Below are 72,089 nucleotides of genomic sequence, written 5' to 3'. Positions count from 1 at the left end.
CATAGACCGAAGGTGCTCAGCAAAGCAATCAACCAGTCTGCATTTGGTCTCTCCAGTATAGAGGGGACCACATTGGGAGCAGCGAATGCAATAGACCAAATTGAAAGAGTGCAAGTGAAATGCTGCTAAAACTGGAATGAATGTTTTGGGCCGGGATGTTAAGCATGGAAGAGGTAAAGGAGCAGGCAAGCATCAACCGATTTGTGCACAGCAAGACTCATAAACATTAATGTGATAATGGCCGGGATTCTCCGTTGCCAGTCCGCTCTGCCACCGCTTCTAGCGAGAACAAAGAATTTGGCGGAGAATCCTGCCAACGTGAACAGACGGAGAATTCTGGCCAATGACCATTTCAGGGGAGGTGGTGACATAATGTTAAGTCACTGGTTGAGTAATCCAGTGGCCCAGGTTAATGTCCTGGGGCATGGGTTCCAATCCCACCATGACAGCCGGTGGAATTTTAATTCAATTGAATAAATCTAGAATTGAAAGCGAGGCTGGGATTCTCCGTTGTGAGTCTGCCCCGCAAGGATGGAAGATTTGGCCCTCAGCGAAATCTCTCATTGACAGCAGCAGGGTCACAGAATCCCACTCCTGTGAATGGACTGGGAATCTCGCCCATAGTTTCAGTAACGGTGAAACAAAGAACATCTGGTTCACTAATCCCCTTCAGAGCAGGAAGTCTGCTGGCCGACATGTGACTCCAGATCCACAGCATTGTCTTTGACTCATAGCTGCCTGCAGAAATAGCCGAGCAAGCTACTCAGTTCAAGGGCAATTAGGGATGGGCAACAAATGCTGGCCTTGTCAACGATGCCCATATCTCATCTCGGAATTTTTTAAAAGTCTGCTTTAGTGATGTTGTTTGAGGGGTAAATATTGATCAAGACAACAGATAATCTTTTCTGTTCGTCTTCAAAATAATTATTCCCAGTCATTGACTACTCCACCAAGAGGAAAGGTTTCTTCCTGTCTACTCTATCTATGCCCCTCATAATTTTACACATCTCAATCATCTCCCTCTCAATCTCCTCTGCTCCAAAGAAAACAATCCAAGTCTATCCAATCTCTATTCATGCATACAATGCCACGTCGACGCTATCACCAAGAAAACACAACAGCGCCTATACTTCCTCAGGAAACTAAGGAAATTCGGGATGTCCACATTAACTCTTACCAACTTTTACAGATGCAAAATAGAACGCATCCTATCTGGCTGCATCACAGCCTGGTTTGGCAGCTCCCATCCATTGACCCCATCTACACCTCCCGCTGTCTGGGGAAAGCAGGCAGCACAATCAAAGACCCCTCCCACCTGGCTGACTCACTCTTCCAACTTCTTCCATTGGGCAGGAGATGCAAAAGTCTGAGAACGCGCACGAACAGACTCAAAAACAGCTTCTTCCTCATTGTTACCAGACCCCTAAACAACCCTCTTAAGGACTGACCTCATCAACACTACACCCCTGTATGTTTTACCCAATGCCGGTGTTATGTAGTTACATTGTGTACCCTGTGTTGCCCTATTAAGTATTTTCTTTTATTTCCTTTTCTTTTCATGTACTTAATGATCTGCTGAGCTGCTCGCAGAAAAATACATTTCTCTGTACATTGGTACACGTGACAATAAAAAAAATCCAAAATCAAAATCTTTATGTATCTCTTCAAAGCATATTAGTATGCTTCACCCAAGTGTTTATTATTTCAGTACGCGATCTAGTAGATCATTTGCAATGTTATGTTGGCTCAATCGATAGCATTCCTGAACTTGTGTCAGACGTCTGCAAGTTCAAACCTCATTTCAGGCCCAGCATTCTAGTGCAATACTGAGGGACTGCTGCAATGCTGGAGCTATACTTCTGAGGTCAGAGATCAAATCAAAATCTGTCTGCCAATTTTGATTTTTCAGTCTGGCATGAATAATCGCAGAGCACAATACAAAGAAGAGCAGAGAATTAATTCTGCATCCTGGCCTAAAGGACATTAGTAAACGAGGTGGGGTTTTGCTACAATTGATGATTGTCGCCATGGTCACCATTACTGAGAGAAGCTTTGTAATTCCAGATTTTATTAACCGAATCTAAAAGTCTGCCAGCTGCCATGTTGGGATTTGAACCTGTGCCCCCAGAGCTTTAACCTGGGCCTCTGGATTATAAATTCAGTGACTTTCTCACTATGCCCACAGACCACCATTTCCTCACTGCTCACCTCACTCTTATTTCTGTGTTCCTGACAGAATGTTAACATGCTGCTTCACTGGAAACTGGTGGAACTTGTGAGTCTTTCAACATTGGCAGTTCTGCCTTGACGTTGGCCTGGTTGACAGGCACCAAGGACCACCCCACCTTCCCGATTAAAATTTCTAATTGTGAACTGGCTGCTGGCTTTATAACAATAATTGCTGCAATGTAAAAGGATTCATTGTTCTGAGATTAAAGCTTGTAGAGGTAACTGTATAATTAAAAATCCTTCATCCCAGTTACCCCACTGAAACTGTAGCTCAGTTTCTGATGATGCAGTACTTTTCAGAAGAATTATTTTCCAGTCTGGAAAATTAGCTTTTTTTTCTGAACTGCATAAAAAAATACAAAATAGTCAGATAGAAAAGGACTAAATGCTTCAACGCGTCTTGCCCTCCAGCTCTGTTGCAACTCGGCTATACAATGCGCAAAAGTTCCCACCTGTGGCAAACGCATTAAAGAAAAAAGCTAAGCCTGTTCAGGGGACCGAAGAATTTAATCCAGCCTCAACAGTGGACTGGAAGTCTTGGGGTGGTAGTGGGCTGTGGAATCAGAAGAAAGGTGGAGAGCGGACTGCCCATTGGTTTCCTGACTCCCTCCAATACAGTCAGCGACAGGGAAGATCAAGGATTGCTTTCCCTGCCTGCTGCCCAATGAGACACGTAAGTAGGCAATTAATGGCCTCACCCTGCCACTGCTGGCATTCCATGCCATGTGGGTGACCTTCCAGTGAAAGCTGTCAGCATCACCAATCCTGACTGAGCAAACTCTGGTCAACGGAAAAGGATCCCATCCCCTACTCCCAGAGTCAGAGACCACCCCGTCTTAAAGGCACTCCACTGTCAGAAATGATCTCTCACCCCTTCACCAGCCTCTACCCGGCTGGTTGCAGCAAGCCTGACACACTGAGCGGAGTTCTGGAACCTCCTTCATCTGCTCTGCTGGGACCAGCTATCCAATTGGTTGGTAGTTCTTGGAGGCAGAACCGTCACCCTGAAAGGGACATAAGCCCTGAAGCTAGGCAATTAACACTCTTATGGTCATACGCGGTAGCACAGTGGTGAGCACAGTTGCTTCACAGAGCCAGGGTTCCAGTTTCGATTCCTGGCTTGGGTCACTGTCTGTGCGGAGTCTGCACATTCTCCTTGTGTCTGCGTAGGTTTCCTCCGGGTGCTCCGGTTTCCTCCCACAAGTCCCAAAAGATGTGCAGGTTAGGTGAATTGGACATTCTGAATTCTCCCTCAGTGTACCCGAACAGGCGCCAGAGTGTGGCGACCAGGCGATTTTCACAGTAACTTCATTGCAGTGTTAATGTAAGCCTACTTGTGACAATAAAGATTATTAAGATTAAGATACAGTAGCTTCAGCACTCCCAGAAATCACAGTGGCCGTGTTGTCCCTGTTTTCCAGGCAGTGGCTGGGCCCAATGCCACTGCTATTAAATTCAGCCCACTGTGTGAACTGACCACGTATTTCAAAGGTCAACAACCCTTTGAGATTTAGTCTAGTTTTATGCTGGACTGGGCAGTGGGAAAAAACAAATGATGCAGCTTTATACCTCGCATAGTGGTATTCATTGGCATTCAGGCAGATCTTGGCTTTAAATTCTGCCAATATTTGGGTGTTGAAAGAGTGCTGCACTGTCAGAAGTGCTGTCTTTTGGATTAAACAAACCTTTCACGTGTACAGAAAAGTCCCAAAGGCAATACTATCAGGGTTGGGGGAGAACTCCCATTGTCCTGGCAAATATTGATCCCTTTTATTCACCAAAACAGATTTTCTAGTTATTTATCTCAGTTATGCTTGGGGAACTTGGGAACATTGGCTGCTACATTTCACAACAGAATGTCTACACTTCAGAAGTACTTAATTAGCTGTTAAATTGGTTTGGGGCATTCTATGGTCTTGAAAGGTGGCATAAAAATGCAAATTGCTCCTTTTGTAAAATGCCAATTTAGACTGTTTACTGGAGCTCCTATTCCTGACCCCAGGTGGGCGGCATGGTGACACAGTAGATAGCACTGCTGCCTCATACCATCGGGGGCGCGGGTTGAATTCCAGCCCTGGATGACTGTGTGGAGTTTGAACATTCTACCCGTGTCTGTGTGGGTTTGCTCCGGGTTTCCTCCCGCAGTCCAAAGTTGTGCAAATTAGGTGGATTGGCCATGGGAAATTGTCCCTTCGAGTCCAAAAGGTTATGTAGGATTATTGGGTTATGGTTATGATGACTCTGCACAGACAGTGACCCAAGGGGTTATTGGCGGGGTGAGTCTAGGTAGGGTGCTCTTTCGGAGGGTCGGTGTGAATCCGATGGGCTGAATGGCCTCTTTCTGCACTTTAGGGATTCTATGATTCTTTGCTCAGAGGTAACTGATACCAATTGAAAAAGGAAGACACAACATTAAGATATCCCATGACTAATGAGTGGAAAGGCTTTTTCATGTTTTGCTATGAATTCACGGAAACAGCAGAAGAGGGCAGAGCCAAGCTTGAGTTAAATGTCAAATCGTCTGCTGACACCGAGTTCACCGATCGAGAATGGGCCATTGGAAAAGTAGGGAGGGGGTTGGACCTGTAGGCCAGTGCATGCCAATAAATGGAGGAAAGTAGGAGGGAAAAGGGAGGAAAAATTGGAAAAGAAAAATTAATCACCGACCCATGCTAAACACAGAAATGTTTTGTTGCAACAACTATTGAGCTCAGACTGCTGCCAGTGAGAAACGCCCCCGATGGTCGCCTTGGACACTGAACAGAGTCCGTTTGCTGACATTTGCTAATGCTGTTGTCTTCCTCCTCAGTCCCAATTCATTTCAACACACCCACTTGTGGTTTTTGCTTTCCTTTTATCGCCAAATTGCCACCAGCAATCACTGTTTTGTGTTAAGCCTTCCTGAACAAACACACCCCACTATCATTTTCTTGTCACCTCAACGTAATCACTTCATTCAGGGTCATGAGGAGATTTTTTTTAAAAATGCGGATTCAGACGACTATCAACTCTGGAAATTACTGTTAGGAATTAACACGAGTGGAGGAATTATTCTCAGACCTTTGAGGAAGCGGTGCATCTGCAATGAAAACAGCAGCATGTGGATTGGACAACTACAACGATACAGGGGCTCCACGGAGAGAGGATTTTCTCAGCGTTTTTTGTCTTGCTTTGTAATGTATTCATAGGATGTTCTCAATGCCTTTTGCTGTTCAGTCTCCTGCAGCTAAAGGATTCAGCGCGACGTCTTCGCACTTCCTCCCAAATGGGTAATGGAATCAAACATCCAGCCAGTCTGCAGTCACTGCAGTAAATAGTTTCCATTGGACACTTTTAGTGTAAAGTGCTTTATCTTCAATGTCACTCTGGGGAAACCAGAAGGTGGACCTCGGGGGCAATTTTCAGCCCGTGTTAGCCGTCAGCGAGAACAGCGACGCGGGCGCAAAGTGCGGCGAGATTGGCAAACATGATTCTCGCCAACGAGATCGCCTTTTGCGATTATTCCAGGCCTCTTGTTGATAGCCTCATGAGAGTCGCTCTGTGGAAGGTTGGAACCCTCATTTGAATACATTAGATCATAGAATTTGCAGTGCAGAAGGAGGCCATTCGGCCCATCGAGTCTGCACCGGCTCCTGGAAAGAGCACGCTACCCAAGGTTAACACCTCCACCCTATCCCCATAACCCCATAACCCAGTAACCCCACCCAACACTAAGGGTCACTAAGGGTAATTTATCGTGGCCAATCCACCTAACCTGCACATCTTTGGACTGTGGGAGGAAACCGGAGCACCCGGAGGAAACCCACGCACACACGGGGAGGATGTGCAGAATCCGCACAGACAGTGACCCAAGCGGATTCGAATCTGGGACCCTGGAGCTGTGAAGCGATTGTGCTATCCAAAATGCTACCGTGCCACAATGCTACCATGCTACTAATTAGCATCTTATTAGTGAGCCCTCCTGCTGGGACATTCCGCCCTCTCACTGAATATTGATCAGGCACCAATGTGACATCACACCAGCTCGATTTCTAAAAACAAAAACCTGGTGACCTCTACTCTGAAGGTGATATCGGAGGTCGCCATCACCCTCCAGGGTGTCAATTGCTGAAGGGGCACCGGGGGGGGGGGGACCCAGTTAAGTGCAATCCACGGCCAGGTGGAGGGAATGTGGGGGGGGGTGGGGTTCAGTCTTGGCACCTTGGGGGGCTTCATGGCTGTGTTGCTCTTGGGTTAAAAGGTTCCAGCGGCCGGTGAAGGGATGCAATGGGAAATGTGAGGAGGCAGACTTAGCCTGGCTACACAAAGAAGGTCATTCATCTTCTTTCTCCTTCCTCTTAGGGAGCGAACTGACAATCACTTCCGTGGCCACATCCTCCTGGACGGGGTTGGGGACCTTGCTTGCTGGACGTCTGCCCAATTGCAGTTAGAGGATGTCACGCCGCTACTCAACACCATCCAGGGGTTTGCTGAGGGCAACTCCGTCTTCCCCCGACTGGGCGTGGGGCAAGTCCTGGGGAGGCGTTTAAAAGCGTTGATTACCGAGATCAAGTTTTCCAAGCGCAAACGAATCAGAGACAAACCACCATGAGCGCCGCATAAATCAAGTCAAAAATAATAGGTTCAATATATGGTGAGTTTTTCCACAGTCGGTGCCAGCGGAAATCTCCACGGTTTTCTTGCCATGAATGACACATGGAAAAATGTGAAAATTCATCCTCTAGTATTTTCACTTATTGATTATTATTGTATTTGTTCTTGCTTGGGGGCAGCAATAGCACAGAGATAATGACAGTTTCTCCACTGTGGTAATGAAAAAAATGAAAAAATGAAATGAAAATTGCTTATTGTCACAAGTAGGCTTCAAATTAAGTTACTGTGAAAAGCCCCTAATCGCCACATTCTGGCACCTGTTACGGGAATTTAACCGTGCTGCTGGCCTGCCTTGGTCTGCTTTCAAAGCCAGCGATTTAGCCCTGTGCTCTAATTTTGCTGTAATCGAGGCTTAAACCTGAACCCAGTTAATGGAGTCAGCATCATGCTCCATCTCCTCCCAATCTTTTTGCCTCGTATATTCAAGTGAATGATTGTAATTTGTGACAAAACTGCAGCATAGCCAATGGCAAAGCTGAAATATTGTGGATCAGTGGAGAATTTCATTCTCACTGAAAAGACAAGCAGGGAACAGAGAGGGAGTTGCAAAGATGAAAATTACCATTGGTCTGAGATTAAAATCCCAGGCAAAAGATAGATTTTGCAATGAGAAATTATATGAGACAAGAAGATTAAAAGGGGCAACTGATTGGTATAAGCGTAGCTTATTTCTCCTTACCTCAGCCTGGAGCATTGCAGACTATCTCATTGGGTGACTTTTTAGTTAGAATTTTTATTCATTCTTGAGCTTCCTTGGCTAAGCCATCATTTAACAACCATCCCTAATTGCCTTAAAGTGGAGATGTGGTGCTTTCATGAATAACTGCAATCCATGCGGTGTAGGTGCACCCACAGTGCTGTTAGGGAAGGAATTCCAGGAATTTTACCCAACGGCAGTGAATTACCGACAGCACATTTCCAAGTCAGGATGGCAAGTGGCTTTGAGGGGAACTTCCAGGTGCTGGTGTTTCCACACATTTGCTGTCTGTGTCCTTCTAGCTAGTCGCGGTTGTGAGTTCGGAAGGTGCTGTCGTAAGAACTTTGGTAAGTTCCTGCTGTGCGTCCTGTAGATGGTACACATGGCTGCCACTGTGTGTCAATTCTGGAGGGAGTGAATATTAGTAGATGGGGTGTCAATCAAGTGGGATGCTTTGTCCTGGATGGTGTCAAGTGTGTTGAGTGTTCTTGGAGTTGAACTCATCCACAGAAGTATTCCATCACAGCCAATACGCTTCACTCCATGTGATATCAAGAAATGGCTGAAGGCACTGGATACTGCAAAAGCTATGGGCCCTGACAATATCATATCCTAGCAAAAGTACTGAAGACTTGTGTCCAGAACTTGCCTAGCCAAGCTGTTCCAGTACAGCTACAACACTGGCATCTACCCAGTAATGTGGAAAATTGCCCAGGTGTGTCCTGTTCTCAAGAAAGAGGACAAATCCAACCCAGTCAATTACCACCTTATCAGTCCACTCTCCATCATCAGCAAAGTGATGCAAGGAGTCATCAACAGTGCTATCAAGCGGCACCTACTCAACCATAATCTGCTCACAGATGCTCAGTTTGGGTTCCGCCAGGGTCACTCAGCTCCTGATCTCATTACAGCTTTGGTTCAAACATGGACAAAAGAGCTGAATGCAAGAGGTGAGGTGAGAGTGATTGCCCTTGACATCAAGATGGCACTTGACCGAAATGTCATCAATGAACCCTAGCTAAACTGGAGTCAATGGGAATCAAGGGAAAACTCTCCACTGGTTGGAGTCATGCCTGGCACATAGGGTGATGGCTGTGGTGGTTGGAGGTCAATCATCTCAGCTTCAGGGCATCACTTCAGTTCCTCAGGGTAGTGTCCGAGGCCCAACCATCTTCAGCTGCTTCATCAATAACCTCCCTTCTATCATAAGCTAAGAAGTGGCGATGTCTGCGGATGACTGCACATGTTCAGCATCGTTCCTGACTCCTCAGACAATGAAGTAGTCCATGTCCAAATGCAGCAAGACCTGGACAATATCCAGGCTTGCGCTGACAAGTGGCAAGTTACATTTGCACCACACAAGTATCAGGCAATGACCATCTCCTATAAGAGAAGATCTAGCCACCGCCCCTTGCCATTCAATGGCATTACCATCACTGAATCTCCACAATCAACATCCTGGGGGTAACCATTGATTAGAAACTGAACTGGACGATTTACATTAACACCATGGCTAGCAAAGACTAGGAATCCTATGGTGAGTAACTCACCTCTGACCGTCCACAGCCTGTCCACCATCTATAAGGCACATGTCAGGACAGTAATGGAATACTCTCCACTTGTCTGGATGAGTGTAGCTCCAACAACATTCAAGAATCTCGACACCATCCAGGACAAAGCAGCTCGCTTGATTGATCCTCCTGCCACAAACATTCAAACCCTCCACCGTCGACGAAAAGTGGCAGCCGTGTGCACCATCTACAAGATGCACTGCAGTAACTCAGCAGTTCCTTATACAACACCTTCCAAACCCATGAACACTACCATCTAAGACAAGAGAGCAGATACCTGGGAACCCCACAACCTGGAGGTTCCTCTCCAAGACACTCACCACCTGACTTGGAAATATATCGCCGCTCCTTCCCTGTCGCTGGGGCAACATCCTGGAACTCTCTCCCTAACAGTATAGTGGGTGTACCTACACCTCAAGGACTGCAGTGGTTCAAGAAGACAGCTGACCACCACCTTCTGAGGGGCAACTCGAGATGGACAATAAATGCTGGCCCAACCAGCGACGCCCACATCTCGTAAATGAATTTAAATAAAGAATTCTGACTCAATTGTGAGTTATTCACCACAGGATTTCTAGCATCTGACCTGCTTTAGTAACCACAGTATTTATATGGCTAGTTCAGTTAAATGTTTGGTCAATGATAACTTTCAGGATGTTGGTAGTGATGTTGATTACAACAAGGTGAGGGTAGCTCCTTGGATCTTCAAAACTCTGGTTCATATTAGTTAATGTTTGGAGTCATAGTTCCACCCTGATGACTCCTCTCACTCCCTTGGCTTAACTGGACTAATTATAGAAAAAGAGCTTCACCGTTGTAGAATTTAACTTGGGCCGTAAAAGGGGCCAATGTGGGTGATGATCCATCTGGCTGGTTAAAAATAACTCCTGTCTGAAACCAGTTGGAATGATGCCAGCGTCAGGAAGCAGGAGTGACATGTCCATTGAGGCAGTGGGGTGATAGTTTGGGATGGTTATTGTGGGGAGGCATCAGGATGATCAGGAATAAGTTCTCTGGAACCATTATTGAGGAAAGGTGGAGAGCAATTAGGGAGCAGTGAGTGAGGCCTATAGTATCCCTGCATGGCTTGGGGATGCTTTCCTGCATGAGCATTTCATAGATTTACCTCATTAAAGTTACCTTGACTTCTTTTGGCACTCCGGGACTCCTCTGCCATAGTCCTACAATCAAAGCTAGTGCTGTATAGGCCCTCTGTTTGCAAATGTTATACTGTTGTTTATCCTCTGATGCAACCTGGTGATTTAAATTTGCCACTGGTGTACCTTCAGTGGCTGGTCAAGTAAATTGCTGCTAGACAGGTACGATGGAAGCTATTCCATAGAATCTGTGGAATCTCTGCAGTACAGAAGGCCATTCAGCCCATCGAGTCAGCACCGACCCTTGGAAACAACACCCTACATAAGCCTCCACCTCCACCCTATTTCAGTAACCCAGTAACCCCCACCTTACGTTTTTGACACGAAGGGGCAATTTATTGTGGCCAATCCAACTAACCTGCACATCTTTGGACTTTGGGAGGAAACCGGAGCACCCGGAGGAAACCCACGCAGACATGGGGAGAAAGTAGAAACTCCACACAGTCACCCGAGGCTGGTTTTGAACCGGGGACTCTGGAGCTGTGAGCCAGCAGTGCTAACCACGGTGCCACCATGCCACCCTTCTAAAATACCAATTAACTTTGTCCATTTTCTTTCCTTTTGCTTGACTGTTTTGTTTTATTTACCAACATTTATTCACTTCTTTAAAAGCATTGATGAGCTTTGCTTCCACCATAACTTCTGGCAGGCCATTCTTTGTTCCAAGAACCCTTCATGTAAAAGATAAAAAATTATCTTATTCTCTTCATCTTTTGATGAAGATTTTATATTTATTTTCCCTTAGTTACCACCTCAGAAACCAGTGGAAATAGCAGGGGCACTCTTTAACCTCCAATTTAAAATAGGCATGAGGTTAGCCACCCAAAGGCAACAGCAGCAATTTTGAACCAAAAGTATTTGTGCCTCAATCAAAACTTATCAGCAAGCCATGGATTTCAAACAGGTGCCCTGCTAAAGATCTTTCCTCTATGGCCTTGAATTCTATCGACCCCAACAGCCCACCTCTATCTTCTTCTCAAGATCCACAAATGTGATGGTTCTTGGAGATCCATTGTTTCAGCCTATGGAACTGACTTCTTAATATTTCGATTCTCTTTATGCCCCACTTGTCCAGTTTCCTCAATTGCGGATTCCCCTCCACCATGGTTGACAGGGTCCTCAACTGAGTCTGTCCCATTGTCTATGCTTCAGTTCTCACTCCTTTCCCTTGCCCTCAGAAGCACAATGGAATTCCTTCAAGATGATGAAATGCCTCCTCAAACGATTCACCTTAGATCCAGATCATGGAGCAAAACTATGCACGTTGCAATAAAAAATGTTGATGTTGTTGAGATTGAAAAACAGGTATGTTACAATCCTGTTAGGGGCCATTAAAATTTGAACAAGAAATGCAAACACCCAATAATTACTCAATAGAACTATGCCACAAGATTTCCTGTTTTTAAACAAAAACACATTGTATTGCATTAAAATAGAAATTAAACAAAGCAAGTACCACTGATGTAACACCAAGGCCAGAAATTACTGCCCTCTTGTCCAGCAGGATATTATGGTTCTGCCGAATTGAATGGAGATTTAAATGGCTCACTGCGTCCAGCAGGTGAGATGGCATAATTTCTTGTCCTAGTTTTGGACATATGTAGACCACATTTTCCCAGTAACGTCTGTACAGCTCTGTTCACTATTCAAGCTGAATAATTTCTGCTGCAAGGTTTTATAAAGACCACTGTAGATTTTCACCCACTCGCTGCAAGCTAGAACAATTTGTCCAGCTGCATCTCCTCTTGAATCCCAAAATAAACTTAGCTGTCTTCTTCTAGCAGCTCACAAAGATAAATTAAACAAAATAACATTCTAATCAATGCTTCAATCAAAACTACTATCATTATGGTAAAGTGGCATTCTTTGGGATGATTCAAACAGAAATTATTTTGCCATCAACACAACTCTTTGATTCTCCAACACATGTGAATAATCCATATTTCTTACAGAGTTTAATGACACTCCTTCCCACTCAATAATTGAGATAGTGATATGCACCCTGGCTCTATCTAACTGTCCAGAAATGGATCACCCATTGGTTAATGGGTGGGGCTGATTGAGGGGCTGGTTTAGCACACTGGGCTAAATCGCTGGCTTTTAAAGCAGACCAAGCTAGGCCAGCAGCACGCTTCAATTCCCGTACCAGCCTCCCCGAACAGGCGCCGGAATGTGGCGACCAGGGGCTTTTCACAGTAACTTCATTGAAGCCTACTTGTTACAATAAGCAATTTATTTTTTTATGTTTTCTTTTCACGATCCAGCTGATCTTGTAATATAAACACAGGTTCGGTATGGGACAATTGGGCGTGGCCATTTTGGCGCGGCCGTTTGGACGCAGCCGTTTGGGCGCCATGGGACAATTGGGCGCAGCCAATTTGGCGCGGCCGTTTGGGCGCAGATGACAGAAATTCTTTTAGTTTTTGTGGCTAGTAAATTGTTGCAAATTGTTGCAAGTAAATTTAAAAACCTTAAATTAGTTCATTTAGTTTAGTTCATTTGGTGATTATGAGCAAGGCTCCTCAAGTACTCGATAGCATCCATGTTTTCAAATTTAAGAACAGTTTCATGTATTCTTTTATCTTTATTGTAAATTAAAAACTTTAAATTAGTTCATTTAGTTAAAAACCTTAAATTAGTTCATTTAGTTAAAAACTAAAGTTAAAAAACCTTTAGTTTAGTTCATTTGGTAATTATGAGCAAGGCTCCTCAAGTACTCGATAGCATCCATGTTTTCAAATTTAAGAACAGTTTCATGTATTCTTTTATCTGCATCTCTATACTTTTTTAGTTTTTGTGGCGGTTCATGGCCGGCTAGTAACCTTTCATAATATGCATCTCTACCTTTCTGTACTTTACGCAGGCCATCAATTAGTTTCCATATGGTGGGATGATGCATGCCAAGTTCATATTTCAATCGATGGTGGGCTGCCTCCGCATTATTGTTTGTGCGGTCTTCCCCGTTTAATGTTCTCTGATAAAGGTTCCAAATCTCAGGGCGAAATAAAGGTGTTCGTCTACCATTTCCTCGTCTGTTCAGACGCCCAACATATGTATCTTCAAACCAGTTGAGTAAATCTTGAAGTTCTTGCGGCAGTTGGGTCGCTAAGGCATCCAGATATTCATCGATTTTGTTCAAAGGTACAAAGGCAATGGCAATAATCATTTTAGCTTTTAACGCAAAATCTGGATCAGTGTTATACAAACTACGGAACCCCATACTAGCTAGATGTTTTTGCATATTTTGAGCTAAATGAAAAAAACATCCTTTTATTTGAACATCAGGGAATATGTCTTTCATAGCACTGTGCGCAGCTTGTTCATAATCACAGACGATTGAACTGGGTTTCAAGTTGGGTTCGATTTCTTTCAATAATGCGAACATTCTCGCATATGTGGTGCGTTGCTTGTTGGGCAAAAGAGCATAAACCATAGGAGTAACTCCTCCGTGTTTTTTTTTTTACCATAATTACATATATCTGAGAAAAGAGGCTGGGAGCAATACTGAATGTGCCATCTGCAAACCACATATCAGATGTGCTGTAGCCAGCTCTGTCTTCCGAAGATTAATATCCGGTCGTGTCCTGGTCCGCTATCACAAAGTAAAACATTTTCTTCCACTCCTGGTTGAGGGACATATATCCTGTAGCATTCTGGCACAATCAATTGTTGTAAATCACTTGGATTGGTGGGGGCGTTCAATACATAATTATGCTTTCTGCTTATCATTCTCCTCAAAGCAGATATATTAGGAATGGCTGGTAGACTAGCTTGGGATATGTCTGTCAAACATTCATTAACAACTACAGTCGGTGTCTCAAGGGTTTCCTGTGCTCTCTTTTTTATTTTAGTTTTCACGAGTGCAACCTCTACTTGTTGATTGTTTATTTTTGTCTCCTAGAGGGGGCAGCACGGTAGCATGGTGGTTAGCATAAATGCTTCACAGCTCCAGGGTCCCAGGTTCGATTCCCGGCTGGGTCACTGTCTGTGCGGAGTCTGCACGTCCTCCCCGTGTGTGCGTGGGTTTCCTCCGGGTGCTCCGGTTTCCTCCCACAGTCCAAAGATGTGCGGGTTAGGTGGATTGGCCATGCTAAATTGCCCGTAGTGTCCTAAAAAGTAAGGTGGGGGGGGGGGGGGGTTGTTGGGTTACGGGTATAGGGTGCATACATGGGTTTGAGTAGGGTGATCATGGCTCGGCACAACATCGAGGGCCGAAGGGCCTGTTCTGTGCTGTACTGTTCTATGTTCTATGTTCTATTGTGCAGCAGAAGCATCATGTGAATGGCTGTTCAGCTGCCTCACCACGTTTGCAGCTTTAGTATGGAGACGTGCTTTGCACCGGGTTTTTTGCTCACAACGCCAAAATTTCACTTCGCTGTCACCTTTGCTTGTTTTGTCAAAGACGTAAAGGAATCCGTTATGAACAAATTTTTCTTTACCACGTTTCGTTGATACTGCCTCAGCCATCATATGGGTATGCGAATTGGTTTAGTTAAAAAATATATAAAAAGATGGTGATAGAACGCACCAGCACCCAACTCAACGCACCCGCACCAGCAGCCAACTCACCTGAGGCTAATTCACAAATAAAGAAATGTTATTTTGGTGCCAAAACGTCAATAATGCCAATATATAACGCCAATATATAAAAAGATGGTGATAGAACGCACCAGGACCCAACTCAACGCACCCACACCAGCAGCCAACTCAACTGAGGCTAATTCACAAATAAAGAAATGTTACTTTGGCGCCAAAACGTCCGGCGCCAAAACAGCCGGCGCCAAAACGGCTGGCGCCAAAACGGCCGCGCCACAATGGCCGCGCCCAAATGGCTGCGCCAAAACGTACCTAACCCCACAGGTTAATGTTTGACTGTGATTAATTTTAAGCTTGTTTGAATTGCATTTACTTCAGGGTTGGCTATCAGTTTCTCAACCAGGTGTCCCTATTTATCTACATTAGGAATAAAACATTCATTCCTAAAATTAATTATAAGTTATATTCCAAAACATGTGCGCTAGATATTTACAGTACATATTTCTGTGCTGGTTTGTTTTTTTGTCTCACTCATTTCTCTTATTCTTTTTTAGCCATTCAAATTACCTCAGCATGCATCTTTTGTTTTATCACTTTTCCCCTTTCTCCTTGTACTATGAAAGCTTTTGTTAATTAATCCCTCCTGTCCTCCACCCTATCTGTACTCGATGGAATTTAGAAGGATGAGGGGGAATCTCACTGAAACTTACAGAAGACTGAGATGCCTAGATAGAGTGAAAGTAGAGAGGATGTTTCCACTAATAGGAGAACCTAGAACCTGAGGGCACAACCTCAGCCTGAAGGAATCTCTAGTGGTCTAGTGGTTTCACAGAGTTGTCTGAGCAAAGGATTTTAAAATAATGGATGATAAACCAAATAGAACCAAAGAGGAATGAGCAAGGGTGCATAATGGCTTTGTCGGCAAAACTATCTCCTGACATGACCATGAAACAATGAAAACCAGAAGATCCCAAGTTTGTGTCAGTTTGTTGGGGGAGCGGTTTAGGGGCCACAATCAAAACACCTTAGAATACAGAGAGAAAAATGTGACGGCATTCTTTGACACATCAGCAGCACTGTAGTATAATGGTTAGCACAACTGCTTCACAGCTCCAGGATCCCAGGTTCAATTCCCGGCTTGGGTCACTGTCTGTGCGGAGTCTGCACGTTCTCCCCGTGTGTACATGGGTTTCCTCCGGGTGCTCCGGTTTCCTCCCACAGTCCAAAGATGTGCAGGTTAGGTGGATTGGCCATGCTAAATTGCCCTTCGTGTCCAAAATTGCCCTAAGTGTTGGGTGGGGTTACCGGGGGTAGGGTGGAGGTATGGGCTGGGGTAGGGTGCTCGTTCAAAGAGCTGGTGCAGATTCAATGGGCCAAATGGCCTCCTTCTGCACTGTAAATTATATGATTCTGTGATCTCTTTCCTGAAATATTACCAGGCATTTGCTGACACTGGATGTCGCCGATACTAATTTTTGCATTTTTTGTTATGTTTTTGTCAGCCACTTGAGGTCCCTCTGTACTAACAGATTTCCTAGCTGAGTGGGCGGGCAGCTCTGTGCCAACGCACACTTTAACCGCCCACTGAAATGCAAGAGTTGGCCACTGATGACGCATCCCAATAGTTCTCTTTGTTTCCTTGCCCAAGCTACATTTAACACCTCTCTCCGAATATCTCCAAGAAACAACAGAGCTATCAGGATACTGCAATATTCTCAGTCATCAAGGCAATCCATATCTGATCTGAATATTCATCAAAAGGGAAATTTGTACTTACCTGAATTGCTGCACATATATTTCATATTTTGCAATAAATCTGTTCTACTTTTCTCCCCTCTGTTTTGAAGCCAGTGACTCGCACTAGGGTGTCAATTGACTCAATGAAGCAGAAATCCTTAGCTTATAAGGAGGGAGGTAGTCTGTGGTATCGTCACTGGATTTAGTCATCCAGGGTAATGCTCTGGGGTCCCGGGTTCGAATTCAACCATGGCATATGGTGAAACTTGAATTTAATTAAACAATCTGGAATTAAGTCTAATGTTGACATTGCCAGTTGTTGTAAAAATCCATCTGGTTCACCAATGTCCTTCATGGAAGGAAATCTGCTGTCACGTACCAGGCCTGGCTTACGTGTGACTCCAGACCCACACGGCGATACGGTTGACTCTTAACTGCCCCCACTGAAATGGCCAAGCAAGCCACTCAGTTGAAGGGCAATTAGGGATGAACAACAAATGCTGGCCCAGCCAGCGATGCCGACATCCTAAGAATGAATAAAAAAATAAAGCAAGATATTTATTAGTTTTTTTCATACAAACCTTGCTACCATGTTGATTTTGGAAGTGTTCCGAATTATGCATTTTTCTTCCTTTCAGTGTCTGGTATATCTCCAAAAGTTACTTATCCCTCATTTGTCTTCAGTGCTGAAGTCCTTAAGATTTTCTAACATTTCCTCATTACATAGCCTTCCAATTCTCGGAAAAATGGCCTGTCTCTGCATTGCTTCCAGAGTTGGGAATATTGATTTACACTTGCAGACCAGAGCTGTATTCAATCAAATTGTGGCGAATCTCTTCCTGGTCTCAAAACCACCTTCCTACCTATTCCCCATATCCCTTAAACCCATTTTAAAAATCAGCAATATATATATCTCCCTCTCGAAACCGTTTAATGATTTGGACTCCACCGCCCTGGCGCTGCAAAACACTGTGCGACTGTGCCTCCTGCATGGGCAACATTAGTGGGCAAACTTCTAGTTAACCTTGAGAAATAGGTAGTGACCCTTTTTTTAGCTGCTGCAGTCCATGTGGTGAAAACATTCCCATAGCGCTGGTATTCAAAAGTTCCAGGATTTTGTCTCAGTGAAAATGAGGGAACAGCAAAATATGTCCAAATCAAGATGGTTCGTGACATTAAGCATAACTTGGGACCAACAGTGTCCCCTGCACCTACTGCCCTTAACCTTTTAGGTGTTGGTGGCCACAAGTTTGGAAGATTATCTTTATACATAAACGTTATGATGAACTGATGGCATTTCTGTCACTGAACGTTAAAGGTCCAATTTTAACTGACTTAAAACTCACTCACTTACTGGGACATACACATCACCTATCTATTGTTTTACTGATTAAAGGCTGAAGGGGGTCATGGCTCCACAAGACGTTGCAGACTTTCTCAGTGCAAAATATGATTTTAAATTAGTACATCATTGCAAAGTTCAGGGTCAGGTTAAATAGGTCCTTCTCTGGCTGGTGAACTGGAACTGGTGGGGTGCTGCAGGGTTCAGTCCTCAGACCCCAACTGTTTACAATCTAGATAAATGATCCGTAAGCAGGGAAAGAGTATAACATAGCAAAATATGTGGATGATACTATAACAGGTGGGAAAACAGGCAGTGAAGAGGAGATACAACATTTGCAGACAAATATAGATAGGCTAGGAGATTGGGCCAAAATTTGATAGATGGAGTTTAATGAGGTTATCCATTTTGGCCAAAACAATAGTCACGCAAATTATTATCTAAATGGAAAACAGATTCAAAATGTATCTGGGCAGAGGGACCTGGGTGTCTTTATTCATGAACCGCAGGAAGTCTGTATGCAGGTACAAATGTAAAAATAAAGGCAAATGGAATATTAGCGTTTATTGCAAAAGGACTGGAGTATATAAGTGGAGAAGTATTGAAGCAATTGTATAGGGTGTTGGTGAAACCACATCATGAGTATTATGTCCAGTTTTTGTCTCCTTATTTGAGGAAGGATGTGGTGGCATTGGAGGAAGTTCAGAGGAGGTTCACCAGACTGATTCCGGGGCTGAAGGGGTTGACGTAGGAGGCGTGATTAAACAGTTTGGGCTGATACTTGCTGGAGTTTAGAAGGATGAGAGGGGACTTGATCGAGGTATATAAAATACTAAAATGAGTTGATAAAGTAACTGCAGGCCAAATGTTTCCCCTTGTGGGGCAATCTCGAATGAGAGGTTACGGGCGTGATTTTCCGCTCCCCACGCTAGGTGGGAGAATCGCGGGAGGGCTGGGCGACTCTTTTCATGTCCCCCTAGCGCGCCCCGCGATTCTCCCACCCCCCGCTCGGAAGACTCGCTGCTCGCCGTTTTTCACGGCGACCGGCGATTCTCCGGCCCAGATGGGCCGAGCGGCTTGCCGTTTTCACGACCAGTTCACGACGGCGGCAACCACACCTGGTCGCTGCCGTCGTGAACATGGGCGCCAAAGGCCCGTTTGAAGCATGTGGGGGGCGGAGAGGGGAGTGAGCACCACGGCCGTGCTCGGGAGGGGACTGGCCCGCGATCGGTGCCCACCGATCGTCGGGCCGGCATCTCAAAGGGACGCACTCTTTCCCCTCCGCCGCCCCGCAAGATCAAGCCGCCACGTTTTGCGGGGCAGCGGAGGGGAAGACGGCAACCGTGCATGCGCGGGTTTGAGCCGTAAGCCGTCGTGACATCAGCCGCGCATGCGCGGGTTGGAGCCAGCCAGCTTGCGCATGCGCGGCTGACGTCACATAGGCACCGCCGTCGCGTCACTCTCGGCACGCCGCCCGGCGGACAAGAGTTACGAAGCGCCGCTCCTAGCCCCCCGGGTGGGGGTGAATAAGGTGAGAGGAGTGGCCTCCGAGGCCGTCGTGAAACTCGGTCGAGTTCACGACGGCCTTCCCGATTTTTCCCGGGAGCGGAGAATTCTGCCCCAGAAATATAGGTTGAGGAGCAGTAGTTTTAAAACTGAGTTGAGGAGGCACTACTTCTCGTGGAGGGTGGTCAATTTGTGGCACTCGCAGCCCCGTAGTGCGGTGGAGTCTGAATCATTAAATGATTTCATGAGGGACATAGATATATTTCTGATTTTTAAAAATGGGTTAAAGGATGTGGGGAACAGGTAGGATGGTGGTTTTGAGACCAGAAAGAGATTAGCCACAATTTGATTGAATGGCGGAGGAGGATCGAAGGGCTGAATGGCTTACATCTGCTCCTAATTCCTATATTCCTATGTTTATATTGAGTATTGCATACAGATCTGGCCTGCAAGTTTAATTCAATAAGCCTCTGCCACCACCTCCCAGGCAGTGTTCAGGAGGGTCTGTAACTCACCCTTTGGAAAGAGGGTGTCCCATCACTCACACTGGCATGGGCTGTGGGTCCACCTCGGACTCATAACCTCAGGGGCAGGTCTTCTGCAGTGAGAGCTGGCAGTCTAACCAGGTGCACTACCGCCCAATGTCGGAAGAAGACAAACAACCTACAACGAGCCGCAAGGGTAAATTACCACCTCCCTCCTGGCATCAGTCCCGCCTGCCATCCCTCAATTTCCCAAACCAACTCTCCTCCTCACTCCCCCAATCCACTGGCTGACACCTCACACTCTCCTAAAATCCAATCTACAAGCTTGTTCCTCCGAACCTCCCAGGACCCACCAGCATAATCACAAAAGAACTGCCCCTGACATTATGAGTCCGGGATGGACCCACAGCCCATGCCAGTGTGAAGTGGCGGGACACCCTCTTCCCAAAGGGCGAGTCATAGACCCTCCTGAACACTGCCTGGGAGGTAGTGGCAGAGGCATATTGAATGACACTTGATGTCCACACATGTCATCTGCCATCGACCCCCTGATCCATCAAGCATGCGGCTCATAATGTCCTCTCTTTGTCCCCACAGGAGAAGAGAGAAAGGGCAAAGACGGGGGAAGAGCCGAGAGATTCTAATCCTCACTTCCAATGAGGAACATGCCCTGGAGATCGCAGTGATGCCCAAGGAGCGATCAGTAACTTACAGCAAGGTCAGCTTGCACCAGAGATGTGAGAATCCACCACCCTTCACCCAGATAATCGATCTCAAGTGAGTTGTTGATGTCCCACCAAAATTAATCTTTCCCTCTCACTGACCACATGTCCATTGTCTCGCAGGATCAGTATTTGATGAGGCCGGGACATCAGAGACGTGCCCCCCCCCCCCCCCCCCCCCCCCCCCCCACCTTTTGAATGATGTGGCAGCTTCTGACAACGAGCAAACTGGAAATGGAAAGAACAGCATTGTGGAAGCAAAAAGCCTTCAGATGCATTAGAACAGATTATCCACTTGATAAAGTGTTATTCTGTATTGTATAAGATTCAAAGGTTAACTCAGTTTGAAATCCAGAATTGATTCTGTGAACTATCCCTTTTGCTTTTATTAATTTTTTCCCTTGAAGTCCAGCTGAGACATCGATTCTATTGTTTCAAAGTTTTGACATATATTTAAGCTTTCACTAAATGTATTAAGCAGAGCTCAGCTATCTGTTTGGTGGTTTCAGAGACTTCGGAACATCCGAACAGAGGAGCAGGAGTAAGCCATTTAGCCCATCGAGCCTGCTCTGCCACTTAAATGATCATGGCTGATCATCAACTTTGATTCCTTTTCCCAACACTATCCCCATATCCTTTACATTATTAGCATTTAGATGTTGATCTATAATTTAAACATACTCAATGGCTGAGCTTCCACAGCACTCTGGCGTAGCCAATTCCAAAGTTTCACAACTCTCCGAGTAAAACGATTTCTCTTAATCTCAGCCCTCACCTCAGATTTGACAGAGGGTTGAGTTTTTGACAGTCTTCAAAAGCGTTAATGGGCTTTAGTCCAAAGGGTTTATTTATACAGTGGTATTGGGGATGTTAATTTGAATGCTTGGTTGCCATTCAAACCACTAATGGACTTTGTAGAGCAGTATTTGCACCAGAGGAATGTGAGCTAATTTATTTTGACTGATTTGTGAGCTTCTGAAATGAATAATGCTTTCCTGTTAAATGTCTATTCCAGTAAAGTTTGCTTATTTTGACAGATTTGTTAGCTTTCGAAGAGATAATGTTTTCTAAGTGGCGATTTATGTACTCTTTGTTTATATTTTGCAGATTTATGAGCTTTTCAAAGACTTCCAAATGTTATCATAGATTTCATGAGTTCTGTTTATGTTAGATGATGGGTTAGGTTGATTGCGGAGGTATGGGGGTTTGGGGCAAAGGGGGTAAAGTGTGGTAAGTGGTGAGTGAGGTGGGTCTGGTGAGGGCTTGGGATAGGTATTGAGGGGGTTTGGGGCTAAAGGGTTGTGAGAGAGTAAGTGGGTATTGGACAGATTTGGGGGTGAGATGGGTTGAGGTGAGGGTTATTTTGGGGGGGGGATCACAATGGTCTGCAGAACTGGGTGGGTACCTCAGGAATGGAGGTAGTCCCTGGCATCGGTGCCCCTTTATTACACCAGCTAAGAATCTCACCAACTAGCACTCTCTGGATAAAGGCAAGATCATAGCATAGGGAAACATTCTCTTCCTGCTGGTCCCTCAAGCATTCGTTGTGCATTATTAAGACTGGTTACTTGACTGCTCGACTTTTGCTGCTTCTGTCAGAGAAACGATTATTCAAATAGCTACAAAAAGATTTGGAAGCAAGTGGAGCTTGTGCTGGTGTGCTAATTTAAACAGAGACTCGTAGATAGCAGAACCCTGTGGTTAAGCTAAAAGGTGCACCATTTATTAACTTCCTTTCCAAGATAACCCAATTACACTCGGAGGGCCCTAGAATTTTAAAGTTTTAAAGCTGGAAGTACTTCACAGAGAAAAAAAAAAACTTCCTGTGTTCTGTTTATTATAGATACAGCTTTAACCCATTGTGCCCAAGTGTAGCCATCTGACCCACAGCTCAGGGCTATAGCTTCTTGTGGGAGTGTGAGGAGAAGATGGGTTCAGTATCCTGAACACAGGGGGATCTTATTCCATGTAGTGTGAGCTCTAATCCTGACAGCATCTGATCAGAGAGGCCAGGCCGCCGATCGGTGGGCCCCGATCGCGGGCCAGGCCATGTTGGAGCTCCCCCCGGGGTCAGACCCCCCCTCCCCCCACAGGACGCCCCCGACCCTTCCACGCCGAATTCCCGCCGGCTGAGAACTGGTGTGGACGGCGGCAGCGGGACTCGGCTATTTTACGACGGCCACTCGGCCCGTCCCATGCCGAGAATCGGCAGTCTGGCCACATAGAGCAGCCCCCAACCGGCGCCGCCGTGGCAACCAAGCATTCAAATTAACATCCCCCCAAAACCACTGTATAAATAAACCCTTTGGACTAAAGCCCATTAACGCTTTTGAAGACTGTCAAAAACTCAACCATCTGTCAAATCTGAGGTGAGGGCTGAGATTAAGAGAAATCGTTTTACTCGGAGAGTTGTGAAACTTTGGAATTGGCTACGCCAGAGTGCTGTGGAAGCTCAGCCATTGAGTATGTTTAAAGTATAGATCAACATCTAAATGCTGATAATGTAAAGGATATGGGGATAGTGTTAGGAAAAGGAATCAAAGTTGATGATCAGCCATGATCATTTAAGTGGCAGAGCAGGCTCGATGGGCTAAATGGCTTACTCCTGCTCCTCTGTTCGGATGTTCCGAAGTCTCTGAAACCACCAAACAGATAGCTGAGCTCTGCTTAATAAATTTAGTGAAAGCTTAAATATATGTCGAAACTTTGAAACAATAAAATCGATGTCTCAGCTGGACTTCAAGGAAAAAAATTAATAAAAGCAAAAGGGATAGTTCACAGAATCAACTCTGGATTTCAAACTGAGTTAACCTTTGAATCTTATACAATACAGAATAACACTTTGTCAAGTGGATAATCTGTTCTAATGCATCTGAAGGCTTTTTGCTTCCACAATGCTGTTCTTTCCATTTCCAGTTTGCCCGTTGTCAGAAGCTGCCACATCATTCAAATGATCACTTATTTTTACAAATCACTGTACAATCAACACTCACTTTGGTAAAACTAGGTGCAACTTAGGCTGCAGTATTTGATAATGTCATACGAAATAGGCAACACCTTTTGAACTGACTTTGTAAATGGTTTTCACCTCCAAACCATGGTCCACAACACTTCTCAGTGGAGCAATGTCCATCAAGTATGTCACACATCCTTCAGCAACTTGAACACAGCGTCGGGTTTCAGCGATGGTGGTCACAGACTGAGCCACAGACTGAGGACACAAAACCCAAGGTGTGAATGTCATGCTTCATATTTTCCACTGCGGTTGCCACCCGAGCAGTGTTGGCCTGGGTGCCATGCATTACCTGCACCTGAAGGCTTTGGGACTCCACCAATCGACCATGCAGTTGTTATAATGTCGCTGACACCCCCTCCTGAACGTCAAGGCTGTGTCCTGTCACCTGCATCAGCTCTGAGAGAACCTTGTTCAGAGGCTCGACATCTGGCTGGCACCCAGCTGAGTTCTAGGATCCAGCAGAGCTCCAACTGCCGACTCCCTTGGATGTTCCAGGTGGCATGGTGGCACAGTTCAATTCTGGCCTTGGTTGACTGTCTGTGTGGAGTTTGCACGGTCACCACGTGTCTGTGTGGGTTTCTCCCGGGTGATCTGGTTTCCTCCCACAGTCCAAAGATATGCAGGCTAGGTGGATTGGCCATGTTAAATTGCCCCTCAATGCCCAAAAACATGCAGGTTAGGTGGGGTTACGGGGATAGGGTCGGGGAGTGGGATGAGGTAGGGTGTTCTTTTGAGCCGTCAGTGCAGACTCAATGGGCCAAATGGTCTCCTTTTGCACTGTAGCAATTCTATGGCTCATTCCTCCACCTGATGTGCATCAGCAGCTGTGTGGTGCTCACCAGTTAGTGCCCCCAAAGCCTGCCCACTAATGTCACCTACCAAGGTGTGTATCTCTGCGCTGGGGGAAGGTGCAGGTGATAGCTGTGATGCTTCGCTTGTGTTATCCTCAGAGCTCTCCTATGAGGTGTTCTCTTGGGTGGTGGGAGGGATGCCGGGGTGGGGGGGGGGGCACGACTCTGATGTCCCGGCCTCATCAAATGCTGATCCTGCGAGACAATGGACATGTGGTCAGTGAGAGGGAAAGATTAATTTTGGTGGGACATCAACAACTCGCTTGAGATCGATCATCTGGGTGAAGGGCGGTGGATTCTCACCTCTCTGGTGCAAGCAGACCTTGCTGTAAGTCACTGATCTCTCCTTGGGCATCTCTGCGATCTCCAGGGTATGTTCCTCATTGGAAGTGAGGATTAGAGTCTCTTGGCTCTTCCCCCGTCTTCGCCCTTTCCCTCTTCTCCTGTGGGGACAAAGAGAGGACATTATGAGCCGCACGCTTGATGGATCAGGGGGTCGATGGCACATGGCATTTGTGGACTTCAAATGTCATTCAATATGCCTCTGTCACTACCTCCCAGGCAGTGTTCAGGAGGGTCTGTGACTCGCCCTTTGGGAAGAGGGTGTCCCTCCACTCACACTGGCATGGGCTGTGGGTCCATCTCGGACTCATATCGTCAGGGACAGTTCTTTTGTGATTATGCTGGTGGGTCCTAGGAGGTTCGGAGGAAGAAGCTTGTAGATTGGATTTTAGGAGAGTGTGAGGTGTCAGCCAGTGGATTGGGGGAGTGAGGAGGAGAGTTGGTTTGGGAAATTGAGGGATGGCAGGCGGGACTGATACCAGGAGAGAGGTGGTAACTTACCCTTGCGTCTCGTTGTAGGTTGTTTGTCTTCTTCCGACATTGGGCGGCAGTGCACCTGGTTAGACTGCCAGCTCTCACTGCAGAAGACTTGCCCCTGAGGTTATGAGTCCGAGGTGGATCCACAGCCCATGCCAGTGTGAGTGGTGGGTCACCCTCTTTCCAAAGGGTGAGTTACAGACCCTCCTGAACACTGCTTGGGAGGTGGTGGCAGAGGCATATTGAATTACACTTGCAGGCCAGATCTGTATGCAATACTCAATATAAACATAGGAATATAGGAATTAGGAGCAGAAGTAAGCCATTCAGCCCTTCAATCCTCCTCCTCCATTCAATTAAATTGTGACTAATCTCTTTCTGGTCTCAAAACCACCATCCTACCTGTTCCCCACATTCTTTAACCGATTTTTAACGCCGCCAAATACGGCGGCGCCGATTCTCCACTCTGCGGAGAATCGCGTGCCATCGTCGGGGCGTCGTGGCGCGATTCGCACCAATCGCGGGGATTCTCCAGCCCTTAATCTCTGGTTTGTCTGTAGTTTAGAGGGGCATGATTGGTGGTGGCCTCTTAATTGGAAGTACTGAAGAATACAAAATATCTGAAGGATGAGACTGTCAGGTATAACTTTAACAATGGGGAAGCGAAGGGGCATGACCAGGTTGACCACCTATTGTACCCAAATATAAAATGTTCCTTTCGAATGGACTTCAACCCAAAAAGTCTGAGGTTGTCAGTTTTCACCTTCTATTGAAGTTGAAAATTACCTCATGGTCTTTTTTCGTCTTTTGACATTTAGAACGTTTCTGCTCTTTTCAGGGGAAAGAGAATATTGAAGGAGTTATGGTTTCCACAGCTTGAGGAAAGATTGAATCATAATTCCGGACAATGAACTGGAACTGATCTGTACATTCTGATGTTGCAGCATGGAAACAAAATGGGAAGGAGATTGCCTCCAATAATCTTTCACTGAAATTCTTCCAGATTTCTGGCATTGTATACGGTATATATATATTATTTGCTTACGAAGCCTCTGCCGAGGGTAAAATCTTATGAATTTACAATTTTCATTTTGTCATTGCTCCCCCATCCTTCCTCAACACTTTAAGAGACTGTGATACCAAGGTGGTTGCTGACAATATTTTCACTTTGCTTCTAAGCTGTGGACCTTGTTATATTCGTAAGTATGGGATTCCAGATGGCCTCTGCCCGTGTCTCTAGATTTAGTTGCTGAGCCAAGGAGTTATTTGCCATTAGCATCATGAATTTCCCTCCAATGAAAAGTAATTTCCATTCCACCTCCTTTAATTCAGGATAATTAAAATCATTCATGGGTAACATCCCTCCTTTCCACAGAAGTCCCCTCTTAATCTCCTTGAGCAACTCCAGATCAAATTGATTACATTCCAATGGAAGTTAGTGCTGTTCTCTCTGTTTAAATTCTTACCCTTGCATGTACAGACTTTTATACAAATTGGTTCTGACAATTGTCCCAGTGAGGATATATCTCTACTTTTGTTGATTGTCAGATCCATTATGCCCAGTAGCACTAATGTTTACCCACAGTTTTGCATTTGTTATATTTATCATTGTAATGCAAGCTTCCATTTAAATGATTATGTCAACTCCATACCCAACCATTGCACTTAAAAGAATTACCATGTTACCTCATTCTCCTTCTAAACACCTTTCTTCAATCTTATAATAGGTTACCGACTTTTCTTGCTTACTTCTTTCCTTTAATATCAATTCACTTTGTGCAATTAAGAACTCTTCTTCTCCCTCTATGTCTCCTCCCTCATATTTAAGAATTTCCTCATTACCTTGTCTGTTATTTTAACTCCCTTTTCCATGTATCCTTGGTTATTTTGTATTGTTTATTCTTGGTTTGCCTAGGGTATAGATGTACATGGAAATACATAGATAAATACATGAAGGTTGCAATATGGGAAAGAGATATTTTGCCCAAATAATTTGCATTACATTTATTATCCACATAAGCAAATACTTATTCCTAACTGCATATATATTTCCTAGTCCTCTCGCTCTTCAGTACATATAAATTTATAGGTGCAATCAAATATTGAATGTTGATGTAGCTACTGCCTCAAATCACAATGATAAATTGTGGGTGCACATTGATGCCTTATTACTCGGGAGTTATGTGAAGATCTGTTTATGAAAGGCATTAAAATCAAATGGAGTTTCTTACCAAACTCACAGATAGGATAATATATTACGCACCTTTGACTTTGCACGAGTTGTGGTACAACTGCAGTTTGGTGCAATCCTACAGTTGCAAATAATCCAGGCAGTTCATTTGAAATTTTAAGGCTTCGTAGGGAATCTTTTGAATGTTAAAAGGAAGCGAACACTTCATTTTCACAGTATCTTAACATAAGATGTGAGTGGAGATAGTTTATAGACAATGTGAGCACAATCAGTTGATATTGCAATAAACTCCACATAAGACTATCCTGAGAAAGTTAGCTGCAGGTATATAAAACAGTGTGCATTGGTAAAGTGCATATCATTTGGAAAAAATTTTTCAAGGCAATTCACACAGTCTCGATGAGACACAAATTGACACCATGCCAAAGAAGGAAATGTTAGGGGCAGTTCGATCAAAGACACAGGCTGCAAATAACATTCTGCCAAATATGGAATTTCATGGTTGAAGTGGGACAGGTGAAAGAAACCATACTGGGGAGTCATAGACACAAGAAGATCAAATGAACATGTAGATCAGAGGTAACTGGGGATCATAGGCACCAGGACAATCACAGGCATCAGGGACACTACAGATATTAAACTGAGTGTCTTATGTGCGCCAACATGCCATCAACCACATCTCTGGGCTTCAGCACACCAAGTTTGCATTGGCTGATGATGCCTGACTCTTCGGTTTCTGACTCAACAGGGAAAATTTTCCCGAGCTGTAGCTTCTGCCGCCAACTAAGGAAATGTGGATCTGAGACTTGCAATCACGTACTCTCAACTTTTCTAATTCTGTCTGCTCCCAAGCAATGGGATCATCTGTAATATTACTCAATGCTCTCCTCATACACGCATCCAGCAAGTAAATAATCCCTTGGTCAGAATGGCCAAAACTTTCACCACACTTCCAATCAAAATTGGCAATGGGACCTGAACATGGAGAATCAATTTTATTGCTTTGCTGTATTGCCAAGTGAAATGAAATGAAAATCGCTTATTGTCACGAGTAGGCTTCAAATGAAGTTACTGTGAAAAGCCCCTAGTCGCCACATTCCGGTGCCTGTTCAGGGAGGCTGTTACGGGAATCGAACCGTGCTGCTGGCTTGCCTTGGTCTGCTTTCAAAGCCAGCGATTTAGCCCAGTGAGCTAAACAGCCCCTCTAGTGAGCTAAACAGCCCCTTGTAGCAGCCACACAGCAATACAAGCATCAAATACTTACCCTCATCCTCACCATATACTCATGATTATCTGTGCACTATGGATTGTCCATCACAACCTTCTCAACCTCATTAACTCTATAATTTGCGTGATATACATTATCATTCTGCTGCATGGAAACTAAAGAGAAAGAAACATAAAGTGCAGTGTGGTATTCTGGTTCATTCTCAGTGTGGTAAGCATCAGATCTATGAGGAGAGCAAAAACAAAATGTGAGAAAACAGTTCTCATTTTGTGAGTGAGAGAGTACTAGGGGGGTGGAGGAATTTATGCTGCCATTTTTTGGAGGATGGGAATGGGGGAGGGGGCAAAGAATCACGTGAAAGTCCCGAAATGGCTTATATGTCAGCTGGATTTCGCCAATCAATTGTCCCTGGGCCCCGCCAACGAAGTAACGGGAGTCCTGACTTTACGATTGGGATCTATTTGCATCAATTTAAATATCATTATCATTATTAGTCTTTAAGCTTGATAGTTCTCCCCCCCCCCCCCCCCCAACATTAAATTGTCCATTTACATTGACATGAGGGGGCACCAATGTGAATGATGATAGGTCACCCATAACGTGCGCCTGGCAACCAGACCCTGCTGGAGGCACACAAAGTGAGCCCAGCCCCTGGGGAGAAGAGGATCATCCCTGGGCAGTACCCTGGCACTGCCCGGCACAGTCCGCTGTCACTGTGGGAGGAGGGTGAGTTCTGAGGGGGAGGGGCTGGGAGATTTCCATGGGGATTGTGGTAGTGGGGAATGTGGGGGGGGATGTTTTATGATGAAGGGGGGGGGGGGTCGTGGGGGGGGGGGGGGGGGAGGTTCGTGGTGGGGGAAGGGGTGGCGGTTGCATTTTAGGGGGAAACCTCCATTTTAATTTTATTTAAAATTAGAGCGCCCTTACCTTTAAAAACCTAAACCGCCAGCCCCCTCGCCAGAGTGATGTCCTGGCAACCGCCTTTGCACCTTTTCTTTGGCAAAGCGTTTAAACACACGGCAGAAAAACCCGGCAGAGCCACCGGCAGGCTACCCTCTGCTTTTCCTGCCCAAGATGTCACTTTGCCAAAATAAAAGGCTAAATTCGGCCCAAGGTGCAACAAGCAAAGGATGGTGATACAATGGAACTTTGGGGTTATCCTTGTGTAGTCTGCATCTGAGACAATCTACATAACTGATAGAGACTGATTAGGTCACAACTCTGGAGTCACTGCACCATGTGACTGCCGTGATAGTAGATGGAGAACTAGCTGAACCCTAATCGATCAGCAATTTCCAGGGGTGGAACTTTACAGCCTCCGTCGCCTTAGGGACAGGACCGGGAAATGCAACGAGATGTTCCATTGACTTCACTGGGACTGGAAAATCCCAATTCTGGGAGTGGCTGTAAAATTCCACCCCAAGACTATACTTTTAAGGATCATTTCTATAGTTTTTGACTTGAGAAATGTGTTCTAAATAAAATTCCACCCGACGTTCTCAAGATCTTGGAGAGAAGTCTACGACTTCACCTTCTCCGAATCCTGCTACGCTCGTATGTCCAGATTGACCTCCTCAAAGGTATGTAAATTTTGGGCCCTGGTCTCAGTTAGATTTTTCATTAAATATCAACATAACCCGTAAGGAAAACTAGTGGCTCTGCGTGGTGCACTCCTGCATCATATGCCCGGAGACTACTTTCCGCTTCCATAGTTGTCTGTGGTGCTGTCAACTGACTGTGCCAGCACTTTCTTTCACACAACATACCCATTTGGAAAGCCAAAGAAAATTCTTCACTACAAATCAACTTTGACAGCCAAGATTGCACATACGGCCATCTAATTTTAGGTTGCCAAGTGTTTCTAAATGCATGTTGCAGCCCCTGAGCAGTTGTTGCAATGCGAGACATTCTGAGCCGCCTTTGCTCATTCTAAGAGACCAAATTCAATCCAGGAGGTCACCATGTGCATCAAATTAGGCTTAACCCAGAAGGGATGGGGAAGTCTGTCATGTCCAGCATTTAGGCAGAACGTGTCAGGCTGTAGCTCAGTTGCCTTGACTGCAACATATTGTCCGTTCCAGCAGTCAACATGCTTCCAAAGTGGTGACTTTGAGGTGTCCGGTGGTCGTGTAAAGTACAATATAAATGCAACTTTTCTTTCAGAAGAGGCACAAATCTGCCGCAAAGTTCTAATATGAAGATTAAATGGTATTGCTGAACATTCAGCACAGAACAGCCCATGCTAAACATGGCAATCAAAGACCAGTGTTGGAAAACAATTTTCATTTACAAGATACACAGTGCCTTTGGTTTGTCTATAAAAGTATATGGCTAGAAAATGCTTTTGATGATAATGGCTCAACATGTTGATTTGAATTGCTCTGCAATTTCACCTGAGGCTTTAACCATTTTGATAAATTGCTCAATGGTGGGTTAAACAAGTGGACAAATAAATGTTTTATGAATTTAAGCATTTATGAGCTGACAATATCAGAAATCGTTTTTATAGATGGGTGGCAAATTACCTGTACCCTGGCCTCTTGCTTATTTTGATATAATATTCATACAGCCATAAATACTAAAACATAAGCAGTCCACAATTTCTGAAGAAAGGGCCAACTATACTGCGGCAGAAAGGAAATTAGGATAATTTTCACATTTTTGTTGGCTGTTCTGAGTAACCTCAGAGTTCCAAAACATTGCTCGCAGCACGTGCATGCACACTTTTGTTGAATAAAATGCACTAAAGGCCATACACGTAAGGCGGCTCAGACACATTGGTGGAATTTTGAGCTTGCGTTCGCCATGAACGTAAACAACAACTTGGGCGCACAATCCCGCGAGACTCTGGAAACATGATTCTCGACTGCGAGTTCCCATTTCCCGATTTTCCCCTCCTCTCACTGAAGACACAAAGAGGATCCCGCCATCTGAAGGCTTACGTACATTTTAATACATTTAAATATTAACGGGCCTCCCCACCACATGTTTCTCCCCTCACTGACTATTCATGTTGGTGAGGTTTACAACAGTTTTATAAAAATGGGATTCAATCAGGGGTATCCCACCAGGGTCACCAAGGTGAGTATAATGCCTGGGGAGAGGAACATGGCTGGGAGGCACCCCGTACAAGTTGCCACTGCCAACCTGGTGGTGCCAATCTGGCAGTGCCAATCTGTTCCAGGGCGGGCTCTCTAGGGAGCTCCATTGCGGGTCCCCCTTATATGTGGTGGTGGAGGGAGGGGGGGGGGCAATGCCTGTGAAGGGGTGTGGGAGTCGACTGTGAAGCACGGGTCAATGACTGCGAGAGGTGCTTTGCTATGCTTCTTCATGGAGCATAAGCTGCTTTCTTGATGTATACTCTGACAAAGGAACGTTCAGACTTGGAGATAGGTTTAACACATTTATTGAACAGTTAACAATTCCCTTACTTGAGTTCGACTCTCCTGCCAATTTTACCATAGTAACTTGATTTAACAAACCAGTCTGCTCTAATCCATGTGGTGGGTGTGATGCTTCCTGATCTGCCCCTGTCTCTCTGAGTGTCGCCTATGGAAAGAGAAAGAGCATGTGTGCCCTGTCCTTTTATATGGGTAGCCCCCTTGTGGTAGTGTCACCTCTGGGTGTGTCTTGACTGCCTATTGGTCGTGTCCTATCTTACTGACCTATTGGTTGAATGTCTGTGTGTCATGATGTCTCTGGTGCTCCCTCTAGTGTTTATTCAGCCCTAGTGTATCTGCATTAACGCCTTGTGTATTTACAGTGATGCATATCACCACAAGAGGGGTGGAGAGTGCCAGTAATGCTGCCGTGGTGATGGCGGGGGTGGGGGGTGGGTGGGGTGGATGTGCAGAGAGCTCATGATTCTTGTGTGGTTATGGGGGGAGGGGTGGGAGGAGAAAATGGAGCCCACGATAAGTCTGTGGTGGGTGGGGGTGGGGTGAGGGGTGGTTGGCAGTGTCCTAATGCTTATTGTGGAGGTCCTTCATGTTCATGAGGGGGGGAGTCCAATTCCTGCCCATTAAAGATGGCACCCTGATCTGTGTGGAGCCGGCCTTGCAGTTCTATCAGGCTCCGTCCCGCCTATGTAAACCCCGCCTCCAGATTTATTTTGCACTAAGCGCCCGAAAATCTGGTCTGAAAACTCGGCTTTGCCATCTGAAGAGAGGCAGGCCGGTTTCCAGTCAGAGCCTGACTGTCTGACAAATGATGGTAAAATTCCGCCCATATTAAACGCCAGCCAGAGGTATGCAGAGCAGGCACATCATGAGGTCAATTAACATTAAATGTTGATTTGAGACCAACGCTGCCATCTTGGAGCTCAATATCTCGCTCACACTCTCTTTTAAAGTCTCACAGTTGAATGTGCATTCAGCAGCATGGTTTAAAATAGATCAAAAGTAGATTAAACTGGTCATCGACTACTTACAAGCTAGTTACTGGTGAGGAAGCGAACAAACGATGGGGGGGTGGACCGTAGGACCCTGAGGGTAATGTGTTCACAGACAGAACAAAGGACAGAGCACAGCATGGCTCGGGGGATGGTAACCTCGTGGTGAGCATGCTGAAAAGGATGCTGGGTTACCATGCAAAGTGACCAATTAGGATATAGGGCCAGGTCAGGAGGTGTGTAAAAGGACCAATGGGAAGTTTGTATGCGAATCTTGATGTAATTTGAAGTATATCTCCAGTGTTCCTTTGTTCGGAGTTGCTCTTACTCCTGGCTGCTACAGAAGACAGTATGTGTGTCCTGTAGCTCTATGGATTGATGCAGCCTTGCAAGTTAGTTATTATTAAATGATATGATACCTGCAAATCCATCTCAGATTTTATTGAATCTAGACTGACAGCAAATTAACCAGGAATTAACACTGGTTGATGGTGTTTGGCTGTTGATTTAGTTCTGCAAGTAATTAATGCTTTCTATAGTTGTTTGAAATTGATAATGTATAGGGTGTGGTGTGACAGGCATTGAAGGGATTTTCTTCAGTGATTTTAAAGTATCTGGACAAACCAATTGCTCCCAGAAATACCCCTGCACGATACAGAGGCCTCACAGAGCTGAGAGAGGGAGGAGGAGGAGGGGTGCAGAAAGACCCTCAGTTGGAGGCAATTCTTCAACCTCAACCTCAGCAGAGAACAGTGTGCGAGACGTCTGGGCTTTGAAGGACATCATCAGTGTAATCTGTCACCTGCTGCAGCTACAACAGCAAACACAGAGCAGGGTTAGGACCACATTACCAGCGGCTGTGAAGGTGACTGAGGACAGGAACTTATATGTGTCTGACTCTCAGCTGAAGCTGGACGTACCTTCCACCCTACCATTTACTGTTGACTGAGGGGGGCCGCTGAGGCTTTCAATTCAATTAGATCTAACTACTCTCATTCTCTTTTCCCAGGGAGGAACAGGTGAAGCAAGCCTGTGGTTTTGTCTCGATTGCCAGCTCCCCCAGGGTGAAGGATGTCATTAACATTGTGGATGCTGCCCTGAACCAGAACCAAAAGAAATTCTGATCTCTCAAACTCAGTTGGTGTGTGACTATAAGCAGTGAATGATACGGGTGCTGGCAACAGTCATGGTGCCTTCAGCCTGTGGCAGGCACTCAGCTGTACGAGCTGCATTTGGACCACACAGTAAACCAAACAGTGGCTACTGCTGGATAAAGGCTATCCACTGACGATAAAGCTGATGACTCCTGTAAGCACCCATTCTGACATGTGCAGGCTGCAGTGAATGACACGCTGCCACACAAAATGTGGTTGACAATTGGTATGCACAAAAAAGGCTTTAAGTACCTGGATCACTCTTAAGGAGCTGAGAAGAGGTCAACAGAGCAGATGTGAAGATTTGTGGTGATCTGCTGCATGCTATACAACCGTGTTGTCAGAAGGGGACAGCCCTTCCAACATGTTATACAGTGGGTAGCTGAGGAGTGGGGTCCACCGGAATTAAAGGAAGAGAGGAGACAATCAAGACAGCCTTATACTCGACAGGAAGAACTTATCTGAATTTGACAGTAGAACTTGCAACCCCAATTCTTCATTGACCAACAGTGGTATACCTGTACTCAGCTCCAGCTGCTCCACCCGCTCTTATGCCACATATAGGAGGGGCATGGTAGCACAGTGGTTAGCACAGTTGCTTTGTAGCTCCATGGTCCCAGGTTCAATTAGCGGTTTGGTTCACTGTCTGTGCGGAGTTTGCACTTTCGGCCCATGTCTGCGTGAGTTTCCTCCGGGTGCTCCGGTTTCCTCCCACAGTCCAAAGATGTGCAGGTTAGGTCGATTGGCCACGCTAAATTGCCCTTGGTGTCCAAAAAGGTTTGGTGGGGTTACTGGGTTACGGGGATGGGGTGGAGGTGTGGGCTTTGGTAGGGTTCTCTTTCCAAGGGCCGGTGCAGACTCGATGGGCCGAATGGCCTCCTTCTGCACTGCAAATTCTATGATTCTATATTCCATCACATGTCTCCCTCTCTTTAGCTATGAGGAAGAATCATACACACTCGAAACAGGCCAGAAGGGTCTATTCCTGTGCTGAGTGCACCTCTAATAACACACAAGAAACTTGACACCATCCAGGACGAAGCAGCCCGTTTGATTGGCAGCCCTCTGCAAACATTCACTCCCTCTGCAAACATTCACTCCCTCCACCATCGATGCACAGTAGCAGCAGTGTGTACCATCTACAAGATGCACTGCAGAAATTGCCCACAGCTCCTTCGGCAGCATCTTCCACACCCACGGCCACTGCCATCTAGGAGGACAAGGGCAGTAGATACATGGGAACCCCACCACCTAGAAATTCCCCTCCAAGTCATGCACCATCCTGACCTGGAAATATATCGTTGTTCCTTCACTGTCACTGGGTCAAAATCCTGGAACTCCCTCCCGAACAGCACAGTGGCTGTACTGACACCACATGGAATGCAGCAGTTCAAGCACACTACCACATTCTCAAGGGAAATTAGGGATGGGCAACAAATAATAATTATCTTTATTAGTGTCACAAGTAGGCTTGCATTAGCTCTGCAATGAAGTTACTGTGAAAATCCCCCGGTTGCCACACTCCGGCGCCTGTTCGGGTACACTGAGGGAGAATTCAGAATGTCCAATTCACCTAACAAGCACATTTTTCGGGACTTGTGGGAAGAAACCGGAGCACCCGGAGGAAACCCACAGAAACACGGGAAGAACGTGCAGACAACGCACAGACAGTGATTCAAGCCGAGAATCAAACACAGGAACCTGGCACTGTGAAGCAACAGTGCTAACCACGGTGCTACCATGCTGGCCTGTCCTAGCTATCCTAACCAGAGAGACCCGTGTCCCGTTAAAATGAGTTTTTAAAAATGTGTCGTTGCCAGCCCGAGTGCTCCAATGCAGTGTTACTCCATAATAGCGGACGGCCTGTTGACTTACAATAGAGGAGACTGAAGATGCACATTGAGGATGCATTTTAGCAGCTCCAGCCCGGATGTGGGCCACATCCTCTCATCATGGGCAACAGTAGTTTGGACCAGTCTGTTGGCAAGGGCATCGGATACATAGGGACAGGAGTAGGCCATTTCCCCTTCCAGTTGTTCATAAATTGAATTAGGTCATGGCTAATCTGCAAGCTAACTGCATGCACCCCTTGTTTCTTAATATTTCAACAAAAATTCTATCAATCTCAGTTTTAAAATGAACAATTGACTGGTGGTGAGAGGAGGATATAGGCTGTCTCCCTGAGAGAGAATTCTGGAGTGGCCTCTCAGCGATGCTCCTAATCTGTTGGAGGACAGATTGCTGGACTGTTGTGATATGCTGCAAGTCCTTTTCCAAACTGTAATCCACAGTCACAATGACAGCATTCTGAGGTGGCATGACAGCAAGGTGAACTTGAATAGCAGCAGTCTGAGCTTTTATTGCTGCACTCAGGTATCGTGTGGCGACTGCTGGTGCTGCAGTGGTAGCTGCAACATCAGCCACTGCATTATGCTTTGCAAAGGATGGGCCCCAAGCTCTGTTCAAAGCTGTGTTTAATTGGAGCTGGACTTCTTCATGATTCTCAACATTGACAAAAAGCATTTTGCCGTGCATATCCATCAGTGTTCATCTGTAGGTTATCCTATCAAAGTGTTCATATTGAACACTCATATTGAAAAAGAGGCTGGTTTAGCACAGGGCTAAATAGCTGGCTTTTACAGCAGACCAAGGCAGGCCAGCAGCACGGTTCAATTCCCGTACCAGCCTCCCCGAACAGGCGCCGGAATGTGGCGACTAGGGGATCTTCACAGTAACTTCATTTGAAGCCTACTTGTGACAATAAGCGATTTTAATTTCATTTCATTTCATATGAGCCCTCTGTAACTCAGGTACAACCTAACCTTCCAGCAAGTGACACATTTGTGACTCTTAGTCACTACCCCAATTGCAGGCCACCTGCACCCAGTGTCCCACCATGTGCAGACTCTGTCCCTATGTTATCATGTAAATTATGGTCAGTGCCAGTCTCCAAGCTTTTCTGAAAGAGAATGGTGTTGTCTTCATTGTGCTTTTTCTGCATTGCCTGGCTGTCTAAAAGGAGAAGGGCACAAAAGTAAGGTTGTAGCGTGTAGAAGAGGAGGGCAAGCATGCTTACACCATTTGCAGTTTGAAAATGAGATGGGAGTGTGGGATGACAGAGAGATGCAATGCAAGAAGGAAGCTGTCATGCTTGAACAGTTGGCAGCGTATATCAGCCGTGCGATGTGGGAGTGAAGCTTAGAAAGGGTTAATTGTGTGATGGGTGGGATAAAGCACATGAATGCTGGGTATCAGTAATGCTTGATCAAGATGGTTTGTGCATGAATGAAGTGAGCAGCATCTGAGACCAGTGGTGTAGTTGGTAGAATATGGCACTTGAAGATCCACTCACTGACTTAGGTGACTCATGTGAGGCCATTGAATTTCTTGTGGCACTGAATGTAAGTCCGCAGTTCTCAAGGCTTGACGTGTGGCATTGACCTCCATGGATATCTACTTCCACTGCCTTCTGAGTTTTTGTCAGGAGGGCCTCTTGGACCCTGACAACTATGGGCCATTTCTCTTCCTTTCCACCTCCTCCAACAAAGACCTCCAGTTCAGAATCCAAAAACAAAGAAAGCTATCTCACATGTTGTGTCACTCTTTAATGTCTCCCCGGTCAGAATTAATCCTTCACGACTGCCATTACATGGTCCTGTCACAAGGTTCCCCTTTAAGCAGTGCAATGAGCTTTAACTGGTACCGATTACTACAATATTGGCCCCGTGGTGTTGTACCCGGCCAACCAGCAGCATGGTTAACAATGACTGGATGCTAGAATAATTAAAATTGAGAAGGCAGCACAATGTGAGTGAATTATTCCTGCATGCTGATCCCAATCCCTTTTCAGAATTAGCTTCTATTTTTGGTGATACTGATAAGCAGACAATTGGTCTGCTTGATATTCCTGCCTTCCACAGAACACAGCCCTCAAGAATACTTAGAGATTCTTGTAGATTTTTAAGGACCTTATGAGAACATGTCAAGCGAATATTTAAATGTAAAACAGACAGCTATCAGGAAAGAAATCAGAAGGTGCCAATACTCTGTCAGATATGGGCCGGGATTCTCCGAGCCTCCGTGCTGAAATCGAGCTTGGCGCGGGGACGGAGAATGGGGCGTCAGACCCACATTCGGGTCCGACGCCGGAACGCGAACCTCCGGCGACCGGAAAATCAGCGTCAGTCGCGTGCACGCAGCCGATGCGGCATCGCTCGGGAGCCGTTGAACGAGGCCCTCGCAGCGATTCTCTGCTGTCGACCGGCCAAGTTCCCGCCGGCGTGGTTCACGTATGGTTCCACCCGGCGGGAGCTCGGCGCCGTGGCTGCGGTGGCCATTCTGGAGGGGGAATGGGGGTATCAGTCTCCGGTGGTTCTCCACGACGGCCAGGCACGCGATCGGGGTCTACCAATCGGCAGATGCGCATGATCTGGGGGGGGGCTACCTTTTTCATCGCTGCCCGCGCAACATGGCGGACCCACAAAGCGGGCCGGCACGGAAGCGGCCGCCGTGCGCATGCACGGACCCACGGCTGGCAGTGCAGGGCCGTGTATCGGCAGCTGGTGCTGCGCCGTGCTGGCCCCCTGGAATCGCTGGCTCCAGAGGCCCGTTGACGCCGGCATGTAACACTCCGGTGATTACTCCGGCGTCAACGCTTAGCAGCCGTTTTGAAGAATCCTGGTCATAGTGTTTTGTTAATGTTTTTCCCATCGCTCATTTAAAAAACATCTCTGCATATTTCCCATGCAGGTCATTGCAGATCTTTTGCTAGTAATTATTTGACTGCAGCCCGAGAGTTTTCCAATCATCAGTCATGTGAAGCCTCAGATTTTTTTTCTCTCTGTATCTGGATCGAGATCTTCATTAGTTGTGTGAATTTAATTAGAAGCAAGGCAAAGCTGATTTAAAAAGCTGATTCACTGAGCATCGGAATTTTTAACATGGTTATCAATTAACGGAAGAAACAGTTTTCTTCCTCTACCCCTAACAGACATTAATCTAATGTTATGTCACAAGCTACCTCTGCATAGATTTTGTTGCTTGTAGACCCCTACGTTATGCCAGATGTCATGCAATAAACGGAGAACTGCTTAATAAGATAAAAGAAAATCCAGATATAACATATAGGAGAAGCAATTAAAGGAGGCACAAAGTCTGAGTACTAATCGTGCTCTTTACAAACTGTTTGCACATCCTCCGTGGAGTTGCTCCGGCCGATGTTTATGATGATGCACTGTTCTATAAGCAAGAAGATCAGTGCTAAGCAAATATATGGCCAAAAAGATACATTTGTAAGATGCCTCGAGAATTAGTGAGAATTAGAACGAGAGGTCATGGACATGGATATGGGATATAGATTGAGAGGTGGTAGGTTTAGAACTGAAATGAGGAGGAACTACTTCTCGCAGAGGGTGGTGAATTTGTGGAACTCGCTGCCCCATAGTGCGGTGGAATCGGACGCATTAAATGGTTTCAAGAAGGAGATAGATATATTTTTGATTAAAAAAAAACAGATTAGAGGGATATGGGGAACAGGTCGGGTAGAGGATTTGAGATCAGGAAGAAATCAGCCATGATCTGATTGAATGACGGAGCAGGCTCAAAGGGCTGAATTGCCTATTTCTGCTCCAAATTCCGATGTTCCCAACAATAGCAGAGAAAGTCAATTGGAAAAGTACCGCTGGACTTTCATCACCCAAAGAAGAGGGAAGGGGTGGGGCGGGGGGGGGGGGGGGGGGGGGGGGCGTTAGACAGCTGAAGAGCCATTGAGTAGGTAATAAAGTTGGATTAGCTACTCAGGAAGGGTCCAGTGTAGAAAGGAGTTGGCAATGAACACCAAATTTACAGTCAATTTATTACACAAGACTCCAGGGAGCACTGACGGTTGATGAGAATGGAACTAATAATAGGCAACCAGAACCTGGTGTGGATAGATAGAACAGAGGTGATTTTCGATAAGTTGAAACCTGTGTCAGATAGGTCGAGACACAATATAAGTGTGACTGGAGGATTTTGATGTAAGTTTGATTTGATTTATTATTGTCACATGTATTAGTATACAGTGAAAGGTATTGTTTCTTGCATGCTGTACAAACAATGCACACCGTACACAGGGAAGGCAGGAGAGAGTGCAGAATATAATGTTACAGTTATAGCAAGGTGTACAGAAAAGATCAACTTAATACGAGGTAGGTCCATTCAAACGTCTGATGGCAGCAGGGAAGAAGCTGTTCTTGAGTCGGTTGGTACGTGACCTTAAAATTTGGTATTTTTTTTCTGACGGAAGAAGGTGGAAGAGAGTATGTCCAGGGTGCGTGGGGTCCTTAATTATGCTGGCTGCTTTTCCAAGGCAGCGGGATTATAGATCGAGTCAATGGATGGGAGGCTGGTTTGTGTGATGGATTGGGCTACATTCATGACCTTTTGTAGTTTCCTGCGGTCTTGGGCAGAGCAGGCTCCATACCAAGCTGTGATACAACCAGAAATAATGCTTTCTATGGTGCATCTGGAGAGGTTGGTGAGAGTCTTTGCTGATATGCCAAATTTCCTTAGTCTTCTGAGAAAGTAGTCGTTGGTGGGCTTTCTTAACTATAGTGTCAGCATGGGGGGACCAGGACAGGTTGTTGGTGATCTGGACACCTAAAAACTTGAAGCTCTCGACCCTTTCTACTTCGTTCCCATTGATGTAAACAGGGGCATGTTCTCCACTACGCTTCCTGAAGTCGATGACAATCTCCTTAGTTTTGTTGACGTTGAGGGAGAGATTATTGTCGTCACACCAGTTCACTAGATTCTCTGTGCCATACGTGCATGCAATGATGAAAGAGAACAAGTAAACAGTGCTGCAGAGGTAGAAATACACAGTCAGTGATGGCTAAGAGATGGAAATTAAAAAGTACAGACAATGCCAAAAGGAATAGAATTCTGAAACGGGAAATATTTGTAGCTGCTCAGTGTTGGGGTAGACAAAGAAGAGAATCATAAAAATTGGGTTGGACGAAGACATCCCCAGCTGCTCCTGTGACTCAAACCCAAAGTCAGACAGTTCTGGCCTGATGCAGCTAAATCACTCGGGGCACCTTAGTTGCTTGAGGTGAGTTAGTCACCCTTCTACTTGGCTGTTCCTGTGTGAAGATGTTGCTGGCATCATTCTGTAGTGCACCCTCCAAACAGAATGGACTACAGAATAACGAATGATGTGGGAGTTTGGGAGGCAGTGTATATACATCTTCACAGACAAGCTTAGTACTTATCCATCTTTCAGAAGAAATGTCTGGTGCCTCAATCCATGAGGTTCTACTTTTCAGTCCCAAGCCAACTGGTTTGGCACAATCCAATTGGGATTATGGTCTGGTCTGCCAACATAAATAAGCATAGGTTAATTGTCGGTGTAAATAAAAAGGACAATAGGATGTGCATCATGACTTATTAAATGGCCATTATCAATCCTATTTGGTGCTAATGGAACAATCACTTTTGCTGATTATACATTCAGACTCAGTACTTCAGGTTTCCCAGCACTGCACCCAAAATTCCCACATCATTTAGGATCAGTAGCAAGAGGAGTGAGGAGAGTATGAAGGGTGGGGGATGAAGAGGGGTATGAAGGGGCCTCAAATAGGTTGAGATGGTGAAGGGTGGGGCCCAAAAGGGAGTGTGGGGGGGCCTGAAAAGCATAATCGCCCGCATACCCACTGCGGGGTGTCCTCACTTGGACTGGGGGGGGGGGGGGGGGGGCGCGCTGGTAATATCCATGTCTGTGGGCTGGCATTGCCTGAAGGTGTGGAGTGTGGGGGACCCTGAAGTTCACCTAGAGTTGGGGTACCCTTTCAAAATGGCGCCCGGATCTCTGAGGAGCTGGTCTTTTCATGAGTTTAGCTCCCTACTGCAGAAACATCTTCCCAAGTGTGGGCTGGAACAGGGAGAAACTCCTTAAGGTCCAAATAACAACTAAGGGCGCGATTCTCCCAAAACGGGAGAAATCATAAAGCTGGCGTCAAACCCGGGCGGGTTTGACGCCAGCGCGCCCCTTCCCGACCGGGAACCGATTCTGGTCCCCGGTCGGGGCTAGCTGCCCGACGCCGTAGGCTCCGGCATGACGGGCTTAACGAATATCGTTAAGCCCGCTTGCCGGAGTTAGCGCCGGCTGACGCGTCATATGACGTCAGCCGCGCATGCGCGGATTGGAAGACTCCAACCCGTGCATGCGCGGATGACGTCATCGCGTATTTGCGCGAAACCCGCCCATGCGCGGGCCGGGTTGCCCCTCAGCCGCCCCGCGAATGGATACTGCGGGGCGGCGGAAGGAGAAAGAGTGCGCGGGCATCGGGCCCGCTGCCCGCGATCGGTGCCCACCGATCGCGGGCCCATGGCACCCTTGGCACGGCCGTGGTACTGCCGTGCCAATCGGTGCCATGGTTATGAAAAGCGAGTTTGTGACGCCGTTTTTACGAACGGCCAGACCAGGTGTGTTTGCCGTTCGTAAAAACGGCGTAAAGGGCTGGGACTTCGGCCCATCGAACAGCTGAGAATCGCTGCCGGCCGTAAAAAAACGGCGGCAGCGATTCGGGTCGGGAGTTGGGCAGGGGGTGGGGGAGAATAGCGGGAGGGCGGGAAAAATGTCGGGAAGGCCCTCCCACTATTCTCCGACCCGTCGTGGGGGTCGGAGAATTTCGCCCTAAGGGTGTGAATTTACAGCCGTGTGATGCCTGAACGAGAGCCCAGCGTAGCTATTTGATCGTGGGAGAGGCCAAAATCAGAAACCGCGCTGGGGGCAATCGGTTTGCGATCTAACCAGCCCGCTCTGGTTGGCAAAATCAGGACCCTGCTGTGGTGTGGCAAGAAATCTATAATCACCACTTAAAGCCAGTCTCCAAACAATTTACGGGAAACACCCCATATCTAATGGCCTACCGTGATCTAACGCCCCCCAGCAAATGGTCACGAGCGCCAATCAGTATACTTTAAAAACGGGAAGCTGGTGGAATGGCTGCTGGAGGGGTCTGAGGAGGTGAGTAGTCATCTTCACTCCTGGGCAATGAGCCTGGGCGCACTGATGTTGCTGCCCCATTGATCGGGGGGCTGGGGGAGGGAGCCCTCGGGGTTAGGGGGTGATGAGGGGCACCCATGGGGGGGGTGGGCGGGGGCTGCAATGGGGGAGGTCCCAGAGCGGAAGACGCCACTGGTTGCCAGTCTGAAACCCTTTCCAATTTGTTACAGATATTACAAGGGATGGATGATATCTTGGACCACGCGGAGGCAGCCCTCGTGGTCACGGTAGCACGGTGGTTAGCGCTGTTGCTTCACAACGCCAGGGACCCGGGTTCGACTCCCGGCTTGGGTCACAGTCTGTGAGGAGTCTGCATGTTCTCTCCGTGTCTGCGTGGGTTTCCTCTGGATGCTCCGGTTTCCTCCCACAAGTCCCAAAAGATGTGCTTGTTAGGTGAATTGGACATTCTGAATTCTCAGTGTACCCGAACAGGCACCGGAGTGTGGCGACCAATGGATTTTCACAGTAACTTCATTGCAGTGTTAATGTAAGCCTACTTGTTATACCAGTAAATCATAGAATCATAGAATTTACAGTGCAAAATGAGGCCATTCAGCCCATCGAGTCTGCACCGACTCTTGGAAAGAGCACCTTACTTAAGCCCACACCTCCACCCTATCCCCGTAACCCAGTAACCCTACCTCACCTCTTTGGACACTAAGGGCAATTTATCATGGCCAATCCACCTAACCTGCATATCTTCGGACTGTGGGAGGAAACCAGAGCACCCAGTGGAAACCCACGCAGATTCAGGGAGAACGTGCAGACTCCGCACAGACAATGACCAAGCCAGGAATCGAACCTGGGACCCTGGAGCTGTGAAGCAACTGTGCTAACTATTGTGTTACCGTGCTGCCCACGTAAAGATTATTATTATGCTGGCAGGCCAGGTGGCAAGAAGCTGAGAAGGAGGTGGCAGCAGTGTCGACAAAGGCTTGAGGCAGCAGCCCGTGTGCAGGGCCCTGCCCCACACCCTGAGGACCCATCCAACCATCAGGCCAGGGAGGGACCCAGAGGGGAAGGCCGGTGATAGCCCGAGTTGACCAGGTGTCGCTGGTCTTTTAAATAGATGATGAACAGCATGTGCCAAAGGAGGCTCTGCCTCAACACGGGGATGTCCTTGCTGACTTGGCACCACGTGGAGGAGAACGAGGATTCCTGCTCCGGTTGCAGTCAAGGTCACCACCGCTCTGAAGTTTTACGCCTCAGGACCATTCCAGAGCTCGAGAGGGGACACGTTTGGCATCTTACAAGCTACAGCCCACAAATGCATCCATGAGGTTACGGATGCCTTGTTTGCCCAAGCAGAAAACAATATAAGCTTTGGCCTGGGCCAGGCACGACAAGATGCCCAGGCAAAGGATTCTCCGCCATCGATGGGATGCCCGAGATCAGTGTGTAATAGATGGCAATGTTGTCTTGCAGCTCTGGGCCATCAGGGAGTGCTCTACATCAACAGGAAGGGGTTCCACTCCCTGAACATCCAGCTTGTATGCGACCACCTTATAAAGACCATGCAGTCAATGCATGCTTCCCAGAGCATGTGCACGACAGCATCATCCTGGGGCAGTCGGACACCCCGGCCTCTTCAAGGACCACCCCCAGATGCCCAGCTGGCTCTTGGCAAATAAGGGATACCCATTGTGGACTTGGCTAATGAGGCCAGTAAGGAGGCCAGTGATTGATGCAGAGACCCAATACAACAAGGCCCATATCGCCACCCGAGCTATCATTGCGCGGTGCACTGCAGTAACCCTCGGAAGGTTGCAAACTTAGTGGTGGTCTGCTGTGCCCTCCACAGCCTGGCACAGCAACGGGGTGACGTGCTGGAGGAGGAAGGGTAGAAATATGCGGTCACCGCGGAGGAGGAGGGCGATGAGGCGCTAGATCAGGCAGGCTAGAGGGTGAGCCCAGGAGGATCCGCATGACCTGCCGGAGGAAGGAGGACAGGTGGCAGCGGTGAGGGTTGTGCCGGGAGTGCCAGGGAGGACCTCATCCTCATACCCTTCCCCTTCACATAGGACTTTGCTTCATCGTAATCATACCCCCTCCCCCAAAACTAAACCCCCTCCCCCCACCCCCCAGAGTCTGGGTGACATTATCGCAGATTGACGGGACTGTGTCGCACTGTCAACTGGTCATTGTCAATGGGAGGGGGATACGGTGATGACAACGTGCCGAGAGTTGAACGTTGATGCTGTTCAATCTATGACATAGTCTGACTCCTGCCTATCTGCTGAGTGCTCGCTAAAACCCATGACCTGCAGTGGTATACCTGGCGGGGGCGGGGGGATCCCAGTGGAGATTGGTGGTCGGCATGCGTTGCAGAAGAAAGTGCCAGAGGCGTCATATTTCTTGGGTGCAACTTTTCTCAATGCTGTACATGCGTCACCAACTGCCCCTTGCCCCTGATGATGCCTTCCCCCCCCCCCAACCCCTCATGCCCACTAATTCCCTTTCCCCCAGGTGTCCTCTCAGTGATCCTCGACCTGAGCCTTCTGTGCTCTCCTGCTGCGTCTAGGTGTGTCCCCAGGATACACGTCAGACAGTCTGCTGCTTACCCCGTCCCGTGGCCTTCGTGCCCCTGCCGGGTGTCCTCTGGAGGTCCTGGAGATGGAGGGCCCCGGCCCCACTTTCCGGCGGCACATCCCTTGATGTGCCACCCTGTTCCGGGGGCTGACTCTGAGACACGCCATTGTTGGGGGGGGGGAGGAACCAGGGGAGCTGGTGGCCACTGTCACCTCTTCATAGGGAGGCTCTGGGTTACCACCCAACGCCCCCTCCACCCGGTTGGTGCCTGTAGGTCGCTGGGGGACACCTCAGGATAGAGGGGCAGCTGGATCGAGCCGAGGCTGGTCCTGCCAGGACGGTTGGCACCCCAATGTCTGCAGCATGGTTTTGTCGCCCTCGGCGATGCTCAACAGTGACTGGGACATGCACTGGAGCGCCCCGGCAAAGGCCACCTGTGACTGGGACATGCATTGGAGCACCCCGGCAAAGGCCACCTGTGACTGGGACATGCACTGGAGCGCCCCGGCAAAGGCCACCTGTGACTGGGACATGCATTGGAGCACCCCGGCAAAGGCCACCTGTGACTGGTACATGCTCTGGAGCACCCCGGCAAAGGCCACCTGTGACTGGGACATGCACTGGAGCACCCCGGCAAAGGCCACCTGTGACTGGGACATGCACTGGAGCGCCCCGGCAAAGGCCACCTGTGACTGGGACATGCACTGGAGCACCCCGGCAAAGGCCACCTGTGACTGGGACATGCACTGGAGCGCCCCGGCAAAGGCCACCTGTGACTGAGACATGGTCTGGAGTGCCCACCTGAGACTGGGACATTCTCTGCAGTGCCTCAGAAAGATCCACCATGGACTGGATCCGTTCCCCAGCGAGTCGGACATGCTGCCAAGGTGCTCAGCCTTGGCCATCACTGGCTGAGCCACGCCTTAGACACCTCCACTCATGTTGCTGATGCTGTGCACTAGGCTCTTCACTGCAGTTGGCATCCTAGCAGTGTTGGCCTTGGTACCATGCATTGCTGGCGTTACCTCTTGCGCCCGTAGCCTCTGGGACGTCTCCAATTGACTATTGACCTCCTGGAGTGTCGCTGACATCCCCCGCTGATTATCACGCCCGCACCCTGTTGACTGCATCAGCTCTGTGTAAACCTGGTCCAGAGGCTCAGCGTGTGACTGGGGCCCAGCTGGGACCTGGGATCTAGCAGACCGCCTGGGCATTCCTGCCTCCACTTGCTGTGCGTCAGCAACTGTGTTGTGCTCACCAGAGTGTACCCCAGAAGCCAGACCACCACAGTCGCCCAATGAGGTGTGTGTCTCTGCGCTGGTGGAGGGCAGGGATGACAGCCGTGACAGGAATACAGTGGTCTCTGAGGTGTTACCCTCTGAGGTGTCTCATTGGAGGCTGGGGGGATGGGGTATGATGGGGGTGAGGTGGTGGCGGGTCGGGCAGGTGCCAGAGGACTGGTGCCAATGTGGCCCAGTGGAGGTTGCTGATCTTCTCACGGCACTGGGTGCCAGCCCTCCTGGTGACATTCCCCTAGCTGACCGTTGCTGTCGCCGCCTCCCAGGTGATACTGGCTTCCCTGTGGCTGACACTCTGAGCCCCTCATGGGCATCCCGTCTGGACTCGATCGTGTCCAACAATCTGGCCAAGTCGGCATCCCCAAATCGAGGGACTGCTCTCTTCGGTGTCATGGCTGTGAGCTGTGTGGGGTTTGCTCTGCTGGATCAGCCGGTGAGACCATAATTTGCAGCGCGAAGCCCGTGGGGCCTTGGTAAATGCAACAATTAACATTTTATACCGGTGATGGCCTCACCGGGATGAATGCCGGGAAGCTCACAGCCATTCCTGCTTGCTGTCCCGCTTTAAAACACTTCCATTAAATCGCACCCTAAGTGTGGGTGAATCCACTCTGTATCTCACCAAAAAAATGGGGGGGAAACACCTTGGCAAGACCCCCCCCCCCCCCTATATTACACTTATTGGGTGAATTGCACCCTTCACAGCTGATTTCTAGTGATAAAGCGGTGTGAGGTTGTAGCCTGTTCAGGTTGGAGGATACAAAATAATACCCAGCAATCCGATGAGAAGGAGCAGCTGAGTCACCTCAAGCAACTAAGGTGCCCTAGTGACTCAGTACTTGCATAACTCAGTTCATTCTTTAGGACGGAGGGGCTGCCTTATGAGGAAATGTTGAGCAAGTTTGACCCTGTACACATTTGAGCTTGGAAGAATGAGAGCTGATATTATGGAGACATATAAGGTTCTGAGGGGACTTGACAGGACATATGATGAGAAAATGTTTGCCCTCATGGAAGAACCTAGGGCTCGGGGACAAAGTTTCAAAATATGGGTCTCCTATTTGAGACAGGAATGGGGAGGGTCATTAATCTTTGGATTTCGCTATCGCAGCAAGCAGTGGATGCAAGGACATTGAAGGTATTCAAGCTGAATTAGACAAGTTTTTGATCCACAAGGGGAAAAGGGAGGAAGCAGAATTAAGGCAACAATCAGATCAGCCATTATCTTATTGGACATTGGAGCAGCCTTAATCCAGTAGATTTAGGACTGAGTTTAGGAGGAACTTCTTCACCCAAAGGGTTGTGAATCTATAGAATTCCTTGCCCAGAGAAGCAGTTGAGGCTCCTTCATTACATGTTTTTAAGGTAAAGATAGATAGTTTTTTGAAGAATAAAGGGATTAAGGGTTATGGTGTTCGGGCTGGAAAGTGGAGCTGAGTCCACAAAAGATCAGCCATGATCTAATTGAATGGCGGAGCAGGCTCGAGGGGCCAGATGGCCTACTCCTGCTCCTAGTTCTTATGTTCTTATGTTCTTAAGAGGCCAAATGGCCAACTCCCACTTCTGTTTTCTTAAGTATCACTTAACGGCGGCACAGTAATTAACATTGCTGCCTCACAGCGCCAGGAACTCAGGTTCAATTCTGGCCTTGGGTGACTGTCTGTGTGGAGTTTGCTCATCTCGTCATGTCTGCGTGGGTTTCCTCTGGGTGTTCCGGTTTTCTCCCAGCAAGGATAAGACCATAAAGTATAGGAACAGAATTAGGCTATTCAGCCCATCGAGTCTGCTCCACCATTCGATCATGGCTGATCAGTTCCTCATCCCCATTCTCCTGCCTTCTCCCCATAACCCCTGACCCTTTATTAATCAAGAACACCAGATTTGTGCTTGAGGTTCTGTTACCTACAGAGCTGGAATTAGATCGAATAGTCCTTTCTTAGAACATAAGAACTAGGAACAGGAGTAGGCAATTTAACCTCTCGAGCCTGCTCCACCGTTCAATACCGTCATGGCTGATATGCAGGTTCGGTGGATTGGCTATGCTAAATTGCCCCTTAGTATCCAGGGATGTGCAGGCTAGGTTACGAAGATAGGGCAGTGTGGGCTGGAGAGTTAGCCTACTCATGTTCTGAGAGTCAGCATGTTCTTTTGGAGGGTTTGTGCAGGCTTGATGGGCCGAATGGCCTCCTTCTGCACTAGCGACCTTCTGCACTGTAGTGATTCTATCATTAAATGTTAACATTTTTCTCTTAAAATCTTTATCAATTCAGCCAGGGCTCATAATTTTGATATGGCATTTTCTTAAGATAATAATCTTTATTAGTGCCACAAGTAGGCTTACATTAACACGGCAATGAAGTTACTGTGAAAATCCCCTAGTTGCCACACTGCGGCGTCTGTTTGGGTGCACTGAGGAAGAATTCACATTGTGCAAGGCATAACATAGGCACCATTTATTCCTAAATATTAACAATGTTCCAACGGATCATTATGCAATACAAGGACACAGTGAACCATTACACCCCTAGTCTATACCCATTTTCTAAAAAGGCTTCATTATGTAATTATGGGTCTACTTAGAGAGTGGTGCTTGTAAGCTTTCATTCAGTATAAGCCAGGAGACGCCTGAGGCTATTTGACAATGAGTGTGTTCAGCAATGTCAGACTTGTCAACTTGGTACCACACGGTACAGTTGGATGCCCTTAATCAGTTGACATTATGCCGACTATTCATCAATAGGTTTGGTGGAGCAGAATGTGTTTTTTGTCAGCAAACGAGTTGAAGGTTGCTCTGAGCACTCGCAAAGCGAGTTTGAATAGAATTTAAAAAAAGATTTCTTCTGTTCATTGCTTATAAAATGCTAATAAAATAAAGAAGGTAAAGACTGAATAATGCTTCAATCATGTGAAGCGATGTGTTTCAAGGTGAATCTTTTCAAATATGTTGACCTTCTTGTCCTGCCGAGAAATACATCTGTTCAAACCACCTCTCCTGTGTCAAAACATTGTCACCTCACGCTTAATTGCTTGCAGTAAAATGAAAAGACGTGGGCTATTTTATGTAAATTGAATTCAGTGAATGGGGTTACAGGAACCAAAATTGCTAGATGTTGAACGTACTTTATGTTTTCTTTTTATTTAAAGGTAAATCAAACACAAGTGTGGCAGGAGAAAGCATTCATTCAACAAATGCAAACATGACCTGTGCACGTAAACACTTCCATTATCAAGTGTCGGATTGGGGAAGTGGTTGCACTGTCACCTCTGTATCAGAATGGAAGCAGCCTTGCACTCTTTCAGTTCTGCACTGAAGTGTCAACGGCGATGATCTGTGCCATGGTGGCACAGTGGCTAGCACTGCTACAGCACCAGGGACCCGGCTTCAATTCCAGCCTTGGGCCACTGTCTGTGCTGAGTTTGTACATTCTCCCCGTGTCTGTGTGAGTTTCCACTGGGTGCTCCCGTTTCCTCCCACAGTTGAAGGTGTGTGGGTTAGGTGGATTGGCCATGCTAAATTCTTCCTTAATGTCCAGGGGTGTGTAGGTTATGGGGCTTACAGGGATAGGGCAGGGTGGACAGGGGAGTAGACATGGGTGGAGCGCTCTTTCGAAGGGTTGGTGCAGACTTGATTGGCCGAACGGCCTTCTGTACTGTAAGAGATTCCATGAGGCTTCCTAAGTGGGGCAGATGGGATGCCTTACAGTTTGCAGGCCTAGAAAGGTACAATTGATGACACATGGCACATTCAGCAGTGGAACGTAGCTGGAGGACTTCATGAAGGAGGTAGCTCTGAATAACCTTAGTTCATTGCAGATCCTTCAAACACTGCTGCTGTGACACATTGAGATCACTTTAGCACGAGAATACACCTGCTGGCAGAGAGACAAGGCAAATGCAAATGAATCCGATGGAGATGGATTTTCATCAGCGAGGAGCTACTACGGCCGCCTCAGCTCTTCCTCATCCAGCTCTACATGGATGCTGGATCCATGCCCCATGATCGCTCATCCAGCAAATTAAGCAAAGAGACTGAAGATTTAAATCAAATAAAGTAGAAAACAAAATAAGATAGCACCACTAAAAATAAAAACATCAGGAAAGAAAGAACGAACATGGTGACATTAAAAAAGCACTTCCAGCGATCAATTGAAATCAATGCAAACTCACTAGCAAACAAAACTGTCGTAAAGTCGCATCATTAACAGTCAATATCACTTTACCCCCAAATTTCATTATGCAAAATCCTTGCAACATTCTGCATCAGCATTGAGCTAATATCGTAATTCCTCATGATATTCTCAAATACCAAATATAAACCAATTAGCAACCTTAATTGCAGCTATGCACATAATCTGAATTATTATTCAATTCAGCAGTTTGCACGAAAGGGGAATTCCAGCACTGACAGCCAATCATAGCTATTCCCTTCACAGTTTGTACTTGTATCATCTCAACCAGCCTGCTATCTTTTCAACTTCTTCTTCAGGCGTGTCCAACCTACAGCACCACAATCTCCACCACAGTTCTGGAAAGGGATCGGACCCTGTGCTGTTCGCCCCAGCCATCCAGCCAACTGAAGCCACTGAACGCCCCCCACCTCACCGACTCTTCCCCACCCCGCACGCCCCCCCCCCCCCCCCCCCCCCCCCAAGGAGCCAGAGTTGCTGTGGCAACATGCACTGTTACATGCATGTTGCAGCCCAAAGCTATGAATAGTGATAGTGGCGACTCTAATTTTCCTTCCATCACCTGACTGACCAGGTATCTTTCCCATTCTTCCTGCTTGCCATTGGTGTAATTTGGCAGGACTTACAGCTTGATAATTAGCCGGTTTGCAGGCCTCATGATGAAGCCACCTTCCGTGGTGACTGTCAAGTCCTGGAGTGTGATTCAGACTCTGAGTGTCTGGCTCAGAGGCAGGAAAGGGAGCCATTGCACCACAAGACCTCCCGACCTGTGCATCTCAAATAGCAATCTGGACATGGGCGCAATTCTCCACACTCACGACGATGCAGAGAATAGCGGGGTTTGTAAGTTTTTACGGCCACGCTAGTCTGACGCCCTCCTGCTATTCTCCCCCCCCCCCCACGCCCGACTCCCGACACGAATCGCTGCCGCTGTTTTTTTACGGCCAGCAGCAATTCTCAGCTGGCCGATGGGCCGAAGTCCAAGCCCTTTACGGCTGTTTTTACGAACGGCAAACACACCTGGTCTGGCCGTTCGTAAAAACGGCCGTAAAGTCCCGATTTTGAAAACCATGGCACCGATTGGCACGGCAGTACCATGGCCGTGCCAAGAGTGCCATGGGCCCGCGATCGGTGGGCACCGATCGCGGGCAGCGGGTCCGATTCCCGCGCACTCTTTGTCCTTCCGCCGCCCCGCTGTATCACTTTGCGGGGCGGCTGAGGGGCATCCCGGCCCGCGCATGCGCGGGTTTCGCGCAAATGCGCGATGACGTCATCCGTGCATGCGCGTGTTGGAGTCTTCCAATCTGCGCATGCGCGGCCGACGTCATGTGACGCGTCAGCCGGCGCAAACTCTGGCAAGCGGGCTTAACGAAATTCGTTAAGCCCGCGATGCCGGAGTTCACGGCCGCGGCATACTAGCCCCGACCGGGGACCAGAATCGGTTCCCGGTCGGGGAGGGGGAGGCTGGCGTCAAACCCGCCCGGATTTGACTCCAGCCTTACGATTTCTCCCTGTCTGGGAGAATCGCGCCCGTCTTTTGATCCCATTGATCTATTTTAGTGCATTGCAATATTACTAATAGTATACTGTCATGGGGACAGTTGCAGAGTGGTAATTTTACTGGACTGTAATACCCTGAAGATGTGAATTCAAATCCCAGCATGGGGGTGGGTGGGCGGGGGGGGGATGGGGGGGGGGGGGGGGATTGAAATTTGATTAACCAATTAATCAGGAATAAAATACTAGCCCTGTTAATAACGATCGTGGAACTAGTGGATTGTTCCAAACAAAAAACATTTTGATCACTAATGTCTTTCAGGGGACTCAGTCTGCTCACCTTAACTGCTTTGGCCTACGGGTGGCTCCAGAACCATGGCACTGTAATTGGCTCTTAACTCAGAAATGGCCTGCGGAGGCCATTCAATTACAGGTGGTGCACCACTATGTTCTCAACTGCAATTAATTTTTAATTCTTTTTAAAATTTACAGTACCCGACTCGCTTTCTTTGCCAACTAAGGGGCAATTTAACGTGGCCAATCCACCTATCCTGCTTATCTTTGGGTTGTGGAGGTCAGACCCACGCAGACACCGAGAGAATGTGTAAACTCCACACAGATAGTGACCTGGTCCTCGGCGCCGTGAGGCAGGCGTGCTCAACGCTGCGCCACCGTCCTGCCCCTGCAACTACAATTAAGAATGGGCAATAAATGTTGACCTCACCAGCGGTGCTCACATGCCAAGAATGAATAGAAAAGAACAAAGGGAATTTCTGTGGTCAGGATCTGTACAAGGTATTGGGGAAGATAATCTGAGAATCGTGTTTCAGGTCTCTCTTCTGCTCAAAATAAAAGGTGTTATTTTTCAGCCAGTCAGCAAATTTCATGTGGATGGTAATTGCATTGCAATACCCTCATTAATGATTCATAAATGATACCTGGTGGTTGCATTTTTTACGACTTGTGCCAGGAATGCACTCAAAATATTAAGTGTCCAAATTTTGAAGAATGCACTCTTAAAGGAGAAATAGCAATTTGGACTTTATTCTGTTGCAATATTCATTTCTAATTGAGCGCTTTTTATGATCTTTCAATGTGCTTGTTATTGCTTTTGGTTGTGGCATGGTTGGACATTTCAGCAGTTCCCTATTTTCCATCAGTTGCAATTTACATTGCCAGAAGCCGAAGGGTAAAGTCAGGATTCCAAAAGTACACCTTGAGACGGAAGCTTTGAGGATCACTGAGCAGTCTTGGGACTCCATACTTCAGCAATCCACAGTACTTAATGTGCATTTAACAAAAGATGATAAGCATAAAACAAAATTGGGCTCAATGTCACAACTTTCTGGAGAGGATACTGTACATAATGGTCTCCATTACTTTTCAACAGTCGAAGGTGTAAAACAGGGAGAGTCTGGTCTCAGGCATAATAATGACATGTACCTCCCAACCGAGTGAGTTTTTAGTCAGTCACACCTCATTGGTGGACATGTTGGCTTTGGAGAGGATGTTGCCGTTGAGCTACCTTTCTTGCCACCAGATTTGGAGAATCTGGCGAATGCACTGCTGATGGCACATTCCAATGTTTTGAGATGCGTGTTATTGGTTGTCCAGGACTCCAAGAATGCAGGGATCACTGTGAACTGGTCTGTCGACCTTAGTCTTGGAAAAGAGATCCTGATTCTCGAATACACTTTTTCTTAGTTAATTGAAGGCTAAGCTGGCACTTTGGTCGTGATTGTGAATTGCTAACAACTGGGTTAGGGTTAGGAGTCTCCCAGGAGAACAGTGAAAATGCTTTTGGGATTTCCTCAACCATCGCTGAGGAGATCTAGCATTCCTACTGACTCATGAGGGTTTCTGGCCGATGAGCAACCAAAATGGAGAAGGTTTATTTGGGAAGGCAGCAAGCACATCGAGAAAATACCTCGGGAGCTTTAAGAGATGGCATTAAGGAATTGGAAGAGAATGCAGAAATGCACTTTATCTGCCCAACTCTTCAAGCACCACTGGCCCCTGCATGTGACACAGTCTGCAAATCACATATTACACGTATCATCTATCTCCGAACCCATTGAACCAAATTGGAAGCAAGTCATCCTCGATCCTGAGAGACCAGACTGCCTTAGATGATACAGAGGCATATGATTGAAATAACAAAAATCAAGGCTGTAGAGGGCAAGGAAATGCAAAACTGCCAACATTTAAATACCAATGTCTATCCCTTTGTCATGTCCAGTAAAGGCAGACCCTCTCCATAATTTTTAAAAATGGACTGTATTCAGTGTGGAATCTTCTGTAAAAGTGGACAATAAAACATTGCAAAGGATGGCTGCCAAGATCAGCTGATTTGATCTTTGGATTCAAAACTACCTCACTGTCTTTCTAAGGATAAAAAGATACATTTCAGACGAGAGTTGTCACTATCAATCTCCTGAAATCATCCAAAATGTGTCTCCTGATCTGAATGGACCATTTTGAAACAAAGGTGATGATTGTCTCAAATCACCAGTGTGGGTGTTTGCAAAAAATAACCCAGGTTGTGGCCAATAAACATATTCCCAGAATCATATTTGGAAGGGATCTGTGAGAGGCCACATGGAAATGCAGCCATGTTAGTCCCCCCTTGTAATCGTTAAGTGCTACTCACAGCCGCAGTAACATCAGCAGCAAAAAAGGACAGTGCCACTCATCCCTTAAGAAATGGAAACTGAAAAATCGTAAGATCTCAAAACCTATTGTCTTCAAGTCGACCAATACAGCAAACAAACTTCCTCGTACTAAGTCAGTAAGTAATGAACTTTGTGATCCTGAAAACTTAATCTCCAAGAGATTTATACATGACTGGTATTTACTACTTCAGCTATTGAATTCAACTAATCACAAATCTGGGGCGGCATTCTCCCCTACCTGGCTGGGCGGGGTCCCAGCGTAGGGGAGTGGCGCCAACCACTCCGGTGTCGGGCCTCCCCAAAGTTGCGTGATTCCCCGCACCTTTGGGGGCTAGGCCCGCGCCGGAGCGGTTGGCACCACGCACACTGGCGCCAAAACCAGCCCCAGCGGCCTTTGACGCCCGCTGCCCGGGCTGGCCGAAAGGCCTTCACCGATTCGCGCATGCGCCGGTGGTGACTGCCGCTGACGTCACCACCGGCGCATGCGCGCTGGGGGATTCTCTTCCACCTCCGCCATGGTGGAGGCAGTGGCAGACGAAAAAGAGTGCCCCCACGGCACTGGCCCGCCCGCCGATCGGTGGGCCCCAATCGCGGGCCTGGCCACCGTGGGAGCACCCCACGGGGTCCGATCGCCCCGCGCCCCCCCAGGACCCCGGGGGCCCGCTCCCGCCGCCGATCCCGCCGCCACCAGAGGTGGTTCAAACCTCAGCAGCGGGAGAGGCCTCCCAGCGGCGGGATTTCGGCCCATTGCAGGCCGGAGAATCGCCGCAGGGTGCTCACCGATCGGCGTGGGGTGATTCCCGCCCCCGCCAAATCCCGGGTGGCGGAGAATTTCTGCCACGGTGGGGGCGGGATTTTTGGCGGACCCGGGCGATTCTCCGACCCTTTTCGCCCCAGGACTGAAAAATAGCTTTTTCAAGAGGCCTGCACCTTGTGTTTTCCAAGATGACCCAAACAAATGAACTATTCTTTTGCTGATAACTTGTAAAAGTGCACTATACTGTTTAACAGTATTTTCCTCGAGAGTGTGTGTGGGTGTGTAAGTGGATGCCATATCATTACATTTTTAGCAACAACGCGTGAATAAATATTCTTCAATTAAACCCACAAAATGCTTGTGGCTGATTAAGCAAATTGTCCTTTATCCTTCCATTCAGGGGCTGAGAAACACACACCCCTTTAAAAAAAAACTCTGATTACAGAGAATAATGTAAGGGAACAAGGGTTTCCATAGGTCATTCTCATCCATTCCTTTACATGGTTGGTCTAGATATGACAAGTGATTGGCACAGGTTTGGAGGGCCGAAGGTCTTGTTCCTGTGCTGTATTGTTCCTTGTTCTACCTCACAATATTGTGACTGAGTCCACTGCAAAACCATTTTACATTCTAATGGATCAGCTTTTTATGGAGTTCAAACATTCAACTACAGATCATACATCGCAGCATTCCTAAAAATGGGCGGGAATCTTTGGCCTCCTTCTTGGTGGCACGCCATTTTCTGCTCCTGCTGCTTCAACGAAAATTCCGATTGAAGTCACTCGCGTCGCAAACAGCTGGAGAATTTCAGCCAATAAATCCCAATGGATAGTTAAAAAATAAGCCAAAGAAGACTGAATGACCAGATGATGGAATACCATCTTCAGCTAAAAGGCAGATGCAATACAAAACCCATTAAGCCGCTTTAAATGATTGAAAGTCCATTGTCTGACAGTAATTTCTCATCGTATGATGAAAAATTCAAACATCAACGTCCGAAAGCTTAATAATTTCTAAATCAGGATGAACAAAGGAAGGCAGCTGAAACTGTTTCACCTGAAAGGTAATATAGATCAAGACAGCACTTGACCCAGCGTGGCATTAAGGAGCCCAACAAAATTGAAGTGAAGGAAAGATTTTCAACTGGTTCCAGTCACATCAAGTACAAAGGATGATGATTGTTTTTTAAGGCTAATCAGTTCAGGCGCAGAAAATCACTGCAGGAGCTCCTCAGAGTAGTGCCATAGGCCCAACCATCTTCAGCTGCTTCATCAATCACCTCCTGTCCATCGTAAGTTCAGATGTGGAGATGTTTGTTGACGATTAGAGTGTTCAGGGCTATTCACATATGAATATGGCAGCAGTCTATGTCAGCATGAAGCAAGACCTGGAGAGTTCATAGGTTAGAAATGATAACTGGCAAGTAACCTTCATTGCCACTGTTGAATCCATCACCTGCTGGAGGTTAACACTGCATAGAAGCTTAATGGAGTCAGCCGTATAAATAGGGATCAGAGGCTGAAAATTCTGCGACAAATAATTCACCTTTTGATTCCAGAAAGCCTATCCACCATCTACAAGCAGTTTGTTCGGGTTAGCAAAGAACTGTAGATGCCGGAATCTGTTAAGAGTACAGAGAGTATAAGCAAGTCTGGAAGCACCTGTAGTGAGAGAAAACAGAGTTAACGTTTTGAATCCATTTGATTCTTCATCAGATTGAAGGAGAGGGAACATGTGTTGCATATTAAATTGTAGCTGCGAGAGATTGCAATAAGAGGTCGAAACCTGAAGAAGAGACAGATGTTGTGGTGGTGGTGGTGGGGGGGGGGGGGCGTGGGTGGGGGGGGGGGGGGGGGATGGAAGGGATGGTTTTTGCACTGAGGCAATAAATGAATGGGATATTTCTAAAAAGGGTTTAAGGTGGAGGAGGGGAAAGGTCATGGTCTAAAGTTCCCCTCAGCCGCTCCCTCCCTTTCCCCCTTATTATTAAATGTTTAGAGAACACTAAAGTATATGTGGAGTTCACCTGAGCTACAACTGTTAATAGATTTTGGTTATGGGGAGCACAAGGGTTTTGGGGGTGAAACCCACGCAGAAACGGGGAAAATGTGCAAACTCCACACAGACAGTGACCCAGGGCCAGGATCGAACCCAGGTCATCAGCGCCATAGGCAGCAGTCTAACCATTGTGCCACCGTGCCGCCCTGCACAGCTGCAACTTAACAAGGCTCCCCTGATTGTGTCTTCCAAACTCTTGACCTTTGCCACCTAGAAGAACAAGGGCAACAGACACGTGGGAATACCATCATAGCAAGTCCCCCTCCAAGATCACACACCATACTGACTTGGAGCTACATCGCTGTTTCTGCACTGTTGCTGGGGGAAATCCCTGCAACTCTCTCATATCAAGCACTATGGGTATATCTACAACATATGGCTGCTGCTATTGAAGAGGTTTGGCTTAGCGCCACCTTCTCAAGGCAGTTAGGTGTGAGTGACAAATGCTGGCCTTGCCAATGACATATGACAATTAACAATTAAAGCCTCTTAAGCTTCTGACTCCTTAAAACCTGTTGCTTGGACAGTTAAGACAAAGACCCTCGACGAAACATATAAATTAAACCTGTCTGCCCATTCTCCAGAATCTCGAAAGGAAATGTTGTCAAACAACGACAGCTTCTGTACTCTCTCCCATCCATGTTCTTCAAAACGAGGTTTCTAGATTTCCCCTATATGTAAAATATCTGCAATGTCCTGACTAGGCATGAGGTGAAGAATAGCTTTTGAAACATGTTTGTTTATTGGATGTGATTCATTTAATGACATTTTCTGCATCTTGCTAAACAAACCGTAGGTTTTTTTTATTTTTTTTTTAAAATAAATAAATTTAGAGTACCCAATTACCTTTTCCAATTAAGGGGCGATTTAGCGTGGCCAATCCACCTATCCTGCACATCTTTTTGGGTTGTGGGGGCGAAACCCACGCAGACACGGGGAGAATGTGCAAACTCCACACGGACAGTGACCCAGGGCCGGGATTCGAACCCGGGTACTCAGCGCCGTAGGCAGCAATGCTAACCACTGTGCCACCGTGCTGCCCTCAAACCGTAGGTTTTAACTCTTATAGGCCACTGCCTTTGTAATCAGTGATAGATGGAACAATCAGCAGCTGTTACATTTAACATATCCATTGTGTTCTGTGTTTCATTTTATACGATCAATATTCCTCCTGAATTGAACAGCTTCCACAAATCCACAAATATCTATTAACTGTGTGATTTAGTCAGTCAAAAATATTACATCCTATTGCATATCCTTGGAAATCAGCAAGGGGGACTGTGATGTACTTGCCCAGTCCATCCCATGAACCTGCCTCCCATCCATTGACTCCATCTACACCTCTCGCTGCCTGGCAAAGCAGGTAGCATAATCAAAGATCCCTCGTACCCAGCTTACTCACTCTTCCAACTTTTCCATCGGGCAGGAGATACAAAAGTCTGAGAACAAGCACGAACAGATTCAAAAACAGCTTCTTCCCCATTGTTACCAGACTCCTAAATGACCCTCTAATGGACTGACCTGATTAATACTACACCCCTGTATGCTTCACCCGATGCCGGTGCTTATGTAGTTCCATTGTGTACCTTGTGTTGCCCTATTATGTATTTATTTTTCTTTTCTTCTTTTCATGTACATAATGATCTTTTGAGCTGCTCACAGAAATAAACTTTTCACTGTACCTCGGTACACGTGACAATAAACAAAATCCAATCCAAAAATTAGATGTTCTTGAGGGAGGAGGTATTTACAGTTTTGCGGACTCTAAAGTGGATAAATCACCAGGGCCAGATGAGATGTATCCCTCTGCTGTGGGAGACAAGGGAGTAGATTGCAGGGACTCTGGCAATAAATTTCAATTCTTCTCTGGCCACAGGAGAGGTGCCAGAGGAGTGGAGGACAGCCAATGTGGGACCATTATTCAAGAAGGGAAATAGGGAAAGACCAGGAAATAACAGGCCAGTGGGTCTAACTTCCGTGGTGGAAACTATTGGAAAAAATTCTGAGGGACAGAATTAATATCCACTTGGGGGTTAATCAAGGGCAGTGAGCATGGCTTTGTCAAAGGGCTATCATGGCCAGAATCCACCGGCCATTCCCGAGTGGTGAGATTCTCTGGTCCTGCCGGCAGTACATTCTGCAATCCGGGTTAGGTTGGGTAGCTTCAATGGGAATTCCCATTGATAGCAGTAGGAGCAGAGAATCGCATCACTAATAAACAGCACGCTGCCTCCCGCTGTGAAGAAAGACACATGGGATGGGAGGCCGGAGAATCCAACACCATGTCTTACAAGTTTGATTACATACTTCCGGGAGGTGACTCGATGTGTCGGTGAGAGCAGTGCAGTTCATGTAGTCTACATGGACTTCAATAAGACTTTTGACAAGGTCCTGCATGGGAGACTGGTCAAGAAGGTAAGAGCCCATGGGATCAAGGTCAATTTAGCAAATTGGATCCAAAATTGGCTTAATGGCAGGAGGGTGGTAGAGGTGGGAACCCTCAACATTTAAGAGGTATTTAGATGAGTACTTGAAATCCACATAATACAAAGCTATGGACCAAGTGCTGGAAAATGGGATTCAAGTAAATAGATGCTTGATGGCTGGCGAGGATACAATGTGTCGAAGGGCCTCTTTCCGTGCTGTAAAAGCTCTTACTCTCAGACATTTGATCCATCCAAGTGACTCATGAATTTTTCGTACAGCTGCCGATCTAATCCCTCTTCTTTTCCAAATTTTAGCTCATTGATATGTCAACTGCCCCCTTCATTATCCCATTGGCAGCATCTACATCATTGCTGTGAACAGATGCAAAGCAATAATTTATTCCCTCAGCCACAATGACTCTATGACTATCTTATTCTCCAACTTGTTCATATCTAGGGATCTCTGCTTTTTTTCCCCCCGAGGTGGGAATGTATCGCAACTGTACCTGATCCATCTATTCTTTAAATGTTGTCCATTGTGCCATTGCTGTTCTGCTTGACAATCTTTGTAATTTCAGACAGATGTTTATGATTTTGAAATATATCAAAGCTTGGGGACAGGAAAAATGCATTGTGCATATAAACAGCATGATTGCAAGATTTTGTTTGTCAAGTAATTTAATTGAATATACTTGGGGAGGCAAGTGTAGTTGAGGATATGTTACCTTACAAGTAAACTAAAGAGAGGGGCTAATGATCTTAAATATGATCGACAGAAGAACATTCATTAACAGTATATAAAGGTCCAAATCTTCTAGTCTCTGGATAGTCGAAGACCAAAGACACTAAGAAAAATATGCGTGGGAACCTTGGAAGTTCTGAGGTACAAACATCTCATGTATTTCTGTGGGAAGTTCAAACTTCCGATTGCCTATTTTACCCTGCTCAGATTGCTCTGTCTTTGACCAGAACCATGCAGACATATACTTACCCTCATTTTTACACGCATTTATTTCCAGCTTTTCACAGCAGGTCTAAAACCAGTGAATCTCAAAGTAAAAATCAGCTGGGGTGTCATCGCGTTTCAGAATCCATAACAATGTTGATCCCCTCCCCCCTAACGACTGACAATGTTTTCCAACCCCTCCAATGATACACACCCCATCCAGCACCCTGGATAGTGCTCACCCTCTCCTATTGCTACCCCACCTACGATTAGCATTGTCCGCAACTCTTCTGATGCTGAATGGAATATTTGGGACAATGTCACTAAATTACTTTCAAGCTCAGTGACTGTTGCATTTTAGGCAAATACAACAGCCATTTTGCACACTGTAAATTTCCACAAAAGGTAATGAAATATTGACTCGGTAATATGTTTTCAATATGTTAATTTAAAGACAATGTTGGCCAGGGGCAGGAAGAAGAATTTCCTGAACACTCCTCACGTAAGGTGAGCTCCTGAAACTCAAAATGTTGAACTGCACATGTGCAATTTGCTCCTGGTCTGAGCATGTATAGAAATTCTGAGGTCTGTCATGACCTGGAGATCAAGATTTTGCTCCTGATGAGAAGGTAGGTTATCTTTCAGAACACACTTGACACCCAGGGCCCCCCTCTCAACCAGTAGCCCATACTGCCTTCTCACCTGATAGCTACGTCTGTCTCTGCACATGTGCAGGCAGAACCCCTCATGTGTTCTTTGAAGGAGTCACAAATGGATAAAGGAGGACTGGTGGATGTATTGTAATTAGATTTCCAAAAGGCATTTGATAAGGTGCCATATTTAAGGCTATTGCATAAAAGAGAAGCTCATGGTATAGTGGGCAATGTATTTGCATGGATTGAAGATTGGTGAACGAACAGAAAACAGACAGTTGGCATAAATGGGTATTTTTCTGGTTGGCAGGATGTGACGGGTAGTGTGCCACAGGGATCAGTGCTGGCCCTCATCCTTTTACAATTTATGTAAATAACTTGGAGCAAGTGACTGAAGTTATATTAACTAAATTTGCTGATGGCACAAAGATAGTAAAGTAAATTGTGAAGAGGATGTAAGGAAGTGGGAAAGGGACATAGATGGGTTAAGTAAATCGGTAACCAAATCTGGCAAATGGAGTACAATGCAGGCAAATGTGAAATTCTCCATTTTGGCATGAAAAATAAAAAAAGACACTTATTATCTAAATCGTGAGAGGTCTGAGGTACGGAGGGATCTGGGTATCCTAGTTCATGAATCACAAAAGGCTAGCATACAGCATTGGTGGGTGTGTTACAACGGGAAGAATAATCTTTCCATTTCCTCCGGACATGGTGCAGCCTCAGTGAAGTTTGCACTAATAAATGGATTCTTGGCAGCTGAGCAGTGATGTGGGCAGCTGGGGGGTGGGGGTGGTAAATACCCTCCTCTTCTTTCTTTCCCCACCTCTGTATCATCTAATGGGACCTGAGATTTCACCTTCTAACTCTTACAAGTCCAAACCTCGCTGCTGCTCCACTCTCTATTCTATGATGATAGCACGGTAGCATTGTGGTTAGCACAATTGCTTCACAGTTCCCAGGTTCGATTCCCAGCTTGGGTCTCTGTCTGTGCGGAGCCTGCAGATTCTCCCCATACATGCGTGGGTTTCCTCCGGGTGCTCCGGTTTCCTCCCACAGTTCAAAGATTTGCAGGTTAGGCGCATTTGCCATGCTAAATTGCCCTTAGTGTCCAAAATTGTCCTCACTGTTGGGTGGGGTTACTGGGTTGTGGGCATAGGGTGGAGGTGTAGACCTTGGGTGGGGTGCACTTTCCAGGAGCCGGTGCAGACTCGATGGGCCGAATGGCCTCCTTCTGCACTGTAAATTCTATGATCTTTGGCTGTAATTGCCCGGTCCTGTCCATTGCCACTGAGCATTCTCTTTGGCTTCACAGTTGAATTTCAGGACATTCATGCAACCTGTAGACTGGAGAACGGTTTACCAATAGCACGCTAAATGACGGGTAGCATCTAAAAATTCACAACGCACCTTTCCAGGTCATGTTTGTCTGCTTTGAGGGCAGCACGGTGGCGCAGTGGTAAGCGCTGCTGCCTCACAGCGCCGAGGGCCCCGGTTCGATCCTGGCTCTGGGTCACTGTCTGTGTGGAGTTTGCACATTCTCCCCATGTTTGAGTGGGTTTTACCCCCACAACCCAAAGATGTGCAGGGTAGGTGGATTGGCCACGCTAAATTGACCCTTAATTGGAAAAAATGATCTCGGCACCCAAAATTTATAAAAAAACAGTTTGTCAGCTTTAGAAAGCCTCCAGCCATTCTTCTCTCGCCCACCCCCAACTGTAATAATAATGATAATAATAATATAATAACCACTTATTGTCACAAGTAGGCTTCAATTAAGTTACCGAGAAAAGCCCCTAGTCGCCACATCACGGCGCCTGCTCTGGGAGGCCGGTATGGGAATTGAACCCGCGCTGCTGGCCTTGTTCTGCATTCCAAGCCAGCTATTTAGCCCACTGTGCTAAACCAGCCCCCAAGTTCACGTTCTCTTCCACATTAAAATTCAGGCCTTTGTCACGACTGGACCTTGTGTCAATACTTTCAGCTGATTCGAGCTAAGATTAACCAGGATATTAAAACTCCAGCTAGGTGTCAGGTATTACTGCTTCCTAGTTTACCTCACCATCTCTCATTCTTTTGTACTGTCTTCGCTGGGGCCTGCACAATGAGCTTTGACTTTTCTAGCTGAGTTTCTCAACAAAAATAAGTAAGTAAAACAGGGAGAAAAAAAGGTTTTCCTTTGGAACAGGCTTGACTCATAAATCCAGTGAACGAAAATGACTTGAATTCCTATTAACTATCATAATGAATTAAGCAGTTAAGGCAGTCAAGAAGAACAGCTGCTGCAGTGGATTTACATTTTATTAGGTAGCAATTTTATTCCTTGCCACAGTTGAATTGCATATGTGACTAATCAAGAAAGGTTTAATATTTAATTCTAATTCCCAATAAAAATTTATGAGTGGGTTAAATTCATATGTATGCTTATCTGTGTTGCCCAGAGTCGTAACCTGGGTGAGGGGGGAAAAAATCCTCAAAAGAATTTGGAACAAGGAATGAAGAGAGCAGGAGAATCATTGAAGTTTTTGTGGTGGCTAAGTAGGCGTGTGGTCATCACATTTACTCCCTGCACCAACGGCGCACAGAGGCAGCCGTGTGTACCATCTATGAACTGCATGGCAACACCTTGCCAAGGGCTCCTTTTACGTCACCCTCTTAACATGTGACCTCTACCAGCTGGAAGGACAAGGGCAGCATTTGGATGGGGCCACCACCGCCTGCAAGTTCCCCTGCAAATCACACACAATCCTGACTTGAAACTTGTCACTGTTCCTTCACTTGCTGGATGAAAAACATGGAAACCTCTTCTTGGGAACACTGTGGGGTGTAGCTATATCACATGCACCGGAGCAATTTAGAAGGGGGCTCACCACCAGTTTCTCAAGGGCAGTTAGAGGGGGTCTTGCCCGCAATGTTCACCTCTCTAGATGGCATCACCAACGATACCTAATAAGTAATTTATTAGCTGTCCGGGGTCTGTAATATGCTAATTATTGAGAGATATTTTTTCCAAAGTTGCGAATGTTATAGGCTGCATTTTTTCTACATTAAAGGTGTTTTACACAAGTTGGTGCTGTCACTCACATATCTCTTCACTCTATATTAGGTTAAATCTTACTTGGTTTTGGGAAAGGTCCTAAATCCAATAACTTTTTTTCCCCTCCAACTAATGAAACAGGGCGAATCTAAAGCTTATAAAGCACTGTAGTGCTGATGCTGTCAGGGAAGTGTTACTTTAAAACTTGTATAGGATTTGATAGAATTGTACTCGGAAAACTGTACAAACCCTCTGGTCTCCATATTTTAAAACACCACAGCAGAACTGGAAACGTGGTAAAAAGATTTACAAGGATTTGTAAATGAGACTATTTGTTTTATGTATCTTCACACAAATGTTTTCCCCTTGGAAAATGGCATGGAGTAACAACCTGCTGAACTACTTCATGAATGCTCCTTCCTGCAGGGGATTTGAAACCCGGTCCTTCTTGCTCCAAGGCAGGACTGCCACTAACCAACCCATAAGACTTCCGAATAACAAGGATGGTATGCAAACTTAGAGATTAGCTTATGGAAGAATTGATCAGGACTGCAGCAGTTCAGGAAGACAGCTCATCAGCGAACTCTTAAGGGCAATTACGGATGGGTAATAAATGCTGAATTAGACAGTGACTCCCCTACATCCCATGAAGGAATAAATAAACAATTTTGTTAAAAGTAAGAGACTTAGGCCTTCATAGTCCCAGATGTTGTAGGCTGCTTTCCCCTTTGAGGGGGAGAGCTGACGGTGATCTAACCAGAGGATTACCACACCTCAGGCGAGGAGCAAGGTTGGGAAGGCGGGACATTTAGGAATAGCCTCAGCTGGAACAAGAATTTATGATTTCTCTATATATCTTAACCAGAGGAAGTGTGTATGAATTAATTCATAATGTTGCTCCGTACAGTGAGCGGGTAATCTTTCTCCTTTTGATGACCACAACCAGGGAATTATGAAAGCTAACTATGACAATATGAAGATAATAAATACACATTAGTCAATAAAATCTGGTCCACTAAGATTATTGTGGAGGTACACAATATATATCAATGATTTGGACAAAGGAATTGCATGCAATTTTGCAGATTTGCAGATGGCACTAAGCTGGGTTACCAGTGTGTGCTGTGAGGAGGACGCAGAGAGGCTGTAGGGCGACTTTGACAGGCTGGTTGAGTGGGCAAATATTTGGCAAATGCAATATAATGTTGGTAAATGTGAGGCTATCCACTTTGGTGGCAAAAACAGGAAGGCAAATTATTATCTGAATGGTGGCAGTTTCGGAAAAGGTGAAGTGCAACGAGACCTGGGTGTCACGATGGAACAGTTGCTGAAGGTTGGCATACAGGTACAGCAGGCGGTGAGGAAAGCTTCTGGCATGTGACCTTTATAGTGAGAGGATTTGAGTATAGGATTAGGCATGTCTTGGTGTAGTTATACAGGGTCCGGGTGAGGTTACACCTTGAGTATTGTGTGCAGTTTGGTCTCCTAGTTTGAGGACAGAAATTTTTGCTATTGAGGATGTCCAGCAAAGGTTTGCAAGATTAATTCCCAGGATGGCAGGACTGACTTATGAAGAAATATTCAATCAACTGGGCTTGAACTCACAGGGTTTAGAAGAATGAGAGGGGACCTATTAAAAACATATAAAATCCTGATGGGACTGGACAGGCTCGATGCGGGAAGAATGCACCTGATGTTGGGGATGTCCAGAGCTAGGAGTCACAGCCTAAGAATAAGAGGTAAGCCATTCAGAACTGAGATGAGGAAGAATATCTTCTCTCAGAGAGTTGTGAACTTGTGGAATTCTTGATCACAGAAAATTGTTGGGGCCAGTTTGTTGGATATATTCAGAAGGGAGCTGAACATGGCCCTTGCCTAAAGGGATCAAGGGGTATGGAGAGAAAGCAGGAGTGGGATACTGAATTTGCATGATCAGCCATGATCATATTGAATGGTGGTGCAGGCTTGAAGGGCCGAATAGCCTTCTCCTGCATCTATTTTCTATGTTTCTATGTCGTGTTCTTTTTTTTTCTTTTTAAAATTTGGAGTACCGAATAATTTTTTTTCCCCAATTAAGGGGCAATTTAGTGTGGCCAATCCACCGAACCTGCACATCTTTGGGTTGTGGGGGTGAAACCCACGCAGACATAGGGAGAATGTGCAAACTTCACAAGGTCAGTGACCCAGGGCTGGGATTCGAATCCGGGTCCTCAGCGTTGCAGTCCCAGTGCTAACCACTGCGCCACATGCCGCCACATAGTGTTCTTTTAATCCTATATCTGAACCATGATCCACCTAACATGGTGCACTCTCAGCTGATACTTGCTACTATTCCTCACCTTAATAACTATAACATTCTTGACCTTTTTCAATAAATAACTCTTCATGAAAGCTACCATGTCAATGGTTATAGAACAGTACAGCACAGAACAGGCCCTTCGGCCCTCGATGTTGTGTCTAGCAGTGTCCGAAACCAAGATCAAGCTATCCCACTCCCTGTCATTCTGGTGTGCTCCATGTGCCTATCCAATAACCACTTGAAAGTTCCTAAAGTGTCCGATTCCACTATCACAGCAGACAGTCCATTCCACACCCTAACCACTCTCTGAGTAAAGAACCTACCTCGGACATCCTCCTATTTCTCCCATCCTGAACCTTATAGTTATGCCCCCTTGTACCAGCTACATCCACCCGAGGAAATAGTCTCTGAACGTCCACTCTATCTATCCCCTCATCATCTTATAAACCTCTATTAAGTCACCTCTCATCTACTGTAACTTAATTGACGCCTACTCGTGACAATAAGCAATTTTCATTTCATCTCCTCCGCTCCAAAGAGAAAAGCCCTAGCTCCCTCAACCTTTCCTCATAAAACCTATCCTGCAAACCAGGCAGCATCCTGGTAAATCTCCTTTGCACCCTATCCAATGCTTCCACATCCTTCTTATAGTGAAGTGACCAGAACTGAACACAATACTCCAAATGTGGTCTCACCAGGGTCATGTACAGTTGCAGCATAACCCCGCGGCTCTTAAACTCAAGCCCCCTGTAAATAAACGCTAACACACTATCGGCCTTCTTCACGGCTCTATCCACTTGAGTGGCAACCTTCAGAGATCTGTGTACATGAACCCCAAGATCTCTCTGTTCCTCCACATTCCTCAGAATCCTGCCGTTGACCCTGTAATCCGCATTCAAATTTTTTCTACCAAAATGAATCACCTCGCACTTATCAGGGTTAAACTCCATCTGCCATTTTCCGGCCCAGCTCTGCATCCTATCAATGTCTCTTTGCAGCCTACAACAGCCCTCCACCTCATCCACGACTCCACCAATCTTGGTGTCATCAGCAAATTTACTGACCCACCCTTCAGCCCCCTCCTCCAAGTCATTGATAAAAATCACAAATAGCAGAGGACCCAGCACTGATCCCTGTGGTACACCGCTGGTAACTGGTCTCCAGTCTGAAAATTTTCCATCCACCACCACCCTCTGTCTTCTCTGTGATAGCCAGTTACTTATCCAATTAGCCAAATTTCCCTCTATCCCACACCTCCTTACTTTCTTCATGAGCCGACCATGGGAACCTTATCAAACACCTTACTAAAATCCATGTATACATCAACTGCTCTACCTTCATCTACACAATTAGTTACCTCCTCAAAGAATTCAATCACATTTGTGAGGCAAGACTTACCCTTCACGAATCCGTGTTGACTATCCTGGATTAAGCTGCATCTTTCCAAATGGTCACAAATCCTATCCTTCAGGACGTTTTCCATTAACTTACTGACCACCAAAGTAAGACTAACCAGCCTATAATTACCAGGGTCATTCCTATTCCCTTTCTTAAACAGCGGAACAACATTCACCACTCTCCAGTCCTCTGGCACTATCCCTGTTGACAGTGAGGACCCAAAGATCAAAGCCAAAGGCTCTACAATCTCATCCCTTGCCTCCCAAAGAATGCTAGGATATAGCCCATCTGGCCCAGGGGACTTGTTGACCATCAGGTTTTTCAAAATTCACTCTCATCCTCAAAAACATGGCCCCTCTCCTTGGTGAACACTGAAGAAAAGTATTCATTCTACGCCTCCTATCCCTTCTGACTCCATGCACAAGTTTCCACTACTGTCCTTGACTGGCCCTAACCTCACCCTGGTCATTCTTTTATTTCTCACATAAGAGTAAAAAGGCTTTCCTTGATCCGACCTGCCAAGGACTTCTTATGCCCCCTCCTAGCTCTCCAAAGCCCTTTATTTAGCTCATTCCTTGCTACCTTGTAACCCTCAAGCGACCCAACTGAACCTTGTTTTCTCATCTTTACATACGTTTCCTTTTTCCTCTTGACAAGACATTCAACCTCTTTTGTGAACCATGGTTCCCTCATTTTCTCTATGCCTGACAGGGACACGCAGTATTTGTTCCTTGAACAAGCTCCACTTTTCATTTGTGCCTTTCCCTGACAGTTTCTGTTCCCATCTTATACTCCCTAATTCTTGCCTTATCGCATCATAATTACCCCTCCCCCAATTATAAACCTTGCCCGTATCGCCCTATCCCTCTCCATTGCAATAGTGAAAGACACCGAATTGTGGTCACTATGTCCAAAGTGCTCTCCCATAAAACAAATCTAATACTTGGCCCGGTTCATTACCCGGTTACAAATCTAATGTGCGCCCTCGCCCCCCCACCCCCCCACCCCCCTCTCTTGTCGGCCTATCCACATCATATTGTGTCAAGAAACCCTCCTGCACACACTGTACAAAAATTGCCCCATCCAAACTGTTCAACCTATGGAGGTTCCAATCAATATTTGGAAAGTTAAAGTCACCATGACAACTACCCTGAGACCTCCACACCTATCCATAATCTGTTTTGCAATTTTTTCCTCCACTTCTCTATTGCTATTTGGGGGCCTATAGAAAACTCCTAACAATGTGACCGCTCCTTTCCTATTTCTAGCTTTGGCCCATATTACCTCAGTAGGCAGATCCCTTTCGAGCTGCCTTTCTGCAGCTGTTAAACTATCCTTGATTAATAATGCTACTCATCCAACTCTTTTACCACCTTCCCTACTCTTACTGCAATATCGATTCCCCGGAACTTCCAACAACCATTCCTGTCCCTGTTCTAACCATGTCTCCATAATGGCCACAACATTGTAGTCCCAAGTACCAATCCACGCTCCAAGTTCATGCCCTGCTCCATTTCAGGCCACGCCACCTGGCAGTGTCAACCTGGCAATATCACCAACATTACTTTCTGGCACATATGGCAGTGCCAATCTGGCAATGCCACCAACAGCCTTGGCAGTGCCTACCTGGTAGTGCCAACCTAATATTGCCCCCTGCATACTTGGCATTGGCAATTTGGCAGCATTCCCTGGAAGTGCCCTTTGGCAACTCCTCGCGTGGTCATCACGTTTGGTCATCATTGATGCAGACCAGTTGGCACGGTGTTATCTTTTTATTATCTTTTTATTTTCCCCAGGAGCCAATCAGATCAAACATTTAGTATATTGAATGTATTAAATATGGTCTATAATGAGTCATTTTATACTTGCAACAACTGTTTAACTCACATAGCAGCCAGAGGAAAGTGGTCCCTTAAAATACATTGGGGGAAATTCTCTGGCCGCGTTGTGCATGGCCAATCCCATTATATCGGAGAATAACGGAAAAGCCCTGAAATGGGCTTTGGCGCTAAACAGACAGTGATGCTCCTGGAGTGAACCAGAGTAGCATATTTAAATCATTATTTAAATATACTGTGACTGTTTCAAGCCGGATTTTCCCGGTTCCCAGTATTCTCCACTCCCCCATCCCCCATTCCCACATCGTAACCCCTGATCCCCTTATTAATCAAAAACATATCTCTCTCTGTCTTAAAGACACTCAACAACTTGATCTCTGGAGCCTTCTGTGTCAATGCATTCCCCAGATTCACCACCATTTAATGGATCGTCTCTTCAGACTGAGGCTGTGCTCTCAGGTTCTGGTTTCTCCTAATAGTGGAAATATCCTCTCCACAGTCACTCTATCTAGGACTATGAGTATTCTGTAAGTTTCAATGAGATCCCCCATCACCCTTCTAAACTCCATCAATTACAGACCCAGGGTCTTCATATGCCAAGTCCTTCACTCTGGGGATCATTCTTGTGAATCTCCTCTGGACCATCTCCAAAGCCAACACATCCTTCCTTAGATACAGGGTCCAGAATAGCTCACAATATTCCAAATGGGGTCTGACCAGAGCCTTAAAGAGTCTCAACAGTACATACCTGCTCTTGTGTACTAGCCCTCTTGACATGAATGCTAACATTGCATTTGCCATCGTAACTGCCAAATTAACCTACATGTTAACCTTAAGAGAATCCTGAACTAGGACTCCTAAGCCCCTTTGTGCTTCTTATTTCCAAATCCTTTGCCCATTTAGAAAATAGTCAAAGCCTCTACTCTTCCTACCAAAGTGCACAACCTCACACTTTTCTACATTGTATTCCATCTGTCACTTTTTTGCCCACTCTCCTAGACTTCTGCAGCCTCTCTGCTTCCTCAACACAGCCTTTCCCTCTTTATATCTTTGTATCATCTGCAAACTTCGCAAAAATTCCCTCAGTTCCTTCTTCCAGATCATTAATGTATACCGTGAATAATTAATCTTCTTTTATATTACCAGCAAGCTTACACACCC

At 46.5% G+C, this 72,089-nt stretch overlaps 1 pseudogene; it reads left to right on the top strand.

Moving 5' to 3' along the window:
• The first annotated feature begins 30,161 nt into the window (after positions 1 to 30,161).
• LOC119972987 lies at positions 30,162 to 30,257 on the top strand (annotated as a pseudogene).
• Positions 30,258 to 72,089: the final 41,832 nt, after the last annotated feature.

The sequence above is a fragment of the Scyliorhinus canicula genome, chromosome 10, assembly GCF_902713615.1.
Source record: "Scyliorhinus canicula chromosome 10, sScyCan1.1, whole genome shotgun sequence".
In the NCBI taxonomy this organism is placed as follows: Eukaryota; Metazoa; Chordata; class Chondrichthyes; order Carcharhiniformes; family Scyliorhinidae; genus Scyliorhinus; species Scyliorhinus canicula.
Note: the sequence above shows the minus strand (reverse complement) of the source record. Positions and strands in the feature narration are given on the sequence as shown.